The sequence below is a fragment of the Phascolarctos cinereus genome, unplaced genomic scaffold (genome assembly GCF_003287225.1).
Source record: "Phascolarctos cinereus isolate Bilbo 61053 unplaced genomic scaffold, phaCin_HiC Scaffold_1;HRSCAF=81, whole genome shotgun sequence".
Lineage (NCBI taxonomy): Eukaryota > Metazoa > Chordata > Mammalia > Diprotodontia > Phascolarctidae > Phascolarctos > Phascolarctos cinereus.
In genome coordinates, this window is record NW_027555514.1 from 273479205 (window position 1) to 273551134 (window position 71930).

At 43.1% G+C, this 71930-nt stretch overlaps 1 protein-coding gene across 1 annotated transcript; it reads left to right on the plus strand.

The window, feature by feature from the left end:
* Nucleotides 1-7250: 7250 nt before the first annotated feature.
* On the plus strand, nucleotides 7251-51664 carry TXNRD1 (thioredoxin reductase 1). The gene is made up of 14 exons (XM_078146940.1): nucleotides 7251-7477; nucleotides 10860-10982; nucleotides 13926-13998; nucleotides 18326-18445; nucleotides 23723-23863; nucleotides 23998-24115; nucleotides 27775-28000; nucleotides 31953-32045; nucleotides 33281-33357; nucleotides 34229-34385; nucleotides 37126-37233; nucleotides 38467-38562; nucleotides 44998-45132; nucleotides 49663-51664. Exons 1-14 carry the CDS (start codon nucleotides 7322-7324, stop codon nucleotides 49723-49725), a joined length of 1686 nt encoding a protein of 561 aa, XP_078003066.1. The 5' UTR covers nucleotides 7251-7321; the 3' UTR covers nucleotides 49726-51664.
* The last annotated feature ends 20266 nt before the right edge of the window (nucleotides 51665-71930 follow it).

The window sequence follows — 71930 nt, forward strand, 5'->3', positions numbered from 1 at the left end:
GACCATCCCTGGAGGAGAGAATGAGGCTGACAGCCTCGTTCCACTGTGCCTCACTTAAGCCCAGTTCATACAGGTCAGGGCATCACCCTTGTGATGTCTTTGGTCCTCTTCAAAAGTGAAGGATGGACGATGACCATGAAGAATGAAAAAGAGAAGAGGGATAGTGGAGCAAAACACATCTCAGCTGAACCACACATCCTTCTGACGACCAATCCCGTAGTGTTTTAGGGCTTACCGAGTTACTTTCCCAAAACCACATTTTGGGTTAGGTAGTCTCATCCATTTATTAATGTTTATTAAGCTCCTACCATGTTCAGGTGCTGGGGATGCACTTAACAAAGAATAAAACAATCCCTGCTTGTAATGGGGAAGCAACACATACACACGCAAAAACATCCTTAACCTGGAGTCAGTGAACTTATTTAAAAAAAATAAATTAGATAACTATATTTCATTATAATTAGTCAGCTTAGGTGGTACAGTGGATAGAATATCAGGCTTGGAGTCAGGAAGACCTGTGTTCAAATTTGGCCTCAGACGCTTCCTAGCTGTGTGACCCTGGGCAGGTCACTTTACCCTGTTGGCCTCAGTTTCCTCATTTGTCAACTGAGGTGGAGAAGGAAGTGGCTAACCACTCTGCTATCTCTGCCAAGAAAACTCTGAACGGGGTCACAAAGACTCGGAAACGACTGAAATGACTCAACGGTAGTTGAAATCAATCCGTGAATAAGCATATATTGACAAGATACCCCAGCTGAGCCAAGTGCTGTTTTAGGTACTAGGGATACAAAAACTAAACACTCCCTACCCTCAGGGAACTTATATTCTTTTGAAGGTTACATACGAAATAATATCAGATTGAAAAAGAGAGAATCCAGAATTTTGTCCTTTCTTACCTATCAAATCGAGTGCCCAGCACAAATGCCTGGCACATAGTAGGTGCTTAATAAATATTGATTGCTTGCTTGCTTTTGATTCTACAGTTCATTTCTATAATAAATAAGTGGAGAAAACATTTATTAAGTGCTTCTCATGCTCCCAGCACTGATCGCAGGAAAGGAACAAGGAATAGATATAAGAGGAGGCTGGTGAGCTGAAATTCTGTAAATGCCACAGCTCTCCGTGACTTCATCCGTGTGTCAGCCTGGTCTCCCTTGAGTTGGACGTCATTCCTTCTGGAGGTTTCAGGCACTTGTCTAGGTGACACATCCAGGAAGTTGGGGAATATTCACCTGTGAGGAAGTGACCCAGTTTATGAACATGTGCTAAGAGGGTGACTTTTAGGCATGGAAGGGCTGCCCGCAATGCGGTCGTGATCCCTAGCCATTGTTTGAGTGGCCTGGGTACGCCCCAGCCGTGAAAATTGTTTGGATTTCTCAGTGTGACATCTTTCTTCCGCTTCTTGTTTATTTGGTAAAGAACCTGGGTGCCGGTGACACGCCTTGTTTTCTGAGGTTTCCTGATAGCCGGGCACTGCCTCAGTGTTATTTAGAGTTTATGTAAACAGTTGGCAACTGTCTTCTTGCACACCTGGTGAACCTTTCATTCGCTCCCGGTCCCAGGGGCTTCTTCTTCCTAGTCCAGCCTGGGGGGGATCAGACGGAGTTGAGGCAGGATAACCCAGGGAGTAACGTAGTAAGGAGCAGAGGTCTGTTCCTTTGCAGCAGGTTTCCTATTTCCAAATAGTTCTGCCTACCCAATGACTGCTTAGTAAAGATGAGTGACTAGTTATAAGTGGAAGTGATTGAATAATTGGACTGTACCGACGAGCACTTCCCCTGTGTGACATTAGGGTGAGTGTGTGTCTGAAAGCCTCCACCCTCTGAAAAGACTAGATATCTATGTCCTAGGGGTGATTATATAGCAACTGATTATATAATCAATGGGGAGGGTGCTTTGTAATGTGAATAACAAATTATTATTATTATTAGCATTCAGTGTTAATAGTGCTGGGTCTAGAATCAGAGAATCTTGGTTAAAATCCTGGCATTGCTGTTTGCTATGTTTGTGACCCTAAGCAAGTCACCTTCTCACTGAGTCTCAGTTTCCTCATCTGTAAATTTAGGGGGTTGTGGGGCAGCTAGATGGCGCAGTGGATAAAGCACTGGGCTGTGAAGTCAGGAGGACCTGAGTTCAGATCCGGCCTCAGACCAAAAACTTGACATTTACTAGCTGTATGAACCCCAGTTGCCTAAAAAAACAGAAAAGAAAAGAAAATTAGGGGGTTGGACTTAGATGACTTTGAAGGTCCTTGCTATTGCTGAATCTTTGATTTTGTGATTGAGATTAGGTTCCGTCTGGGTACAGGGCATACAGTTTTGTCTTTTTAATGTGTAGTTCAAGTGTTAATGTTTCTTTCCTGCTTCTGCATCTCCCCCTCTGAGATGCCTTCCCAGTGTGTGTGTCTTGTCATGTGCCTAGTTATGGACCGCTAGGTGACGCCATAGTGCGTAGAGCGCCAGGCCTGGACTCAGGAAGATTCCTCTTCCTGGGTTCAAATCTAGCCTCCGACACGTAGTACAAATGTGATTCTGGGAAAGTCACTTAACCCCATTTGCCTCAGTCTTCTCAGCTGTAAAATGGGCTGGAGAAGGAAATGGCAAACCACTCCACTGTCTTTGCCAAGACGACCCCAGATGGAGTCATGGAGAGCCAGACATGATTAAAAATGAATACCAGCAACAAAATTCCTTGTTATTTTCATCTTTCTCTTTCCCATTCAAGTGTATACCCCTTGAAGGTAGGGGAACGTGTTTTTGCCTTTCTTCCTAACTCCAGCACTTACTTGGCTCAATATCTGGTATAGAGAAAGTGCTTAATCAATGCTTGTTGGCTGGCTCATTTGGTGTGATATTAGAGCATTTCATGGAATGGTCATCGGATCATAGCTCTCGAGTTAGAAGGGACCTCAGAGGCCGTCTAAGTTTAGTCTATTGTTCTTCAGTCATTGCAGTCGTCAACTCTGCATGATCCCATTTGGGTTTTTCTTGTCAGAGATACCCGAGTGGTTTGCCATTTCCTTCTCCAGCTCATTTCACAGAGGAGGAAACTGAGGCAAACAGGGTAAAGTGACTTGCCCAGGGGCACATAGCTAGGAAGTGTCTGAGGCCAGATTTGAATTCAGGAAGATGAGTCTTTCTGATTCCACTGTGCCACCCAGCTGCTCTCAGGAAGCTTACCATCTAATAGAAACAGTGAAAACCCAAAGGAGGACCCAGTTCTTCGAATCACAGATTTGGAGCTAGAAGGAGCCATAGAAGTCATGTGGTTCAGTGTCCCTACATGTACGGATTAAAAATCACTTGGCCAAAGTCACAGGGCAATAAATAGCAGCGGTAGGATTCAAACCCGTCTCCTTTGATTCCAGATTCGAGATTCTTTCCATTCTTCTATTCCTATCAGGGCCTGGGACCAGGTCATTTTCCATTCATTTGCAGTTGAGATCTGGAGGTGAGTCGGAGGGGAGGTGTGGTGGTGGCCTGCTTGGTCGCCAGCACTTTGCATGGTACCTTACACACAGTAGGTGTTCAAGATTGTTCGAACTGGATAGAAACTGAAATTTGACAGTGGGCCAAGGAGGAAGTAGTGGCATGACTTTTTTGAAAGAGAATATAAGCAACTTGGAGGCTATTGAACCAGTCCTGGGATGAGTAAGACCTCGTACTGTAAGGGCAGAGGGGGAAACCTGCTTGGATTCAGTTAGTGAAGAGGAAATGCAGGTGATTTGCATAAATTAATATTGGGGTTTTACCTGGGACCAGAAGAGAACCCAGCAGGGAAGGGAAGCTGGTTGTTTGGGTGTGTGCAGGGGATGGGGAGGTTAGATAGAGAACCTGGACACATATAAAGGAAGATGTCTTTTTTTGGTGGTGGTGGGGGCATGGGGGAGCGAAAGCGATTCTTGAAAAGAGGGACAGTGAATCCTTAGCAAAAGTCCATGAAGAAGGAAGTTCAGAAGGGGCCACAGACCACAGCCAAGAAGTGTGGGAGCTGCCACCTTCAATGAGAAATTTACATAAATCCAAACGATCAGTCTGTTTGTGGGAAAATGTTCCTCTTTGTTGATATTTGTCAAGTTTAGGTTAAGAAAAGGAAAAATTTTAAGAGGTGAAGGTGGAGAAGGAGAGGGCAGTAGTGTTTTGGTCAGGTAATGCAGTGTCTGCTTAAAAAAAACACTTTTTCTTGCTAAGTTTTATTTGAATTTCATTGATCTAGCCAGTCATTCAAATATTAGAACAGGAATCGAAGAGACAATATGGACATGATTTTAAAAAATATTTACTATTTTATTTTCCCCAGTTACATGTAAAAACAAATTTTAACATTCCTTTTTAAAACTTTGAGCTCCAAATTCTCTCCCTTCCTCCCTCCTCGAAGGCAAGCAATTTGATATAGGTTTTACGTGTGTAGTCATGCAAAGCATATTTCCATATTAGTCATGTTGTGAAAGAAAACATCGACAAAAAAAAACAACTCAGGAAAAATAAAACAAGTAAAAGTATACTGTATTCAATCTGTATTCAGACACTATCACTTCTTTGTCGGGGGCTGGATAGCATTTTTCCATCATAAGTCCTTCAGAGTTGTCTTGGAGAATTATATTGCTGAGAATACATTCTAAGTCGTTCACTACTGATCATCGCACAGTATTGCTGTTAGTTTGTACGTGGTACAGGTCACTTTGCATCAGCTCATGCAAGTCTTTCCAGGTTTTTCTGAGAGCATCCTGCCCATCATTTCTTACAGCACAAGAGTATTCTCTCACAGTCACGTACCACAGTTTGTTCAGTATGATTCTAAGCTAAAATAAAAGCCGCAAACCAAGTGGCAAACTTTGTTTCAGCAGCTGTCTCTTTCCACAGGGGCCCTCCTTTTTTTGTCCCCCGGGCATGCTAAGAGATGATTATTTTTTAGCCAGACTCAGGTGATAGAAGGTGTGATCCCATTTGGTAGAAGGAAATATGACTTGGCAATAGAATGTGACAGAGTGATAACGGATAAGCTGTCTGTGGGCTGGGGCAGTGATTTACATAGTCCTAACGCAGGTCAGTTTCCATGCAGGGAGGACAGCCTCTATGAATTCCCCTTGGAAGAAGGTAATGCATCAGCTCTTGGTTACTGAGGATGAAGCATGGTAATCAGTCAGTTGAGCAAGTATTTCTTTCATGTCAGCTAGAATAGCCTCTCAGTGTTTATTTTGGTCTAGGCACTTCTTTTTTTTTCCTGGTGAGGCAGTTGGGGTTAAGTGACTTGCCTAGGGTCACACAGCTAGTGTCAAGTGTCTGAGTCTAGACTTGAACTCAGGTCCTCCTGAATCCAGGGCCAGTGCTCTATCCACTGCGCTACCTAGCTGCCCTTAGGTACTTCTTTACCAAAGGAGACTGACCACCCTTGTGTATCCTTTGTAGACGGACTTCTAGTCACTAGAGAGGTCAAACTCACATAGATCCAGGGGGCCGTTAAAGGCGCACATCAGGACCCCTGCAATATTGACTTAGGCACAAGTTAACATTATCAGTATTCTATTGTCTTTTTATTTATTTTGTTAAATATTTCCCAGTTAAATTTTAATCTGCTTCACCAGTGCTTGACATCTTTGGGTAGGCCACTCCATCTTCTCCCTCCGGGCCCTATTTTCCTCATTGGTAAAATGAAAGGGTTAATTAGACAGGAGTAAGGGTTCGTGACCTGGGGTCTTTGAACATAAAAAAAAAATTTGATAACTGTATTTCAATTTTGTAAACCTATATGTTTTGTTTTTATTTTGCTTGTGTATTTTATTAAGTGTTTAAAAATGTGATTCTGTGGGGGGGGGTCTGTAGGCTACCCTGGACTGCCAGAGGGGAGTGGTCCACCATGTGCAGGCTTTGCACATAAGCACAGGACTCTTCTGACCTTGTGCCATCAGCACTGCTGAGCTCTTGTGAGTGTTTTCCTCAGGTTTTAGTACTGCTCAGTAAAGCTGCAGCTCTGGGTTTCATTGTTTTTTTTTTTAAACCACTTCTTTGGTTAGGTTCATAGTGCCTTCAGTTCTTCCCTTCAGAAAACATTATTATTAAGTGCCTACTATGTGCCAGGCTCTGTGCTAAATTCTGGGGACTCAAAAAAAGGCAGAAGAAAGTCTTTGCCCTCAAGGAGCTCGCGGTCTAACAAGCATATGTTAGATGCCTTCTATGTGCCAGGCTCTGTGCTAAGGAACCAGAGGCAAACTGGTCATGGTCCCTGATCTGGGGAGCTCGGGTGTGTCTTTCCAGATGCTCAGAGCCTATGGTGCTCCGCCTGTCTTTTTGTTCCCCTCCAGTAACGTCCCCAAGGGAAGAAGCTTCAGGTGGGGCCAGTTCTTCCTTCCTGGTTTCTGTTGTAAGTTGCCTGCTATTTGGCCCTGAGGACACCCTCTAAGAATTGTCTTTGTGGGACTTCCCTGTGAGTTGTAGTCAGCATGACAAGGCATTTCCCTGGGAGGCGTTTTACATCCCACTCCCCTGAGGATGTTTCATACTGTGGGGTGGTGGTTTTGGTTTTTCTTTCCCCTGATAACAGTCTTCCACAATCGCTTGGTCAGAATGACTGGGCTTCTGTGCACCAGTGAAATGACTTTATGGTCATACTTAAGATCTTTCGTCATCCGTCTGGGGGTGGAAAGGAGGAAGGGTAGTGTACGGACAGCATAGCTTTGTTGGTGTGTCTGTGTTTGCCAGACACAGGATGTTATGTATCTGAAAACTACTGTTTCCCCTTCATGCTTACAGGGATGATTAAAAAGAAAATCAGGCATATTGACTTACTGTGCCAAGTTCAGATTTCTGTTGGCCGTGCCAGGGAGTGGTATGAGATGAGAGGTTCCTTGAACGAGGGCTAGCAAGCCATCTGGTCCTAATCTCTTGTACAGATGAGTAAACTGAGGCCCAGGGGAGATCATAAGGTTTATTGACCCGGAACTGGAGGGGGCCTTGGAGGGCACATTAGTGCTACCCTTTTATTTTACAGATGCAGAAACTGAGACCCAGGGATGATGGGGTTTGCCCAGGGTCACAAAAGTCCTAAACGTCCCTCCAAGGTGGGATCTGACTCCAGAGCTCAGGGCGCTTTCCACTGTACCCCGCTGCCTCCCACGTTGCCAGCCTTCGACATTGAACTCTGTTTTCCTCCCACAGTGGCTTGTGTTGAAGGTGGAGCATCAGTCATGATGCCCTTTGGATACTGTGGATACTGGCTGTGCTCACCCACCTTTGATTTTACACCTGCCAGGTTCTCCTGTGTCTGGTACGAGTATCACTGGGTCCCTGGTGCTTTCACGTTGTACCTCGAACTGCCCCCACCGATGCCCTCAAGAAGGAGACAGAGGCGCCGCCTCGGCGCCATCCCTCCTCCCCAAGCTGCCCCCTTGCGGCTGTCCACACCCCAGCCCCTTCCTCCTGATCCCAACTCCTGCCTGCCTCCCCCTCCATGCAGTAGCAGAACCGTTCAGCCTGAGCCGGTAAGTGGAGGGGCCGCCCATTCCAGGCTCTCAAACCTCCTTTCCTCCTTGCTCTCCTTCCCCCCGGTCCGCTTTCTCTTTCTGTAGGACTGTCGGGGCAGTCCTGGAAAGGACCTCAGGGGTCATCTCATTCAAACCCCTCCTTTGACACAGGAAGAAACTGAAGGCCAGAGAGGTTAAACAGCCATGATTCAAACAAGATCTGCCTCCAATCCCAGAGCTCTTTCCTTGTCCTCATTGCCTTTTACAGTAAAATCATCCAGTTTTTCATGACAATACAATATTTTCCTTTACATAAAGAAGCACAGATGAAAAATTTTACACGACCCAATGCCACCCCGCATTTCTCTAGAGTCTGAGTTATAAAGGGCAGACTGTTAAATGAGATTACATCCCCAAAGCCATTTTCACTAGCTAGGGTGAAATGGGGCCAAATGCGGATAAGAATTACGGAATGATTTCTTCTGAGCTCCCCCATTTAATTAAAGCGGTAATTCTTTGGACTGGAAACCTTAATATGCAAATAGTATGGATTTGCCCAACCTAAATCTAATACAAAGGACTTAACGGGGCATAGAAGCAAAAGAAGCCCACTTTGCAAATTACCTCTGTCAAAATGGATGGCAGCAGCTTCTGTCTAGAATATTAACCCACAGGAAAGGTGAAATGCTAATGGTTTGTGTCGATGTTTCAGCCTTCCTTTTTTTTTTTTTTTGCTTCGTTGTAAAGGACCTGTAATGAGTCCTAAAAATAGTCTCTGAAAATCTTGGGATGGTACACTTGGCACCCTACCTTTATTCTGGCAGGGCTGCCCTCCCGGTTCCCTGCCTTACCTACCTCACCCTTCCACGCTCATCCTTGACTGACTTCTGCCTGGAGAATGTTTCTACCCTGGACTCACTCAGAGTAAACATGGGTTCTTTTGACAACCTATTAAATTAAAAGGGCTCCAGGAAGAAAGCATTTGTCTTTATGTCTGCCTTTGTGAGATTTCCAGAGACCCAGCCTAGTTTTTTCTTTAATGTAAATGAATATTTTTTATATCAATTTTATCATTTTTTATTATATCAATTTTTTTATGTCAATGTCAGTTTCTAGTGGTACCCCTTTCCCCACATTGTTGCCTTCTGTTGTAACAAAGATATTCACTTGTGTAGTTAGGCCATATCTGACTGCGTATGCCTCATTCCACACCTATGGCCTACCACCTCTCTGTTGAGAGGAGGGAGGTATGTTTCATCATCTATGGCTGCATTAATGAGAGTTCTGACATTTTCTTTTTTTTTCCTTAATAGTATTTTATTTTTTTCCAATTACATGTAAAGATAGTTTTAAGATTTTGAGCTCCAAATTTTTTCTCTCCCTCCCCAAAACAGCAAGCAATCTGACATATGTATGATCATATTAAACGTATTTCCACATGAGTCATGTTGTGAAAGAAGAATCACCATGAGAAAGAAAAAACAAAAGAAAAAAAGAAAAAAATAGCATGCTTCGATCTGCATTCAGACTCCATGGTTCTTTCTCTGGATGTGGACAGCATTTTCCATCATGAGTCTTTTGGAATTCTAACATAGGACAATAAGAGATCTAAGACCTTAGAGGTCATTCAGTCCAAACCTGCTCATTTTACGGGTGAGGAAACCGAGTCCTAGAGAGGTTAACTAGCACGCAGGTAGTAAGTGCTAGATAAGATTCAAGCTTAAGGTCTGTGATGCAAAGCTGAGGCATTTTTCCATACTGCTTTTCAGAACAACATAGTTTGCTTAAGCCACCTTATTAGCAGGGATGGGGGACCTTCGGCCTCGAGGCGACATACGGCCCTCTAGGTTGCAGGTCCCCCACCCTTGGTAGAGGGTAATAACAACCGACATTTTACAGTGTTTTAAGGTTCTCATGATGCCTTTATAGTGTCTCACTCAATCCTTGCAGCAACCCTGTGGTAGGTACTGCTGTTGCCTTATCTTACAGATGAGGACTTTGGCTCAGAGAGTTTCTCAGTGACTTGCCCATGCTTACACGGCTAGGAGGCGGTAGCAGGCATTTGAACCCAGATCTTTCTTGTTCTGCCAAGTTTTTCATTCTTTCTTCCAGTGTTTGGTCTGGACCTTTGAATTCAGGGGACCTTGGTCCGGGGGAACTCCTGGGATGAGGAAAGTCCTTCCACCTACGCTGGCTGGCAATTTAAAAAAAAAACTCCAATAATTGGTCTCTTGCTTTTTATATCCTTTTCCTCTGCCCTCCCATTGTAAGCAGTGATGTGCTGGAAAATGTTTAACACCCAGCTCTCTGGGGAGGGTGGGGAATGCATACTTGACACACTTTTAAGTTTAATCTGCTCTAACATTTTATTCATCCTTTTCACAAATCTAGAAAGAAATTAAAACAATGAATCAAGTCCTGATTTATAGCATTTGCCAACTTCAAGGGGGATAAATGCTCACCCTGAAAATTTCAACAACAGAATTGGGTCTCGTGAACTGGCTTTCAGGCGGGTGTGAGTTGGCTTTAACCTGTAAGGGAGACTTTTTTAAAAAGGGGGCAGAAAAAGCATTTAAACAAAACTAACCAACACACTGACCGAGTCTGACCATGTATGACTTATCCCTCACCCATAGACCCCCACCTCTACAAAAAAGAGAAGGAAGTACATTTCCTTCTCTTGTCTTTGGGAATGAGCTTGGCAATGGTACTTATACAGTGGAATGGTGTTTCTGTTCTATCCTTTTCTTTTACTCTGTTGTATATTCCCAAATCTGCCTTTTTTACATTCTATAAATTCATCTCAACTTGACTTTTTGACAACTGTTGTGCAGTTTATAATCTTAGAAAGCTGTCTGGGGTACAGAGAGGGCAAATTACACACCTGGAGTCACATAGCCAGTATGGGTTGGAGGCAGGATTTGAACTTGGGATCTTCAAGAAACTGTGCCCACCTGTCTATCCACTGTGCAATATTGCCTTTCCACTGAGGGTTGGTGGAATATGTAAAGCTCCTAGGGAGAAGTAAGAAAACTCTCTTCCTAAATCTAAAGGCTGATGATCGATCTCTCTCTCTGTGGTTTTTTTTTTTTTGGTGAGGCAATTGGAATTAAGTGACTTGCCCAGGGTCACACAGCTAGTGAGTATCACGTGTGGAGGCTGGATTTGAACTCTGGTCCTCCTGACTCCAGGGCCGTTGTTCTATCCACTGCGCCACCTAGCTGCCCCTAGACTGATGACCTCTAAGCAAGAGTTTACACTTGTATTCTGGTATTGGGAGCCAAGAACACGCAGAGTAATTTTGGTCACTGGGATGTTTTATTCCAAAAGGTGGGTTTCCTGGAATCCCTGGCGAGGGCTGCTTTGGAGTGAAACTTTTTCCCTTTTTATTTTCCTTCAGGCCAAAAAGGAAGACACACCTCAAACTCTGTACAGAATGAATGGGTCAGAAGAGACCCCCGAGTCCTATGACTATGACCTCATCATCATTGGAGGGGGTTCTGGAGGCCTGGCTGCCGCCAAGGTACGTGCATTTGGAGTGACTTTCCTAATCCGCCAGAGAATGGGTCATCTGTTGGTGAAAGGGATGATGGGATGAGTCTTAGAGACCATTATACAGAAGAAGAAACTGAGTTCCAGGAAATTAAAAAAAAACAAAACCCAACCCAAAACTCACCCAAGAATATAGGACCAGAGATTTAGTGTTCAAAGGGACCCCAGAAGCCTTCTTGTCTGTTTACCTCATATTTTATGAGGAAACTGAGGCAGGCATTGTCCACCACTACACCACGTAGATTTCCACCAGTGGATAATCAAATGTGTAAAACTTCTGGGGACCAGGAAGAAAGAAATCTCCATCTGTGTAACTGAACTACTGATCTGGAAGCAATATTCCCAGTTTAGGGACAATGCTAATGGAGATGCTGCTGGCCCTACTCTCTTTCCCTTCTCTGTCTGTTCGGTCAACAAGCATTTGTTCATATTAGCCAGCACTTATATAGCACTTTACGTGATTATCCCAATTAATCTTTGGGGAGGTATGTGCTATTCTTATACCATTTTACTGGTGATTGGTGGCAGCTAGGTGGCGCCGTAGTGCACAGAGTGCCGGACTTGGAGTCAGGAAGACTCATCTTCCTGAGTTCAAATCAATCCTCAGACACTAACTGTGACCCTGGGCAAGTCACTTACCCTGTTTGCCTCAGTTTCCTCGTCTGTAAAATGAGCTAGAAAAGGAAATGGCAAACCTCACCAGTATCTCTGCCAAGAAAACCCCAACTGGGGTCACAAAGAGTCTGACATGATTGAAAACGACTGAATGGCAAATACTGAGGTTGAGAAAGATGTGCCCAGGGATTTGAACTTGAGTCTTCCTGACTCCAAAACCAGAGCGCACTACCCAGTCTGCCTCCCATCTACCTTTTTTTTTTTAGCTAAGTGACTTGCCTAGGGTCACACAGCTAGTAAGTGTCAAGTGTCTGAGGTCAGATTTGAACTCAGGTCCTCCTGACTCCAAGGCCAGAGCTCTGTCCACTACACCACCTAGCTGCCCCTCCCATCTACCATTTTGCAAGAACATGCTGAGGGCTGGGGCTACAAAGACAAAATGAGAGCCCCTGTCCTCAGGGAGCTTATGTTCTGATAGGAGAGGCCACTTGACTGTATAAAGTCTATACAGAAAATAATACTGTCAGGTAGGTGGGAGGGGCAGACCCTGAGGCTGGGGGGGCACACCTCCTGTAGTTCTAATCGATCAGCAAACATTTCTTAATTGCCTGTCACGTGATGTGCCTTGAAGGAAATCGGGGCTCCCGAGAAGTGGAGGTGATGGAGGGAGTGTTTCCTCAAGTCCCAGGCAGAGAGGAAAGATCCATCTTCTCAAGGCCACATGCTCTCCTCTTCATCATTCAGTAGTAAGATTTTTCTGCCCTGAATCGCCCTGTTTGAGCCCCTGAAGTCTCCAGAAATTGACTTTCAACAGCAGTGATTCTGTGAGCCTCCCATGAGGTGATGGAAGAGGGAGATGAGCTCATTCAGGGGAGTGTAGAAGTGGAAGGGCCCAGCCGGGAGAGGGAGGGGTGAATGTGCTGGTGTTGCTCCATCCAAGGGCCTGAGTGAAGGTGAGCTCATGCGTTTGAAGATCACAGTCTTGGACCATCTGCTGTAACATCTGCCAGAGGTGAATGAAGTGGTGATCAGGGAGGGAGGATTAAAATGAAGCCAAGATAGGCAAGAAATGTCTCTTTGTTTTAAAGTTAAGATTGAGGTGCCCACTGCCCTGCTAACACCAGGGCTTGGGTTTAGGTCAGGGGTTAAATTTATAAATATTTATTGTGTCTGGGTGTACAGAGGCAAGAATGAATGAAAAAGTATTTATTAAGTACCTGCTCTCCCCCCTCCAATGTGGAGCACGTAATTGTTTCACCCAGTAACTTTCCATGTTTAGATCGCTGGCTAGTTTGTTGAAAGGGTAAATGATTTGTCTGGGGTCACACAGCCATGATGAGTCAGACTCAGAACTTGAACCTGAGGTTTTCCTGATTTCAAGACCAGCCCTCCTCTGTCCTTGTGGCCCGGCTTCCTCTCACACAGAGATTCTTTTCTTTTCTTTTCTTTTCTTTTTTTTTTTGGCAGTTGGGTTAAGTGACTTGCCCAGGGTCACATAGCTAGATAGAGATTATTTTCGATGCAGAGTAGTGGTTCCACAGAAGAATAAACCTATTGAGAAACACATCAGATTCTTGAGGTTCATTGGAAAGGACCCTGGTTCTGGTGTCAGAGCCTCGGGGTTCAAATCCTACCTCTGATGTCTGCTAACTGGTGTGACCTTGGGCAAATCATCACCTTCCTGGGTCTGAGAAGGTTGGACTCTGTGACTTTGGAGGTCCCTTTTACGTCTAATCTTTGATCCTGTGACTTGGAGACACTGTAGAAAGGGCAGACCAGGCTTGAGAAATACCCTTTACAGGAAGGATGGTGCTTGACAGTTTCATAAGAAAAACCTCTCCCATTCAGCCTTAACTCACTGTGGTAATGGCTTATTTATTGCACATGGTCAATTCAAATTCAATTTATGATCTCTTTATCAAGAATACATAGAGACAAGGGCTCTTGGAAATTCACATATCTATTGTTTTTGGTCACTTAAGTTTTTTGGAAATGGGCTGACCTTTTCCTGTTATTGCTTAATTATTAAATGGAGTATTCAGGATATCTGACTCAGACAGTAATTTCCTCGAGTGAAACTTCATTGCACATTTTAAGACTGCCCCTGAGTATCTCTATGTATGTCTTTTCATTTTCATCCCAGTTATGGTAATGACCTTGGCCTATGAAGTTTTGCTGGGATTAATAACTGGTCATGCTTCGTCATTATGGCTTAATGAAAAACAACATGACCCTTTAACTACAAGGCACTTTCTAGCCTCGTTTTTTGGATATTAATTTTATTAAATTTGTTCCCCAGGAGGCGGCTAAATATGGCAAGAAGATTATGGTGCTAGACTTTGTCACTCCGACTCCTCTTGGAAATAGATGGGGTAAGTTTTTCTCAATATCTCGGATGCAGATCAGTAGGAATGTGGTTTTTTTATTTTATTTTTTAAGCTATGAAGTCATTTGCTTATGAAACCCGTTAATGAAATTAGTCAGACACTAGTCTGGTCTAGCAAGTGGGCCAAGCTGAATGAGGCTGGAGTTTTTCATTGGCATTCAATTTTATTAAATACTGCCAACTTTGGGCTCAGAATATCAACGAAGGTGTTGCCACAAGCAAGCCTCCATCCTCGGGTCAAGGCTTTGGGGCAACTTGGATTACCCAAGAGTTGAACGAGGTCTCCACTGTCTTCAAGTCTCTCTCCCCTTATTCCACAGTTATAAAAGCAGAAGCCTGAATTAGTATCCTCGCTTCATCTGGTTCCCATAAAACTAACGTCCTTGTTGCCGAGGTCATTACTACTCATTGACCTCTGGCGTTCTCATCAAAGAGGCCATTTACTGTCCCTTGGCATTTGAAGAAAAAGTTTTATTCACGCCTTTGTTTTTGGCCTTGTGGTCAGCTCTGGCTATGCCCCTTCCCCCACCATGACCCAATGGAGAAGGTTTCTTTCTCTTTTTAAAATACCAGCTCTTTATTAATACTATTATTACATACATGCATGCATATTTTGCTGTATACACAGACATATGTAAAAGTACATATGTGTGTATATGTATATATGTGTGTGCATATATATTTTCACACACACAGAGATATCAGTCACTGGAGTAAAGGTTCATTATTTGCATGTAAATAGATTCCCAAATATTTATGCATTGTGTAGTTATTTGGAATGTTTCTTTTTTGGAAAAATTTTTTTTAACACTTTAAAAAAAAATTTTGAGTTCCAAATTCTCTCCCTCCCTCAGGCCCTTCCCCACCTACTGAGAAGGCAAACAATATGATATCAACTATACATGTGAAATCATGCAGAACATGTTTCCATATTAGCCATGTCACAAAAAAAGCAAGAAAAATATAGAAAGTGAAAACATTATGCTTCAGTTTTCGCCCTCAAGAGCTCATTGCTTCTCTCTCTGGGGGGTGAATAACATTTTTCATCACGAGTCCTTTGGGAGAGGGTTTCTTTAACAAAGAAACTCAGTTAAACAAAACCAGGCCTCCTTTGGCACTGTGTGCGATGTTCTGCCTCCTGCCTTTCTGTCAGGAGGAAGGAGATGCTTCAGCCTCAGTTCTCCAGAGACGAGATAAATCTTTATAATTTTTCACCATTCAGGCTAACACCATTTTGCTCTTACTTAGAATCTTCCTGTTAAGAGTGCTAATGCAGAGAGATACCTAAGGGGCTTTTTTTTTCATCAGAGTAACTTTGTGTGCCAATGAAGTGGTAGATGGTGTTCAACTCACCTTAAGACCCCTGGATTTGCAGTCAGAGGAACTGAGTTCAAATTCCTCTTCTTCCATGTGACCTTGTACTAAATCTGTCTGTGCTTTCATTTCCTTGTCTGTTAAATGATAGTGACTTCGGAGATTGATTTCAGCTCTCACGCTGTGATCCCAGGTGCTTCAAGATTTGCTTTTGATAAATCAGACACCCTAGTCTCTGGCATCTCTCTCTCACCCTAAATTAACCTTGAGGTTCTGAGGCATGTGGCAGTTAGAGGAAGTTGGGGACTAGTGGATAGCTTGCTAGACTTGGAATCCAGCAGACCTAATTCCAGCTGTGTGAATTTGTCCCTTAACCCTCAGTCTGTCCAGTTTCCTAATCTGCAAGGTGGGAATAATAATCATACCTGGCTCCCAGGGTGTTTGTGAGGATCGAATAGAAAAAATATTTGTAAAGCTGTTTGCAAACCTTAAAGCACTATTTAAATGCCACTTATTATTATTATTATTAAAATTATACTAGACAGAGAAAATAATGTAAATGAAAAGAACACGGAAAGCTATGCGTGCTATCACTGTAATGGCCAGTCTTGGTTCTAGAGAAACATTGAGGAGATGAGCTTCTTTTAGGTCAGGGGCTCTTAAACTGAGTTCTGTGAACTTGATTTTATTTTCTTTTTTGTATTTTGGCTAACTTTATTTTGCTATAATTTTAAAAAATATATAAAGTTAAATTATAATAAAGTTTCCTTTATAAACCTTTATGTTTTCATTTATATATATTTGTTTTTATATTATATATTCTGTTGTATTAAATATATATTATATATTCCTATATTCCTTTATAGTTTATGCATTTGAAAGCAAGATTCTGAGAAAGGGTCTGGCCTTTACTACTCTGCCTAAACCCCAAACAAGTTAAGAACCTGTGCTTTGGGTAGAGAGGTGAAGGGTGGTGCATACAGGGTAAAATGTTGCCTATGCTGTTGGACATGGAGTGCCAGTTAATTTTGTTGGACTGTTTTAATTTGCTATTAGGGAAGGTTCGTTAGATGGGGTAGGAAAGGATGTAGTGTCTGGTATTGATGGGAATAACTGATGTGAAAATAGAAGGCATGAATAAAAAAAACTTAAAAATTAACTAAAGGCAAAATTGAAGTCTCTCCAGCCCTGGTGATTTCATCTGTAAAAACAGGGATATCATTTCTTGCCCTGCCCTGCCTTAAAAGTTTATTATGAGGATCAGATGAGGTTATGTTCATGAAAGTCTTTTCAGAACTCTAAAGCGTGTTATTATCACCACCTAAGACTGGGGAGGATTAAAAGCTCTGCCCAAGGGTATATGTTACAGGTAAGTGGTGGAGATGGGGCTGAACTGTGGGTGCTTCTCATGACCCCCCAACCCCAGGCCACTGTTCTCTGCAGTGCAGAGAAATTACCGGGATCCCTTAGTGGATTGGCTGGCTGGTAGAAGAAAAAGGGGTCAGCATTAAGGAATGGAATGATAGATTTGGCCAGTGGGCTTTCCCGGACCACCCTGACTCGCAGAATAAACGTTTAATCATAACACATTTCATTCTCAATGGGGAAATAGACTAGCGTAATTAGCTTCCAGCCTGCTGCGGTAGATAGGGGCTCTCTGTCTTTAATCATGAACAACATTTATGGGGAGGAAGCCAGTTCTATTCTTCATGCCTCCATAATTGCGAATGTGGGGAAACTAAATGACTCTCCCCCCTTGGGGTGGCTCCTTCTCTTGGCCTCCTGAACATACCCTGCGGTTTGCTTCCCTCTGGGGGTAAAATGAGGGGGCGTGATGTCCAGGCTTGGGTTTTTCCTTCTCAGGAGGATGGCTTTTTGTTTTACCTGGCAGTTGCTGGAGGGTTACACTCCCGTCTCTGCTTGCTTATTAGCTGTTTGACTTTGGGCCATTCATTCCCTGAACCTCAGTTTCCCCATCTGTAAAATGGCTGGGATGGCCTCTGAGGTACCTTCCCACTCTCATTCTGGAATCCTATGACTGTCAATTTTTTTTTTTTACCTATTGGGCAGAACTAGGAAGGATTCACTCTTCTAGGTCTTCATTGACCCTTCGTGAGCCAAATTCTCCTAAGAACAACCTTCATTTCTTTTCTCAGAGCGTGTTTTCCTTTCTGAGAAACAAGGGTGGGCAGGCAGAGGTGGGTAGGCAGCCTCAGAGGAATGCCTAAAGATTAGGAAAAGAAGATGAATCAATCAACTAAGCACCTGTCAAATCCCTCCCAAGTTCCAGGCAACCTCTTATGTCCATGAGCTGCAGACCAGGTGCCAGCCTACTTTGGTGAAGGGAATTTATGAACTAGGAGTTCCGTACAGTGATGAAATCACAAAATAAAAACACCAGGCACTCGAGCTATAGATCCAAAATAAGACCAACCTGCCCTCGAGGAGCTTATATTCTACAGGGAACTTTGTGATTTCCATTGTGTGTGTGTGTGTGTATATGTATGTGTGTATATATATATATATATATATATATATATATATATATATATATATATATATATATATATATATATATATATATATATATTATATATATAATTAGATGAATATAATAGAAGTTACATAAATGTAAACTCCTTGAGGGCAGGGACTTGCATTTTTGCCTTTATTTCCTCAGGGCTTAGGCCAGTGCTTGGCACGTAGTAGGTGTTTATTATGCTTGTTGAAGGGATGAATTAATATTAAATTAATTAAAATTAATAGATTTTTACTAATTATTGATTTAAGTACATCAGGTAAATCTGTTTTTAGATGGATTGGAACGTCCACCCTTCTGGCCAACACCATTCCTGAAAATTTGTGGAGTAGATTCATAATACTTCTTATTTTTAAAATTTTGTTATTTTTTAAAAAATGATTCTTGCCATTGACTTTGTTGGGTGTGATTTGGGTCATCAACTGTGCTAAAAGTGTTCCTTTTTAAAACATCCTTGCAGGTCTTGGAGGGACGTGTGTAAATGTCGGCTGTATACCCAAGAAACTCATGCACCAGGCGGCTCTGTTAGGACAGGCCTTACAGGATTCCCGCAAATATGGCTGGCAGGTGGAGGAGCAAGGTACGGAGATAAAATCTGTTTTTTCCATTTGTGGTCTGTACTGTTGATCTGGGATGGGTGCCCTGGCCGTTGCTAATAGCTTGGTGAATAATACTGTGAAGGTGGTTTTTATAGTGATCTCTCTCTCCCCTCTCCTCTCTCTCTTTTTTTCTCTCTTTTCTTTCTTCTCTTTTCTCCTTTCCTATCTCTCTTCTCTCTGTCTCCTGGCTCCTATCTCTCTCCCCTCTCCTCTCCTCTCTCTCTTTTTTTCTCTCTTTTCTTTCTTCTCTTTTTCCTTTCCTATCTCTCTTCTCTCTGTCTCCTGGCTCCTATCTCTCTCCCTTCTCTTCTCCTTTCTTCTCCTCTCCTCTCCTCTCTTTTTTTCTCTCCTTTCTTTCTTCTCTTTTCTCCTTTCCTGTCTCTCTTCTCTGTCTCCTATCTCTCTCCCTTCTCCTCTCCTTTCTTCTCCTCTCCTCTCTCTCTTTTTTTCTCTCCTCTCTCTTTCTTCTGTTTTCTCTTCTTTCCTGTCTCTCTTATCTTTCTCTCCTGTCGTCTTTTTCTCTCACCTCCTCTCCTCTCCCTCCCCACTCCTTCCTTTACTGTCATTTTTTTCAGGTAGCTCAGGGTTAGCAGTGACTGCATGGGAAATAGAATCTTGCTATCATCAAGAGCTGGAAAATCTTCCAGTTTCAAAGATTGGGGGGCCTTTTCTAGTGAATGCTCCCCATTTTATGTTGTTGTATTAAATGCCCCTGACCTCTGTGCTTCTCTGAAGTGATGCTCATCATTGGCTTTCAGGGGCATTGGGGAGTGCTAGGGATGGGGCCTGGCTTGCCAGTGAGCAGGCATTTCCCCCTCCCCGTGCCCAGCATGTGGGCAGCTCTTCTGAGAGGAGTCTGGGCTGTCTTGATAATCATTCGAGGCTGCTGGGGTCGGGGAATTGGATTTAGAATCTCCCACTTACATCATTTACTGCGTGTGTGTGAGATCATGGGCAGGCCTTTAACCCCTCTAGGACCCAGGCTGCTTCTCTGGAAAGTGAGAGGTGATCCTGGGGGGGGGGGTCCCTCGTAGCTCTGAACATAAGATCCAGTTACCTGGTTCAGATCCCTCCTCTTTCATTTACTACCTGGGTGATGTTAGGCACGTGCCTTAATTTAAGGCTCAGCTGTGGCTTTCAGAGCTATCCTGCCTGGCTGTGCTTCTTTCTGGCCCTGCTTTTATTTCTTTTTTAAAAGATACTTTGGGGGCAGTTAGGTGGCACAGTGGATAGAGCACCGGCCCTGGAGTCAGGAGGACCTGAGTTCAAATCCAGCCTCAGACACATGACATTCACTAGGTATGTGACCCTGGCAAGTTAGCGAGTCATTTAACCCCAATTGCCTCACCAAACAAACAAGCAAAAAAACCCAACAAAACGCTTTAATGATCCTTATCTAGTTTTATTTTCCCAAAGAGAGGGGTAGGAATTAGATTGATTTCATGGGTATAGAGAACTCCCCCTACCTGCAGGTCAGCCCTTTCTCTGCAATTTATCATATTAGAAAGTTATCAGGAACATTGGGAGGGTAAGTGACTAGACCAGAATCGCACACTAGTATGTGTCAGAGGCAGGATTTGAACCCGGATCTTCCTGGCTTTAATGCCAGCTCTCTATTCACTATACTTCCAGAAGACCACTTTTTTGTTTGTTTTTGTTTTTTGTTTTGAGGCAGCTACGTGCCTTGCTTCCGGTCACACAGCTAGTAAATGTCTGAGGTCAGATTTGAACTCATGTCCTCCTGACTCTAGGACTGGTACTCTATCCACTGTCCCACCCTGCTACTGTTAAGACACACACATTATGTAGCTGTATACTACATGTACACATCCATGTAATACATGGAAGGCAGGTCAGTCATTAGCACTGTTATCAGAAATCTCATAAGCAGGGATTAATTGATCAAATTGCCTAGCTGACACCTGGGAACCTGTTATATTATACAGTTAATAAGCTTCAGTAGAGGAAGGAAAGATGGTCCTGTATATAAGTCTTGGATAGGAGAGCCTTAGGCCTTAAGTCAGGCATAGAATTTTAAAATGGGAATATTTGGACACCATGAAGTCCAACTATTTGTCTTTTCAGATGAGAAGAGTTTTCCTTTTTCCTAGATTTGACGTGAAATTTGCCCAGTATCTCACAGCAAGTTCAGAGAACAAGGACTAAGAATTAGGTGTGTGTGTGTGTGTGCGCGCGCGCGTGTGCATGCATGCATGCATGGATGCACACTTGCACAAACTTCTGAGCTGAAATGAGCCCACCACTCTTCAGAGGAGGAGGGCATTCAGAAAGATTCTTAACTCCCCAGCAGCTTTCTAGAATGGAGAGTCTTGAAAAAAAGGAGGTAGCAGGAATATTTGATCCATTGATGGAACTCCAAAGTCGTCCCTTAGACCGTCTGCTCCCCAGTGTATGTCATGGACTCTTAAATCTGGGTGATAATGGTGTCACCAAGAGAGAACACAGCTCGTAAACTGTTTATTCAGCAACTCAGTGATCTAAGACTCCAGTTTACATTCTGCCTCATTTGATGTCAGCTCTAAACCCGCTGCTCTTATGAAAAATGTTCCCAAACTGAGAGAGACTGCTTGACTTGCCCTAGATTTTTTTGGGAAATGGGTTTTTAATCTTTAAAATGTCTCTCTTTTTTTTCTTATAAAGGTGAAAGAGCTTAAATAAATGTATATGGGATAAATAGGATGTTGTTAAACATGGTGCATGTTAGCTTGGCGGGGGAGATGGCCTTAGCTGTTGGGGAGGTCAGAGGAGGCTGCGTGGGCTCAGTGGTGAAGGAGAGATTCTGATGCAGGTGTGAGGAGAAAGCCTTCTGGCCATGGGGTCCAGCCGGTGTAAGGGGGCAGTACCAAGGCAGGTTCCCCAGATTACAGCCCTTGGGATGAGGAGTGTGTGCTAAGGCTAGAAAGGGAGTAGAGAAGGATTTTAAACACCAAAAGGAGGTGGGTTATTTTTTGTTCCTGGAGGCAATAGTGAAGGTAGGTTAAATGTGCCCTCTCAGGAAGCCCTTGTGGCAGCCTGTCTAGATTGGAGAGAAGTAGGGGGCGGTGAGGAAGCCTTTGGACAGACGGTTAGGGCTCAGACTGGAGCAGTTGATAACTCCTGGCTTGCAGTTAGAAGGCGTCTTTTCCAGGTGCTGGGGTTTGACCAGATGGCCCTGGATTCCTTTGCAATGCTAATTCCGTGAAATGGAGCAGGAGTTGATACTCTTGTAAAAGCTTTGTGCTCATGAAGAGACTTGTTGGATTTATTTGGGTTGTTCTGCTGGGAGGTGGAAATGGAAGGCAGTGTGGCTCAGTGGATAGAGCCACTAGGGAAGCCTCTGATTCGTGTTGGCTTGGTGACCCTGAGTAAGTCATTGAAACTCACTAGTCTGGGAGCTCTCCAAGACTATACCAAGCATGGGGGCAGCTAGATGGTGCAGTGGATAGAGCATTGGCCCTGGAGTCAGGAGGACCTGAGTTCAAATCCAGCTTCAGATACTTGATATTAGCTGTGTGACTGTAGGCAAGTCACTTAACCCTAGTTGCCTCACCAAAAAAAAAAGACTCTACTAAGCAGAGAAGCACTGGTAAAGAGAGTTTCTTCATCAGAAAGTTCCCCATCCCAATAAAATCACAGGCCTCGTCCCTATGTAACTCGGTCCTAGTCACAGAATTTGGAGCTGAAAAGGACCTTGACAAGATCAAGGTGAACGTTCTCATTTTACAGCCAAGGAGATAGACTCCAGAGATACCTGAAATCACACATCCTGGCCTCTTATCCGTTTCCCCCTTCTTTCTAGATGTGGGGTGGAATATAATTTTTTTTCTCGTCAGCAGAAGCAGTCATGCCCCTCTGGTCCTCAGTGTCCTCATCTGTACAAAGAGGGAGTTGTGTTCTATGACCTCTTCTGGCTCTGAATCTCTTATGCCAGTTAACTTTTCTGGACTCTGTTTCCTCATTTGTAAAATGACCTGTGCAGTACCTCCCAATTCCAAATCAATGATCCCTTCCTCAGCCTCAGTTTCCTTTCCTGTAAAATGAAGGAGCTGGTCTGGACAGCTCGTGAAGGCTTTTTACAAGTATTTTTTCATGTCAAAATTTGTTTTTTTATAAAATAAGGATTTCGTATTTTTGATCATCTTAAATAAGGCTGGGGAGCCAGATGTTTGGGAAGAGGAGTGGGGTCAACTCTCAACTCTAGTGTTTGCTGACTCTCCACCATTGTGTGTGTGTGTGTGTGTGTGTGTGTGTGTGTGTGTGTGTGTGTGAGCACATGAAACACATTCAACACAGAATTTGTCTCAAATGAAGTCTTATGTCCTTCAGTTCACCCCATAACACCCCCTCCCCTGCCACCCACACATTTTCCCCCCTAAAGAAAGGTAGCTAATTTATCTTTTTTTCTTTTTAAGTAAAGATTCAAATCAACAGCATTTAAAGTCTGAAGATCTTTTAAGCCATTTATAGTTTCCTTACATAAATTGGATGAAATTGATCTGCCTGCAGATGAGGGTTTAATCTGATTGCTGAATGATTTCTTCCTTGTAATTCCAAGTCTGCATCAGAGCTAGCCGATGCTTAGGAACCAAATTGGTCCACCTTCTTGCACTTGAAAACTCCGGATTTGAGAGGGGCTTGGGGCGGTCATATGGCACAGTTGCTACTCACTATACCAGATTCCTCCAGTAGATCGATGAAGCATCGGCCAGTGTTTACTGTGTGCCAGGATCCAGCATTCCAAATTAAAAGTGATGCCCGTTTATGTAACAATTTTAGGATTTCTGGATGCCTTTTTTTTTTTGCTGTTTTGGTGAGGCAATTGAGGTTAAGTGACTTGGCCAGGGTCAAACAGTATCAAGTGTCTGAGGCTGGCTTTGAATTCAGGTCCTCCTGACTCCAAGGCCAGAGCTCTATCCACTGTGCCACCTAGCTGCCCCAGCTGTAGTCTTAGTATCCTGTTACTTTAAACTGGAAAGCTCTTGGTCTTTGTGGTCACTAGAGGCACAGTGGATAGAATGTGGAGCTTGGAGTCAAGAAAACTCAAATTCATATACACTTAGCCTCAGTTTCCTCATCTGTGAAATGGGGATAGTAATAACACCTACCTCTCAGGATTGTCTTGAGGATTGCATGAGAACATGTAAAGCACTTTTGCAAATTGTAAATTGTTATATAAATGCTAGTGATTATTACGTCAGATGGATCTAGAGTCGCTGAATTAAAAAATTCAATTATTCTATGCCTTGTTTCATCTACAGTCAAACATAATTGGGAAAGCATGACAGAAGCGGTCCAGAGTTACATTGGCTCTCTGAACTGGGGTTACCGGGTTGCCTTACGGGAGAACAAGGTCACCTACGAGAATGCTTATGGAGAATTTGTGGGCCCCCACAAATTAAGGTAAAAATCAGCTTGGCCAACAGGAGCTGCCTCTGCCTTTAGTATATATGTGGGAGGGAAGCCTTGCGTGATGGCTAAGTAAAAGTTAGGCAGACTGACTCCCTTTGACTCTTTAAACGGTCGATTTCTCCGCAGGCGACCAATATAAAGGGCAGAGAAAAATTCTATACGGCGGAGAGGTTTCTCCTCGCCACTGGAGAAAGGCCACGCTATCCGGGCATCCCGGGAGACAAAGAATATTGTATCAGCAGGTAAGTGTTCCTGGCATCTCTCCCAGGTCACATCTTTCCCTCTTTAGCACACCTGTTTCTGGCTTTTCAATTTAATTATGACCAGACATGTTTGGTGATTCCACCACTCACTTATCCTCTAATTCAGCTCCTAATGCCACAGGTCTAATTTCTCCTCAGGTTCAAGGGAGATGATCGTCCTTTGCAGGAATAGAGTTGAGACAGGGATTGATATTGATACAGACACCATTGATATTGGTGCTTTCTGGGGCTATAGCTTATAGTGATTGCTAGTAAAAGCGAGTAGCAAGCTACCAAGTGTTTTAAGTGGGAGTCATGCTAGCATCATGGGGCCATGAAAATCCTTTCTAAGGGCATTTGGGATATGTTCTTTAGATTTTCTGGTAAAAAAAAATAAGTGAAAACATAAATGAAGCATTGTACTTTAGGTGAAGCATTTTTCCATTGGGGACCTCTATGACATTGATTTTAGTTATTTTGTTATTAGATAGATTTCTCCCTCTCTCCCTGTGCACCCACCCTCCCTGTCCAAGAGCCATCCTTTATAGCACAATTTTTTTTTTTTAGGCAATTGGGGTCAAGTGACTTGCTCAGGGTCACACAGCTAGTAAGTGTCAAGTGTTTGGTCTGAGGCCAGATTTGAACTCAGGTCCTCCTCACTTCAGGGCTGGTTCTATCCACTGCGCCACCTAGCTGCTCCACTAGCACATTTTTTTTTCTTGGTGGTGATACATATCTGCGATATGTGCTATTTATAGTGATCAAATGAGACAGTAATTGTAAAGCGCTTAGCACGGTGCCTGGCACATAGGAAGCACTATATAAATGTTAGCTATTTCATCCTCATCATTATCATCATTGGCTATTATTTTTATTATTATTATTACTATTACTACTGCTATTATTACTGGGGAGAATGAGGCTGGTAAATCTCTTGAGCTAAGGATTTCTGGGTTTGATAGCTCAATTGTATGTCCCTATTAAGTGCAGAATGAGTATGGTGATCCCCCTGGAGTAAGGACCTCCAGACTGCCTAAGAAAGGGCAGAATGGCCAAGATTAATAATGGAGCTGGTCAAAGCTTCTGCACCAGTCAGTTTTGGACTCCGGCCCATGAATGGCCACTGCATTTCCAGCCTAGAGATAGGGAGACCCAGTCTTTAAAATAATAATAATATTAAATTTTGATTTAATTTTTTTAACAAGCAGAAACCCATTTCTTCTTCCTGCCCCCCAACTGAAAAAGAAAAAGAAAACCCTTGTAACAAATACACATAGTTGGGCAAAACAAATTCCCTCATTGGCCATGTCCAAAAGCAGGTCTCATCCTTTGATTTGAGTATTTCATCTCTTTGGTTTTTTTTCCCCTTAATAATGTTTTATTTTTTTCTAATTGCATGTAAATATAGTTTTCAACATTCATTTTTGTAAAATTTTGAGTTCCAAATTTTTCTCCCTGCTTCCCTCTCCCTCCAAGATAGCACACAGTCTCTACATGTACAATCATATTTCATCTCTTTGGTAGGAGGTAGGTAGCAGACTTCATCTCTGGTTCTCTGGAATAGAGATTGGGCATTGCATGGATTAGAGCTCTTAAATCTTTAAAGTATAACAGACTTCTCTTGAAAGAAAAAGAGGATAGAATCAGCAAAAAAAAAATCAGCAGAATGGATCAATTCATTGGGAAAAAAATGTCAAACTATGTAATGGGACCTCTGTAGTATATTATCATTTTGTGGCATCTCAAAGAGTCAGTAAAGCTTATCATCTAACCCTTCTCTGTATTTGTAAGAATGGAGAAGTTCTCACATAAGGAGATTGTGACTGCCCAAGGTTTACTAAGTCAGAATCAGTTGGGAAATTAACCCCCATGCATTGTCTTAAACACCCTAGTGTTACCTTGGATGCAAGGCCAGCCCCAAAACCCCTTAACTTCCTTGTAAGGACTTCCTTAAGATTCTACCTGTGCCAGTTATATATATTGGGAAATTAACCAGTTATAAGACATTGCCAGTTATGTGATATTGGGAAATTAACCAGTTATGTGATATTGCAAAATTAACCAGTTATAAGACATTGCCAATTATATGATATTGGGAAATTAACCAGTTATATGATATTGCCAGTTATGTGATATTGGGAAATTAACCAGTTATAAGACATTGCCAGTTATGTGATATTGGGAAATTAACCAGTTATAAGATATTGCCAGTTATGTGATATTGGGAAATTAACCAGTTATAAGACATTGCCAGTTATGTGATATTGGGAAATTAACCAGTTATAAGACATTGCCAGTTATATGATATTGGGAAATTAACCAGTTATAAGACATTGCCAGTTATGTGATATTGGGAAATTAACCAGTTATATGATATTGCCAGTTATGTGATATTGGGAAATTAACCAGTTATAAGACATTGCCAGTTATGTGATATTGGGAAATTAACCAGTTATATGATATTGCCAGTTATGTGATATTGGGAAATTAACCAGTTATATGATATTGCCAGTTATGTGATATTGGGAAATTAACCAGTTATAAGACATTGCCAGTTATATGATATTGGGAAATTAACCAGTTATAAGACATTGCCAGTTATGTGATATTGGAAATTAACCAGTTATATGATATTGCCAGTTATGTGATATTGGGAAATTAACCAGTTATAAGACATTGCCAGTTATGTGATATTGGGAAATTAACCAGTTATATGATATTGCCAGTTATGTGATATTGGGAAATTAACCAGTTATAAGACATTGCCAGTTATATGATATTGGGAAATTAACCAGTTATATGATATTGCCAGTTATGTGATATTGGGAAATTAACCAGTTATAAGACATTGCCAATTATATGATATTGGGAAATTAACCAGTTATAAGACATTGCCAGTTATGTGATATTGGGAAATTAACCAGTTATAAGACATTGCCAGTTATGTGATATTGTGAAATTAACCAGTTATATGATATTGCCAGTTATGTGATATTGGGAAATTAGCCTCTATGGGCCAGAGTTTCCACATCTGTAAAAGGATGGGGTTCAGCTGGATGACTCTGAAGACCCCTTCCACTTCTAAACCTATGGATCCGTGATCAATCAAGTCCTAAATGGGCTCAAGGGAGATCCTAAAGCACTACACATCCTACAGTGCTCTATAGCTGTTGGTGGTTGTTATTATTATTGTTTGGTGTGGGCTGCAATCTGCTTTTGTGGAGCAGGTTCCCATGCTGGGAATGCATTCATTCACATGAATGAAATTGGAAGTACTCAGCGTAATGGAAAAGTAATATGGGTGATCCCAAATATGTGGTTTGGTTTGATTTTTTTTTTAGCATTTCTCATTGGTTTTAGAATGTTTTCTAAGTCAGAAAAATAAATCTGATTTTACCTTCATAGCTATAGTTTATCTATAGTTTTGATTCCAGTTTTGTTGTGTCCTGGTCATTCACCACCTTACTATGGTGGGAATCGTTGGGAGGATGGGGAGTGCACAGAAAACAGGATTTAATTTAATAAAACTGCCATGTGTAATTAACCTGTGGATAATTAATAACTAAGCATTTCTCAGTCCTAGAAACACACCGAAATGACATAATTGCCTTATTTGGTCATCGCTTGGTGGATCTAACTTTTTTTTCTCATGTTTCCAGCGATGACCTTTTCTCCTTGCCTTACTGCCCGGGAAAGACACTGGTGGTAGGGGCTTCCTACGTAGCTCTCGAATGTGCTGGGTTCCTGGCGGGCATCGGTTTGGACGTCACCGTGATGGTTCGATCCATTCTCCTGAGAGGGTTTGACCAAGACATGGCCAACAAAATTGGGGACCACATGGAAGAGCATGGCATCAAATTCATCAAGCAGTTTGTGCCTGTTAAAGTGAGTGATGAGTGTTCCCTTTATGTTGCTGGTCTGTGCCGGGCACTGGAGGCAGGAGGCGTGGAAAGCCGTCAGGCTCCCTCAGCAGGAGCTGGGAGCTTCCTTCCCCTCCTGGTTGGGAGGCAGCCTCAGTCTCTCACCCTGCGCTGCAGTTCACATTGCTCTGATTCCAACCCCCTTCACGGGTGATTCACTTCTTGCTTTGCCAGCTTGCTGGTCTGCATGGCCTTTCTCTCTGGAGTTTTCTTTTCAGGATGTGTAGTACAGAGGAGAGGACACTGAGTTAGAAGGAAGGAAAAAGGGAGTGAGGAAGAAAGGAAGGAGGGAGGCAAGAAGGAAGGAGAGAGGGAGGAATGGGAAAAAGGAGGGAGGAAGAAAGAGAAGAAGGAAGGAAGAGAAGAAGGAAGAAAAGGAAGAAGAGAAGAAAGAGAAAGGGAGGGAGGAAGAAAGGAAAGAAGAAGGAAAGAAGAGGAAGGAAGAAAAGGAAGAAGAAAGGAGAGAAAGGGAGGGAGGAAGAAAAGAGAGAAGGAAGGAAGAGGAGGAAGGATGAAAAGAAGAGAGGAAAGAGAAAGGGAGGGAGGAAGAAAGGAGAGAAGGAAGAGGAAGAAGGAAGAAGAGAAGAAAGGGAAAGGGAGGGAGGAAGAAAGAAAAGAAGGAAGGAAGAAAGAGGAGGAGGGAAGAAAAGGAGGAAGAGAGGAAAGAGGAAAGGAAGGAAGCAGAGAAGAAGGAGGGAGAAAGGAAGAAAGAAAAGAGGAAGGAAAGAAAGAAGGGAGGAAAAAGGGAGGGAGACAGGAAGAGAAGAAGAGAGGAAGGAGGAGGGGAAAAGGAGAAGGAAGAAAAGAAGCAGGGAGGAAGAGAGGAAAAAAGAGGGAGGATGGATTGAACATGAAGCAGACATTATTATCCCCATTTTACAGTTGAGGAAACTGAGGCAGATGAGAGGGTAAATGACTAGCCCAGGAGGCTTGGCTTTGAAATCAGGACTTGCTGTCTCCAGACCCAAAGCTCTCTTTACTATTTGACATCAGAGGGTATGGGTTGGAATCTACTAGGCTCATGCTTATAAGCTGTATGACTTTGACAAGTCACTTCACCCTACCCATCCGGGCCACAGTTTCTGCCTCCAAGGTCTCTTCTAGCTTTAAATCTGTGACCCTTGATCCTGTAAGCAGGTCACTTCTTTTTTTTTTTTTTTTGCTTTTAGGGAATTGGGGTTAAGTGACTTGCCCAGGGTCACACAGCTAGGACTAGTGTCAAGTGTTTGGTCTGAGGCCGGATTTGAACTCAGGTCCTCCTGACTTCAGGGCCGGTGCTCTATCCACTGTGCCACCTAGCTGCCCCCTAAGTAGGTCACTTCTAAGGTCCCTTCCTTTTCTTCGTCTGTGAGTCTTACCACTTAACCAAGGCCGAAATACCAGGGCAAGTGTGGGCTGATGTTTCCTTTGGAGGCTTCCCTTGGTACAATCTAATTAATTATTGAGAATTAGCTGCTGCTTTTCTGTGATTTCTGTTATTAGTTCACATTTGGGCTCATGGATTTTTTCTCTTGGAGCCTTTATTTTTTTTAAAATAGCATTTAGAACGTTCATTTTCTGCCAGGGCTTGTGAAAATCACCCCAAGTGAGCTCATGTTGCTCAAGGGAAATAGGGCTGATCTGGTGGGATATTTCAAACTCACATCTCCCAAGTTGGAGAGAGGCTCCATTGCATGAGGGTCATGGGCTCAGAGATTTAGAGCAAGGAGGGCCCTCCCTCCTTGGACCTCAGTTTCCTCATTTGTAAAATGAGCGGGTGACCTCTGAGTTTCCTTCTAGCCCCAGATCTCTGGCCCTAATGGAGTGCTTTGCACTCCTTAGAATGCTTTCTAAATGCTCTTTCTTACTTAGTAAGCTCTGAGGCAGCTGAGCACGTCCTAATAGGTCCTGCACCAACCAGCCCAGAGACTAATTAATCCTACCCTGTTTTCTGGATGATGAAACTGAGGCCCCAGGAGGTCAAATGTCTGGCACATTTTTACTCACACAGGCAGGGTCAGAGGTTCACAGATGGAGATTTAGTTCAGGGCCTCACATGCCGTCTGTTGTCTTCCCCTCATTTTGGGAAACCGAGGCCCAGAAAGGTATGTGATGGCCAGGGTCACAGAGGTAGGAAAGATCGTAGGCTTATAGAGCCGGAAGGAAAATCAGAGGTTACCTAGCCCAACTGACCTCATTTTGCAGAAGCCCTCAACCTTTGGGAGGTGAAGAGGCTAGTCCCTCCAAAATGGTGGAACCAAGATTTCAACTTGAGTCCTCTGACTCCCAACCCTATAGTGAAGCAGTAACGGTTAAGAGTTTGCTACCTAAGGGGCAGCTAGGTGGCACAGTGGATAGTAATTTCCCTTGAACTTGTCCATTCACCCTCTCCCTACCTCTCCCTCCATGGAAAAAAAACAACAAAATTCAGTCAGGCGAGTTTCAAGAGTTTTGAGATGTATGAGAACTTATGTATGTGAGATTTCAAGTGTCTCTTCTTTCTCAAGCCCTTGAGAGTTTGATTAAGAGATGATGATGATGATGATGATGATGATGATGATGGTGTGGGTGTGTGTGTGTGTGTGTGTGTGTGTGTGTGTGTGTGTAAACTGTCAGGCAGTATCCTCTGATTGAGAGGTCGTTGGGATAATCAGCTAAGATATGAAGGCTCGGCAGAATCTTATCCTTAGTTACTTAATCAGGAGTCCTGAAATGCGGTGGTGGTGTTACTTAATCAGAGAACATCTTTGAGGCATGATAGCTCTGTGGCGCATGGGAGAAGTAATACGCCAACATCGTCTTTGGGAGGCAGCTAGTGATGAAAGTCTGGAAATGTGTGTTTTTGGAATGGAAGCTGGTCATGGTGTGGTGGCATCTTTTTATGTTTTAGGTTTCTAAACCAAGGATTCTTAACCTTGAGTCCTTGAATGGGTCTTAAGAGGTCAGAGAACTTGGATTGGGGGAAAAAATGACAGCTTGAGTTTGATTCTGACTGAAAGAGGATATTTCCTTCCATAATGAATTTTGAAAAAAAAATATTTTGAGGATTTCTAAGACTTCACCAGACTGCCAGAGGGGTCTGGGACACACAAAAAAGGCTAAGAACTCATGTTTAAAAAGAACCCATAGCACTGGCTCTGGAATCAGGAAGACCTGAGTTCAAATCTGGCCTCAGATACTTACTAGCTGTGTGACCATGGGCAAGTCACTTAACCCTGATTGCCTCCAAAATAATAAAGAAGAGAAGGAGAGAGGGAGGGAAGGAAGGAAGGAAGAGCGAGCTCACATTGGAGCATTGTCATAGAGGAGATAGAATGCGGGGCTTGGAGTCAGGAATATCCAGGTTCAAACCCTGTCTCAGTTACTTAGTAACTCTGTCACCCTGGGAAAAGTCATTTCACTTTTTCTTCTAATTCTTTTTTTTTTGTTGTTAGGCAGTTGGGGTTAAGTGACTTGCCCAGGGTCACACAGCTAGTAAGTGTCAAGTGTCTGAGACCGGATTTGAACTCAGGTCCTCCTGACTCCAGAGCCGGTGCTCTATCCACCTAGCTGCCCCCGCCATTTCACTTTTGTCATCCTCAGTTTTCTCATCTGTAAGATGAGGACATTTGGACTCGTTGATCTCTAAGGTTCATTCTAGTTCTAAATCTATGGTCTGGTCACTTCTCTGGGGCTCAGTTTCCCTGTCTGTGAAATGGAAATTATAATAGAGTTGTGGGGAGCAAAGTGCTTTGCAAACTATAAAGCAGTGTAGAAATGAATCTCTCTGAACCTCATCTTTCTGCTCTTTAAAGTTGCGATAACTCTGAACGACCTCACACCTTGGCTGTGAAGATGCCCAGTGCCTGGCACTTAGTAGGTGCTTAGCAAGGCTTATTGATCGATTAATTTTGCACCATAGCTATCTGCTGTAATTATTATGGTTCTTATCATTTTAGGTTGAACAGATCGAAGAAGGCATGCCCGGCAGACTGAGGGTGGTGGCTCAGTCCACCGATGGCCAGGAGACCATCGAGGGCGAGTACAATACGGTGAGTCCACCCCCTGTCTTTGCAGACATGGACTGTGCTCTTGTCCGATGTTTATGGAGTGTCTGGAATAGCCCAGAGAGTTTACAGAACATTCATCCGCAGCCCTGCTGTTGGCCCCTGAAAAGCTCCTGCTTTAGGAACAATCTGTTGTACCTATCATGCCCTTAAGCTCTACTGGAACCCATCCTTGGCTCTCCCAAACCTGGGCTCATGATCTACACCTCTGGGGGTGTCAGTAGAGCCAAGGGGCATGGATCGGGTGCTAGCCTCAGAGTCAGAAAAACCTGTCATTGTGACCCTGGGCAAGTCACTTAACCAAGCACTCTATATCTCAGTTTGTTCATCGGTAAAATAAGAGAGTTGGGCTCAGTGATTCTCAAGGTCCCTTCTAGCTTGGAGTCTATGACCCTGTGAAGTTTAGTTTTAAAGTGGGATCCATGAGCTTTAAAAATATCTACATTTTTGGTAACTGTTTCAGTGTCATTGGTTTTCTTTGTAAATCCTGTGCGTTTTTTGAAATGCATTTAAAAACACGATTCTGAAAAAGGGCTCATTTGTCATCCTGTGCATTTTTTTAAAAATGCATTTAAAAACATGATTCTGAGAAAGGGTCCATAGACTTCCTCAAACTACCAATGTGGGTATTGGGTAGTCTGGGACCCCAAAATAGGCTAAGAACCCCTGGACTAGCTTCCCAGGACATACAACCTTCATGTGAAAGAGGCCACCCTCTTTTTTTTTTTTTTGTATTCATACTTCCTCCTTAGTATAGCTTATCACTTTACAACTCAGATGTCTTTTCCTTACCATGAGACTATGAAAATAGAAATAAATACAGACTGGAGAATTTAGGTTTCTGACTGTTGCCTATCACACCTTGAGAACCTATGCAATGATTGGACCCAATGACTTTCAGGCACCATGCTTCCGTGGGGCAGGGTAGTATGGGTCTCTCAGCCTCAATTTCCTCATCTGTAAAACAGAGATAATAATAACCACCTCCTGAGGTTGTTGTGAGGATCAGATGGGATCATATTTGTAAAGTGCTTTGGAAACCTTAAAGCTCCATATAAATGCTAGTTAGTATGTATCTTAGATGCTAACAGCTGCGTATGTTATTCCCTTATTAGACTATAAGCTCTCTGGGGGCAAGAGATCATTTGTCTTTTTCTTTGCATACAGTGCCTGGCACATAGTAAATGCTTAATAAATGCCTGTTCTTCGATGGATTTCAGGTGTTGCTGGCAATAGGACGAGATTCATGCACAAGAAAAATTGGCTTGGAAACAGTTGGGGTGAAAATCAATGAAAAGTAAGTGAGAAAGACTTCTTTTCTAGCCCAGTCTCATGATGGCTTCCCCGGGTAGCATTGACCCATAATGTAGTTCTTCAAAGCTAGTTTTTGTCTTTAAGAGCCGCGGTCGCCCATTTTTTAATGGTGCCCTGACTGCAGAACACCAGCCTGGGCTCCGCATGTGTGTTCAGGAATGGGGTGGGGGGATGGGGGAGGAAAGGAGTTCATTGAGGTGGGAAGGTTGGTTTCTGTTTGTTGAGTAACCTGGGTAACTCTTTGTGATTGTACAGCTGGTTCAAGTATTGTCACTTGGAGATCGCTGCCATCTTTCATGTACTTAAAATATTGACTCATTAAGGAACATGGAGACTCTTGGACCAGATGGCTGGGGTGCGGGGGTAGAGATGGACCTGGGACTGCTTTTTCTCAATAGCCTAGGTTAGATGTTGCCATTTTAACATTCCAGTAATTACAAGCATGAAGAAAATTATAAATTGCCCTCCTCCCTCTCCCCGATCCTGCTTCTCCTTGGGCCGGTTCCTGTTCTCTCTGGCCTTGGTTTGCTCCTCTGGGGAATGGGCTACATGGCCTGCAAGCTCCCTTTTGGCTCTCTAGAGTTGTGATCCTATAGTAATCAAGGGATCTGTTGAAGTAGGACACCTGTGTGGCCTTCAGCTGAGGTTATACCTTACAAGTTTCTCTTAGCTGGTAAAATTTTGTTTTCTCAATTTCTACTGGAAATTTTTTGTGATTTCATTGTTTTCTTTCTTCATCTTTTTTCTTTTTTCCTTCATTTTTTTCTTTGCTTTATCTTCCCTCTTGTTATCTTCCTTCCTTCCTTTCTTTCCTTCTTTCTTTCTTCCTTTCTTCCTCTTCTTTGAATTTGTAGGACAGGGAAAATACCTGTCAATGATGAGGAACAGACCAGTGTACCTTACATCTACGCCATTGGGGATATCTTAGAAGGCAAACTGGAACTGACACCTGTTGCGATCCAGGCGGGCAGACTGTTGGCTCGGCGACTTTACGCCGGTTCTGATGTAAAGGTAAGCATTTGGCTGTCATCCACTGGCATTCTGTTTCCCAAAATCAGGCGGCCTCCCATCTTGGAGGGGCAGCTTTCCAAATCTGCATTTTTTTTTTTGGCCTTGAAGGGTCTGGCAGATGGGCGGTATTAACTGCCTTCAGAGCTGGACAGAATTACAGATTCTGTAAATTTGTGATTTTATCTACTGTGAAATGTTTTTTTTTTCCTTCTTGAGATTGCAGGAACAATAAGATGAACTCAATTCAGTTAACTAAGCCTTAACACTACTTCATTCCACATAAATCTTCATAATAGCTGCATTACATCAGTTTCATTATCTCCAATTTACATGTAATTTTCAAAATCCTTTTATGGGTTCTAAATAGGCTATAAAAGGACTTGGTGATCTAGGAGGGGATGCTAATAATGCAGAGAGCTTCTTCAAACCTTCCTTTGCTCTTTCTTTCTCCTGTTGGAATATATCGACAGCGTCTTGAGTGTAATTCACTGTAGGTTTCCTTTCTACATTCGCAGGTATTGGAAACCTGAAAGAGTAATGGTGGTACCGTACCATGACAATAGCCAGTCTTTATAAATTGGTCTCCAGAGGCAGTTTTGAGTTGCACTTTAATCTGTTAAAACCTCTCCAAGTTGAAATTCACATAAATGGGGGAAGTAGAATTGGAATGAACTTGGTTGAGATAATCAGATATTTTTATGTTATAACCACAGGGTGTCAAGTTCCCTAGAAAGTCGTTGCTTCAGGTCATGAGTTTGGCTTAGCCGAGAAGCTTTTTTGATTTAATGATTTGTTTCTTTTGATTAGTCCTTTTTTTGTTTTTTTGTTTTTTAATGAGCAGGTAACGAGCAAGAAAGGACATTCAGGAGGGTGTGAGGGTTGAAGATATGAGCTTGCCTTAGCAAGGAGGGCCCAAGGACAGCCTCATTCACTGTTGTAGGCTTGAGCCCCAGATGAGGTGTTCTGACTCTTGAGAGGCAACATGGCGCCATGGGAAGACAATTGGATTTGGATTCAAAGGATCATAATTCAGTCCCACTTGTTTTTTTGAGAGGGGCCTACAGGAATGGGGTAGCTTTTCTCAAGGTTACACAGGTAGCGCATGGGAGAGCTACCGTTTGAACTTGGGTCATTGGGTCAAGTTCCCAGCCAGGCTACTCTGTGACCTTGGTCAAATTACCCATCTAACCTGTCTGTGCAACTGGGAGATTGGACCAGATGAGGCCTAAGTCCCTCTCAGCTCTAAATCCCATGTTCCATAAATCCAGTGCACAGATCCCTGGATTTGGACGGAAGAGGACCTGGGTTCAAATCTTGTCTCTCTCACTTGCTCCCTGTGTGAGACTCTGGACAAACTACTTTAACCTCTGTGGGCCTCAGTTTCATCATCTGTAAAATGACAGAGTTGGAGTTGATAGCCCTCTACAGTCCCTTTGAGCCCTATGATCTTGGGATCTAATCTCCCCCCCTCCACCCTCAGTCCCTGAATTTTGAATTCCTCAAGGTTTAGAACTCTGTTCATTCTGTCCATCTCTTCTGCCCCCTTCCTCCAGGGGTGAAAATACTAAGTTCTTAGTCTGCCAGGCCATCTACACTCTGTCCTGAACCACCCCGTACCACGATTTCATCTTCAACAAAAGTGAAGCTGCTGAGAAGGCCTATGATTTTTTTTTTCTTGTGTTTAATTCCCCTGATCTTTGGTGGGAGCTTCTTCCCGGAGCCTTCCTTCTGCTCTCAGACTCTTCCGTTTGACTCTTCCCGCATTTCTTGGATGTAGGAAATAAGGAAGAAGAGGGCAAGCTTGTGTCTGTGTTGTAGCTGGCAGGCTGGAGTTGGTCCAGCACTCCCGGAGGGCCTTAATCCTTTAATTTGCCAGGCAGGTGTTGGGGAAAACATTTTCACTTAGGACTTGGAGTAGACCAAGTCTCAGCCTGCCTTTTCTATTGTCTCGCTTTTGAGCAGACACTCCCCAAGTCAAACCACTTGGCTTTTTGCCTTAAGACCTTTGAGTTTGCCTGAAAGGCTGTATTTAATTTTGTTCTGTTGCACCTGAAAGATAATTATGACTGCATATTACTGCCCCCATTTTATAGATGAGGAAGTTGACACTCAGAGAGTTTAGTTGACTTAAAGGGTCATAGATTATAGTTAAAGGGACTTTATTCATTTATTTATTCATTCACTCATTTGTTCATTTGTTTATTTATTTTAGGCAGTTGGGGTTAAGTGACTTGCCCAGGGCCACACAGCTAGTTAGTGTTATGTGTCTGAGGCCAGATTTGAACTCAGGTCCCCCTGACTCCAGGGCCGGTGCTTTATCCACTGCGCCAGCTAGCTGCCCCCTAAAGGGACTTTAGAAGCCATATAGTTCATCCCTCTCTTTTTAAAAGTGTTGAGTTAAAAAATTTTTTTTCAACTAGCAAAAACGAATTTTTTGTCCTTTGTCCTTCACCCTATTGAGAAAAGAAAAAAAACCCCACAACCTTTGTACCAAATATGTATATTCAAGCTAATTAAATGCCCCCATTGGCCATATCCAAAATGTGTGTCTTATTCAGCACCCTGAGTTCACCACCTCTCTGTCAGGAGGTGGGTAGCAAGCTTCATCATCTGGGAGGGGAGAAAGGGAGGAAGGAAGACTTTGCAAACCCCAAAGGTTTTGGAAATGCCTTCTTTGAATTCACATCCTTTCAACCTGACAAGCCCCAAGTGATTTGTTCACCTCTCTCTTTGCACACAGTGTGACTACGACAATGTGCCTACCACTGTATTTACCCCCATGGAATATGGGGCTTGTGGCCTCTCTGAAGAAAAAGCCATTGAGAAGTTTGGAGAAGAAAACATAGAGGTAAGCGACCTTCCTACCTACCTCCCCCTCATTTTAGACAATACGGTGCTGGGGAAAGAGCTATACTCTAGAACTGGGTTTGAATTTCAGCTCTGCCTATGGCCTCCCTGGCCCTTTCCTGCAGTAATTCTGTATTCCCAAGTCACTTCCCCTTGTCTGGGTTTCTTCAAATGAGGAGGCTGCGTTCGGTGGCCAACGAGGTCCCCTCCAGATCTTGTCTCTCATTGCATGATTTCTCATGCTCACTCCAGAACGGGTTAAATCCCGCTAGGACCCTGGAGAGAGCTGACCCGACTGCGTGCCTCCCCCAGCCCACAACATAGAGTCAGTGAGTCTTGAGCCTAAAACGCTGACATTAGCAGATGTTGCCCAGTGAGCAGAGATTATTACCCTCCCACAAATCCTTTGAAGAAAATGGCAAGGTTTAAAGCGGGCCTATTGGCAACGATGTGAGAGACCCGAACATGTGGGCAAAGGGTTTAAATCATACATAAACTCCCTTTGATACAGTGATTATTGATTTCCCGCCATATTTTTCTGCCACCGTAGCCCATCTGTAAGTCCGTTCTTTGGCTCTGATGCTACGCATTTTGAAAACGACGCTAGAATTTATAATTCAAGGCCAAGACTTGGCAACGTTAGCCAAATAATTGATCATTTTTGGGCAAAGTGTCCTGACATTTATGAAACATTAGAAAGGCTGTCATTTTTTTTCCCTTTCCTTTATTTTTTTCTTTTTTGGCCTCGATGCCTATAATTACAAGCTAACACTCACGGTGAATTCCATAAGAAAAGAAATGCCTTTTGGAAGCATCCAAACCACAGAGCCAGGTGATGATTAGAATGGTTCCTGCCTACACTTTCTCCCCTTGTCATTCCTAAGAGATGACAAGACGGGAGTGTATTTTTAAAAAGGTGAGATTAAGATGATTCATCACATGGCCTTCCTTTTCAACTTTTCCTTGAAAGGCCTTAAGCCTCACGGGTGGTAAACACCTGAGTGTGAAGCTTGACCTAAAAAAAAAAAAGGAATAATTATTTAAAGGGATGAGTTGATACCCGTCAGGCTCTAGCTATGAGTTCAATGTCATCTGCTTTGTGGCTGGCTTTCCACTTAAAGGCAAGCCATGGCCAGTCCACATTGTGGGATGTCCTGTGCTGTGGCCGTCATATTGGAAAACCAATTTGTATTTGTGGTAGGGATCGGTTTTAGATGGTTTGTTTGCTTCTTAGGTCTACCATAGCTACTTTTGGCCACTGGAATGGACCATCCCGTCAAGAGATAACAATAAATGCTATGCCAAAATCGTCTGCAATGTCAAAGACAACGTAAGTGCCATTTTTATTGTAATCAACATGTCTGAACGTTCCATTTCCCTTTCATTGGGGCATTAATGCTTACTGTCCGGGCCCCTTACTTTGGCATGTAAAATGTGATTACAGATTTATTAATTGGGTACGCCCTGTCGCCCCAACCCTGTTTTATAATCGGCAGAAGGTCAGGGAGGTGCTCAATAAAGATTTCCTACGCTCTTCAAGAGACCTCAGGGATGGATCACCTCTGGAGTACTGTGTCAAGTTCTACGTGTCTCATTTTTAGGAAGGACATCCACAAGGATATTGGCATCTGGGTATCATAGAACACTAGCTTTGAATCTAGAAAGTCTGAGTTGGAATCCAGCCTTGACATCTACTATTCTGTGTGACCTTGGGCAAGTCACCGAATAGCCTCAGTTTCCTTATCTGTAAAATGGGGGTAGTAATAACGACCTGCCTCACAAGGTTGTTGTGAGAAACAGATGAGCTGATATTTGCGAGGTGCTTTGCAAATCTTAAAGTGTTCGATGAGGGTTATTGATCTGTCTCACATCTAGAAGAGGCCAACCAGAACGGGAGGGGACCAGAGAACATGGCGTTCATGGATCAAGGAGAGGACTCAGTCTGGTGAAGAGAGGTCCAGGGTGGAATCGATATAGGGTGGGGGACAGGTAGTGATAGCGGAATGCGGGTATTTGAGGAGCTGCCTTGTTCTACTTGGGCCCAGTTATAGCCCTAGAAGCAATGGGTGTGAGTTAGATACAGATTGTGACTCAGGGTAACGAGTAATTTTCTAACCATTGGAACTACCCCAATGTGGAATGTTTGGGGGTGGGAGTTCCAAGTAGCCTGTTGGATGCAATTCAGTAAGCATTTATTAAGCACCGGCTGTATGCCAGACACCAGTGCTGTGTGCTGGGGCTACAAAGACAAAAATGAATCAGTCCCTGCCCTCCAGGAGCTTACAGATTCTTTTCTCCATAGCCTTGGTTAGGCACTCTTTTTTTTTCTTTCTTTCTTCTTTTGGACCATATCTGTGATTTCATTCATGTAGGGAACTCTCAGGAAGGAAACCTTCTCCACCAATGCAGATCAGCGCCTGCTCTGTATCTTATAGTCTTAGAGAGCTGCCTAGGAACGCTAAAAGAGGAAATGACTTACCCAGGGTCACACATCCAGTATGTGTCAAAGATAGGGCTGGAGCTCCCCCGACTCTGAGGCCAGTGCTCTGTGCACCACTCCTCGAAGGATAGACCTGCCATTTTACTGTTCAAGTAAGAACAGGTGTGGAGAAAATGATGTGCTGCCCTGGGCAGTGGGAGGTATTATGTTCTTCCCAGCAAAATGCATCATTGCTGGAGATCTCACCTCTCTGTCTCCTCTCTTTCTCTATTACTTCTCCTTCTTTCTTCTCTCTCTTTTCTCTCTCTCCTCTTTTTCTACCTTCTCTCCTTCTCTCTCTTTTCTTTCTCTCTTCTCTTCTTTTTCCTCTCCCTCCCCTCCCCTCTCTTCTACTCTTCCCTTTTTACATTCTTTCTCTCCTCTCTCTCCATCTCTCTTCCCTCTTTCTCTTCCTTTTCTCCTCTTTTGTTCTCCTCTTCTCCTTTCACTTCTTCTCTCCATCTCCCTCCCCCCTTCTTTCACCTTCTCTCTCTATCTTTCTTCTTTCTTCTCTTTCTCTTCTCTGTCTTCTCCTCTTTCTATCTCTTTCCATTTCTTTCCCTCCATCTCTTATTTATTCAGTCACTGCTTCATTTTCATCTTTGTACCCTGAGGGCCTAGTACAATGTTTGGCACACAGTAAATGCTTAATAAATAAATGTTGCATTAAGAGTGAATGGATCACCCCTAACCCGAGATCTCCAGACAGTGGATTGGACTGGGTAGTCTCCAGGGATCCTTACAATCCTGATATTCTGTGTCTTTGTGTCTGCCATAGCCCCTAGCATAGTACAAGGCCCATAGCAGGCCACCAATAAATATTTGTTCAGTAAATTAACCAAATTGTCTGGACTTGTGATTCTAGCCCTGGTGGGAGTTCCTGCTGAACATTTCCTCCACCAGTGTCAATCACCTTAAATTAGTCTGAGAGAGTTGAGGAGGCGGAGGTGGAGGGGGTGGGGAACAGGGAACTGAGAGGTTCAGGGACTTCCCAGAGCTCTCAGGCCTCCAAGATTTCCCTCCATCCATTATTTATCCACCGCCTCTGTCTAAATATTTATTTCTCCCCCTTTTCTATAAATGCAGAAACTACAACAAAAAATCAGGCTTTGTCCTCAGAAATAACCAAGAATAAGCATTAAAGTGATAGTTAACTAAAATGTCAGTTCTTTTTCAGAATGTTGATGTGAAAAAAACCTTCTCTTCTGTGGGCTCGAATTTTGCGTTTCCTCATCAGAATTCATCTTTCTAAAATCATCCCATAGGGTCTTGATGCTAATTTTTTTTCTCCTGTTCTCTTGCGCCTTTAAAATTAGAGAGGGGAGAAGGGAGCAGCATTTATTAAGCATCGACTGTGTGCCACCCGCCAAGCTAAAGCACTTTACAAACTTAGCTTGTCTCCTGAAAAAGACGAAATCTGTGACTTTGACTGATGCAGATCGCTTTGAAGAATGTACATATTCATCCCCTGAAGCTATGATTGCTCTTTCAGTACTTGGGAGATGGGACCACTTTGATTGGGCATTAATGCCCTCTGTACCATAGAAGTCCAGGCTTAGGTTGGCTCTTGGATGGCTGCTTCCAGACTTTCACTGGACCGGTGGGCTCCATGACAGCTCACACTCTGCTGGCTGAGCCTTCTGGGTTCCCGAATCACCTTCCTACCTACAGGGAAGAGGATAGATCTTCAGCAGAAGAAAGGAATGAGCTATTGTAGGGTTTGTACAGTATAGTGAGAATGGGGCTGGACCTGGGAGCTGGAAGAAAGACCTGGTTTCAGATCCTGCTTTTCATACTTAACTACTTGTGTGACCCTGGGTTCTTAACCTCCTTCTTAGACAACTCCCAAGTGCTTGCACTGCTGATGAATTCCAGTCTACTTTGGAGAAGGGAATGACAGAGAGAATGCATTGGCTCTTAGGGCATCATAGAATCTTAGTGTTGAGTCCAGGATCATAGACTTCAAAGTTGAAAGGGACCCTAGAGATAATCTGGTCCATTTCATACTCCTCATCCCTCATTTTCAGATGAGGAAACTGAGGCTGAGAGTGGGGGAGTGACTTGCCCATGATCTTCATTATTAAGTCTTTTTTGGTCCTGTCTGACTCTCTGTGACCCCATTTGGGGTTTTCTTGGCAGAGATACTAGACTGGTTTGCCATTTCCTTCTCTAGCTCATTTTACAGATGAGGAAACTGAGTCAAACAGGGTGAAATGACTTGCCCAGAGTCACATAGCTAGTAAGTATCTGAGGCTGGATTTGAACTCAGGAAAATGGTCTTCCTGATTCCAGGCCCAGGGCTCAATCCACTGCACCACCTAGCCATCCCCACAGTCACACAGATAGTAAATAGCAAGGCTGGGATTTGAACTGTGACTCCCATTTTCCTTTTTCCTCTTTTCCCATTTACCAGGGAGGTTGGAAAGTGAAAAGTGTGGCTTAGTGATGACCTGTATCCATGGCATCCAGGGTTATAGGAGTAGTGTTTTCCTAGGTCCTTGGTAGGAATATCATGGGAGAAATGTTTCATTTACTAAGAGCCCTGGCAACATATGAACTGTCTAATCTAAATTAAATTTGTTGCTCAGAATCCCCTTAGAAGGGGAGTTAGTGCAGGTATTTATCAGATTCTTAAAAAAAATTGATATATTTTGCTTTAGTATTGCTTTCATTTCCCAACCTTTCTTAATTCCTGTGCCTTCCCTCTGTTCATTATTTCCTTTTTATCCTAGTTATATTTTTGCATATATTTGCATATTGTATACTTTTGTGTGTAGCTTGCTTTGTATAGATTTGTTTGCATGTTGTTCGCCCTTTAGGCTGTATGTTCCTTGAGGGCAGGGACTCTTTGCATCCCCAGGCTTAGCCCAGTGCCTGGCACATGGTAGGCACTTAATAAACATTTATTGATCGACCGATTGGTTATACTTCATTTTAATTAAGCCACTTGCTGTTTATTCTCTATGTCCTCGTCAGACAGTACTTAAGCATTTTTTTTTTCTGAAAAGAGTTCGCTTTTAGTTCTGTGCTCTGCTGGCAGTGAGGGATAGCTCAGATATGTCAGAAAAATGGATGGCCCTTAAATCCTTTCGATTTTTTCTTTGGGGAAGCATTGTACCCCTTTGTAGTAGATTTATCTTCCTGCCAATTTGGTTTAGGCTGATGGATGCTTTCTGAGATCCCTTTCAGCTCAAGCATTGTGTGAATCTGGTGGTAAGATTAGCCAGACTTCCTCGATTTCCCCCCCAGCCCTTGCAAATGGCAGCCATGATAGAGGAGATAGTCCGCCATGTTTGTTACCTGGGTTTGGGTACCAGTATATGATCTAAGGCAAGTCCCTCAAAGAATTCAGGCCTTGTTTTCTTCATCTTTACTGTGGGGAAAATGTTAGTTAAAATAAAATTATAAAGAGATGCAGTGTGATATCATGGTTAGAGAGCCATCCTTGAGTCAGAAAGCCCTGGGTTCAAGTGCCCCCTCTGACATATGCTGGCTGCATGACCTTGGACAAGTCACTTAATGCTTTGTTCTCCAAGTCACTCTCTCTAGGACCATGTTGCTGATCTACATTGGTGGAGAGCATTTTCGTATCAGGGATTCTCCCACCCACCCCAACAAAACCGTAGGTCTGCACTCAAGTTAAAAGGCCCAGTGAAATTGGGTGGATGGATTCTCCATGGGGGATTTGGAGGGGAACATGCATGAGAATCTGTCGGATGAGGAGTGGATGACTCTGGAGTCAAAGGAGCTGGGTTCAGATCCTGACTCTGCATCCCTTGGTATTTCTGGGCCTCAGTCTCTTCATCTAGAAAATGAAGAAGTTGTACCAGAAGGCCATTGAGTGCCCTTCCATTAAAGTGACATCCGTCACACTGGCCTCACAGAGCTGTTGGGGGACAAATGAGAGAATATATGTAAAGTGCTCTGTATACAGTAAATCACTATATAAATGTGAGTTGTTATTTTGGGGAAAGTGGTCCAGGAACTTGCTTGTTAGTGTAAGTGCAGCTGAGCCATCCGGGTGCAAAAGATGGTGCTGGGTTTGGAGTAAGAGGACCAGAGTTCAAAACTTAGCTCTGCAACCTGTAGCAAGGTATTCCCACCTGCCTAAACCTGTGTCCTCCTCATTTGGTAAACTGAAGGTGTCGGATAAGAGGATTTAAAAAGTCGTATTCCACTCTAAATCTGTGAGCCTTGTCCCAGTGTATCTGCCGTCCTGCCCCAGTGGTCCCCAACCTCTTGGCCAAGATGAGGAAGGCATATTTCATTATTTGATCTCACCCAGGCAGCATGGTGGATAGAATACTGGATCTGGAGTCAGGAAGATCTGAGTTCAAATCCAGTATCTGACACTCACTAGCTGGATGACATTGGACAGATCACTTAACCTCAGTTTCCTCATCTGTAAAATGGGGACAGTAACAACCCTTACCTCCCAGGGTTGTTGTGAAGATCAAATGAAGTAGTATTTGTAAAGTGCTTAGCACAATGCCTGGCACACCGTGGACATTTAATAAATTCTTTCTTCCCTCTCCTTTCTTCCTTCCCCCTTTTCCCTTACTCTTTTTCCTCCTTTCCTCCCTCCCTTCCTCCCTTCCTCTATCCCTCCCTCCCTTCCTCTCTTCCTCCCTTCTTTCCTTCCCTTCCTTCCTTCTCTTCTTCCTCTCTTCCTTCCTTCCTTCTTTCCTTCCCTTCTTCCTCCATCCCTCCCTTCCTCTTTTCCTCCCTTCTTTCCTTCCCTTCCTTCCTTCTCTTCTTCCTCCCTCCCTTCCTCTCTTCCTCCCTTCTTTCCTTCCCTTCTTTCTCTTCTTCCTCCCTCCCTTCCTCTCATCTACTCTTCCTTCCTCCCTTCTTTCCTTCCCTTCCTTCCTTCTCTTCTTCCTCCCTCCCTTCCTCTCTTCCACTCTTCCTCCCTCCCTTCTTTCCTTCCCTCCCTTCCTCCCTTCCTCCTTCCGTTTTTTCTTTCCTCATTTCTTCTACCAGGAGTAGAGAACCTGAGGCCTCAAGGTCACATGTGGCCCTCTAGGTCCTTTGACTGAATCCAGACTTCACAGAACAAATCCCCTTCATAAAAGGATTTGTTCTATAAAACTTGGACTCGCTCAAAAGGCTGCACCCAAGGCCCTAGAAGGCCACATGTGACCTTGAGGCTGCAGGTCCCCCACCCCTGTAATAATCTAGCCCATGCCTTAGAACAGGTTTTTAGAATAAACTGGGGAAACTCTTACCAAGCTATGGAGAAGAAACTGAAGGCCCTCAATCCCTGTGTTCTCTCTATTCTTTTAGGAACGTGTTGTGGGTTTCCACGTCCTGGGTCCAAATGCAGGCGAAGTCACTCAGGGCTTTGCAGCAGCCCTCAAATGTGGACTGACCAAAGAGCAGCTGGACAGCACAATTGGGATCCACCCAGTGTGTGCAGAGGTAGGTACTTGTATGAAGAGACAGAAAAAATGGCACCTTCCAGAAGCCTTTCTTTATTGACTCTTCTTGGCCGTCCTCGTCCCAATCCTTGGTTGGGCATTCCTACCATGATGTAGGATGGTTGTGCCAATGAGGCCTTGATTTATGGAGCCCTGATGACTTAGTCTTCATCACTTCTCCCAGATTAAGCATCTCCCACCCAAAGTTTCAGGTAGAAGAAAATGTGTACAGTGTGTATTCTCTGTGGAAATATTGGCCTGTGCTATTGGCTTACCCTAAGGACCTCTGACCATCAACTCTTCCATTTGCAAATCGACTTTCTTTTATGGGTTGTCCCTTCTCATTAGAGTGTGAGCTCTTTGAAAGAAGGAAATGAGTAGGTTTTTTGTTTTGCTTTCACTAGTGCTTATCACAGGGTTTGTCACATAATAAGCATTTGATAAAAATTTTTTTTCATTTAATCATACCAAGGAAGATTCTCATAGCCGAGGTTTTAACCCGCCTCCCCTATGTGTTAAGCAGCGCTGTCTTTCCTCTTGGGCTAGAAGTATATGAGTAGGCTTTGGCCGACATGATTTGAAAGACCAGATGAAGAGAGTTGATGTTGGCATGGGGCCCATCAATTTGTGGGTCTCTAGTTATCTCTAGACTGATGGTTGGGATTGGGTTAAATTGGCCGCAATGCCTCTTTAGCAAGTGCCCCAGCCACAGTGGAGTAAATGGATTGGGAAGAAATAGATCTCACCTGGCATCTTCCTGGATGGAGTGCTGAAGAATCCATCCCTGGCCACCATAGACCATGTACATTTTAGGAGTGGTGGCGCATACGTACGGTGAGGGTGAGAATGTTGCAGCAGACTCCTAACGCTACTTCCCTTTGAAATGGGAAGCCTTTGTGAAATTCCTTCTTTATCTAATAACTTGAGAAATATGGTGACTTAATGAAGCCCCCTGATTTGGAGTCAGGGAAGCTGTGTTTAGATACTGACTTTGTCACTTAATACCTGTGTGGTTTGGGCCAACTAGGTGCTCTTTTATTTCTATTGAGAGATGGCATGACTTAGAGGACAGGATGCTGGATTTGGAGCCATAAAGATCTGGGTTCAAATCCCACTTCAGATCCTTACTAGCTACATGACCCTGAGCAAGTCACTTAACCTCAGTTTCTTCCTCTCTAAAATGAGGGGATTGGACTGGAGTGGCAGGGTTGGGGGGTTACAATTCCCATTTTACAGATGAGGAAACTGAGGCTTAAAAAGATTAGATCCATGGTGGAAATATTCTTATCCTTTTCAGAGGTGCCATGGCCCATTCATTAGGGTGATTGGGGCTGTGCATGGTAAAGCAGCCCAGCCATAGAGTTTTGAACTCCCCAGCCAGAGGCTGAGAGAGGGGCAGAACAGCTCTCAGACACTCACTGCTCTGAGTGCAGAGAAGGAGGAAGCTCTCATTTGATTTGAAGGGCTCCTTGGGAAGGTTCTAATGGGTGTCTTCGCACCTGGGACTCTGGCACCCTATTAGCATCATTCATTGTGAAGAGAGAAGACTACTAATTTATTCTGGACTTTTGAGCTGAGGGAGCTGAATAGAAGCTGATTAGCTCTAATTCAGCCTGGTAATTTCAGCTAATCATGTTTGTTTGGGGGCGGAGGGCGGAGAAAAGTTCTTCTGGAGCGCTCTTGCGATACATTTTTAGAATCCGGCCTCAAAAAGAGTTTTTCCCCTTCTGTTTGCATTTGGTGTCATCTGAGGGGACGGGAAGACTAGTGTAAGGGTGGGGGCAGGGGTTGAGGTTGGCAGCATCTGTGGGCTTTCACAGGTATGGAGTCTTCCAGGATGGGGGAGGGGCTTCCATTGATTTAATATCCTGTTTCTACGGATGCAGCTGTATGTAAATTAGTGCTGTCTGGGCAGGCGCCCGGCCCATCAAAGCTTTTATTTAGATTTAATTAAGGTTGGCAGCATGCCTTATTGATTTTCATCTTCTTTAGTAGAAGAGGTCTTTAAAAAAGAAAAAAGGATCAAGTAACTTTCAGTATCCCCCCTTCCTTCTCCCTACCCCCTTTCCTGTGTTCAAATGAAGCGTCTTTGGCTAAGGGTGCCTGTCCTGAATGGCCTTATTCAGGTAGCCCTCTAGACAGGCTGTATCCTCCCAGGTTGGTAGCAAGTAGCTGAATCACAGCTGGAAGTGTCCTTCCATCATGGTCTTATTTTACAGCAGAGGAAACTGAGGCCCAGTGCTCAAAAGAGCCAGAGTTTGAATATGGGTCTTCCAGTGCCCCAGCCCATAGCTTTACTCTGTTGTGTCATGATTCCATGTTGAGTTTGGGGTGCTCCATTAAACTGTAACCTATTTCTATTGAATATATTCTAATGTGTTTGCCTGGGTGAGTGATAACAATGGCTGCCATTGACATGGTGATTTCAGATTTATGAAGCGGTTTTGTCCCAGCTGCGCTGTGAGGTAGGAAGGTTGAAATATGCCGATAGGCATTTAGTTCTCATTTTTTCCTGCTTTCTCTCTCAAGTGACTTTGAGGCCAACCAATTACTGTAGCTTTGAACAGCATCACCTAAGTGGCTTTGATTTCCTATAGTATTTTCTTGTGTGCATCAAGGCCACAACCTTAGCTTTTCCTTCATTCAACACATGTTAATTGAGCATTTACTCAGGGGAAGCACGATAATGGGGCGCTGGATTTGGGATCAGAGGAGACCTGGGTTCAGAGCCTGCTTGTGTGACCTTGAATGAGCCAGTTCTACTTGACCTGCCTCAGTTTCCCCATCTGTATAATGAGAGAGTTGGACTATAGATACCTTCTAAGGTGCCCTGTGATCCTAGTCTTGAAGAAGTTACATCTCCTGCCCTCAACAAGCTTTATACTCTACTAGGGAAGGGGAAAAGGGAGGAAGGGAACAAATATTTATTAAGTACCTCCTGTGTGCCCAACACTACGCTTAAGGGCTTTACAGATATCTCCTTTGATCCTCACAACACCCTTGGTAGGTAGGTGCTGTTACTATCCCACTTTTATGTTTGAGGTGGCATTTCACCTGGACTTTGAAGGATCACTAGGCTGCTTGTCTAGCTAGGAGGAGGGTTACTCCAGGCAGAGAAAACTGTGTGAGCTAAGACATGAAGACAAAATATGGAGTGTTATGAACCATGAGTATCACAGGACCTTACATCCAGAACTAAAGGCCATCTGCTCCAATCCTGACCGCCATCTTTTCTGCACAGAGCAGGGACCAAAATGATCAGAACTCTCTTCGCTGTAGATCGCTGGTTCTCAAAGTGGGCTCTGGGGTTCATGAGATCAAAACTAATTTCATAATAAAGCCATGTCATTTTAATTTATTAGAGATACACAATGGTAAATATCAGCAGAGACAGCCCATCTAAGTGAAAACTCTTTGAGGGGGAGGGATCCTTCAATGAATGTCAAGAGTATCTAGGGGTCTCAGGACCAAATAGGTTGAGAACCCCTGCTCTAAAGTATTTACACAGTCCCCCAAGTCATTAGGTAAAACCAGTCTGTTGGAAAGGTCTTCGAAGGGCATCTGATCCAGTCTTCCCTGCAGCATACATCTTCTTTTCTTTATTGTATTTATAGTTCTTAAAACGCTTTTTAAAAAATTCTTATTAGTCTTTTTGTATGCAATTATAATTTGTTTTTGTCTTAGCCCCTAACTCTATTGAACCCTTTCTTAGTGGTCACCCAGCTCCTGCTTAAACACCTCCAGTGACAGTGAACTCATTACCCGTTCCTCCCAAGGCAAACCATTTGACTTTTAGACAGCTCTCATTGGTCCAAAGTTTGCTTTCTTGAACTTTCACTCATTCCTCTGAGTTTTGGACGGCCATATGATCCTTCTCTGTGATGAACCCTCGAGTATTTGAAGACGTTGATCATGAATTTCTCTCGTTCATAGGTTCTTAACTGGGATCCATGAACCTAAAGATGGATAGATAGATGGATAGATAATTGTACTGCGACATAATTGGTTTCCTTTGTAATACCACGTATTTTATTTTATGCATTTACAAACGTGAAATGCAAGAGATTTAACATCCCCGGTCCAAGCTAAAAACACCAAATTCTTCTATTTTTTTTAAAGTGTTTTTGAGGCTTTCTGTTTTTGTATTAATCATTTCCTATTCTACATCTCCAGCCAAACCCTAACCCTTGTATAGACAAAAAAGGTTAGCAAAACCGATCAATATATCAGTCCCATCTGGCAGTGTATATAGCGTTCTGTACCAGTATCTCCCACCTATCCCCCTGCCGTTCTCAGAGGAACAAAGTTTGTTTCAGCTACTTTCAGAGACCAAGACAAGTCATTAAAATTAATCAGAATCTGGCCCCCCACATCATGGCTGGTCCTCACACGGCATGGTCTCTAGGCCCTTTGTCAGCCTGTTCACACCCACCTTGGACACATCACAGCTCACCCTGCATTCATGCCTGAACTACTGGTCCTGCGCTCCCTTGCTCCACATTTCTTAAAAACGGGTCTCCTTTTTTTGCAGGTGTTTACAACGCTATCTGTGACTAAACGTTCAGGGGGAAACATCCTCCAGGCAGGTTGCTGAGGTTAAGCCCCGGTGTTGCTGCTGCTGCCTCCGGCGACTCCGGATATCATCACATTATTTTATTTTCTCGGGTAGAGAAAAGCCTTGAGAGAATCCACCATCAACTCCCTCCACATCTCTCCCGATACCAGAAGGGAGGAGATACTTGAACCTCGGGACTGATTCAGACATCGTGGTGCCCGGAGAAGGCAGTTAGCAAGACACTGGGAATATCGCAGCGTACCTGAAACTGAGGTCTAGCGGTGCATCTAGCAGATGCGTTAATGAAGTCACTACCCAAAGCCCTATCTTGTGGTGGGTGGTGGCCGAAGAGCCGCGGCTTCAGTTTCTTTAAGACTTTTGTTTGGTTTTGTTTTCAATGAAGAATGTCCTTCCAGTTACTGTCTCTGATAAGGCTTTTAAATGATCCAGGAGCCCCCCATGAGGCCCTTATCCCTTGACGGCATGGGCATGCGTGCATCAGCCAGCTTCCGACAATGTACACGTGCCCTTCAAAGAGGAGATGAAGTAGCTTGCTCCTCACTCCATCTAAGGATTGAAATGACCCTTAGCCTTTGCTTTTTCCTAAATTTCCTTATCCAGTTGCAGGCACGTGTGTCCTCTCTGGTCCTCTGTCCTCTTCCTCCCCCAAGCAGATTTCACCACTTTTCAAGATGGCACTGTTGGTTGGCCCCACCCTTTTTGAGGAGTTGAGCTGACCTCCTGGGCTGGAGATGTGAACCGCAGTTCCTTCACAAAGCCCAGGGTGGCGCAGGTTCTAGATCTGGCCGTAATTCAGTGAAACAGGGTGCTTTCTTCCAGGAATAGTTACAGCACCCACATGCGCACTCCATGGGGGAGGGGGCATTTTTCAGAACACCTTGTCTTGACCTTTTCCTTGATCCTTTTGGGCAAGGTGAGAATGATAGCCTAAAACCATCACAACTCCATTTTCTTGGCAAGTATCTATTTATGGGTCCCCTCTGGATAGGCCTCACTCATAGGGAGATGAGGCAGTCCATCCATGCTTGTGACTCCCATTCTTTTGGGGGAGCAGACCCATTTCTCTTTTGGTTTCCTCTTTCTCATTTGCTTTTTTTTTAAGGTATTATTCACATAATAAATTATTTAATTATTTTTTTTAAGCCCACGGATGGATCTGAAGGATTTTTGTGTTTCATAAACATCAAATGGTTTTGGCTTCTTTGTTTTGGGGGGAGGAATGGGGAAGGAGGGTGTTACAGGGTAGAATCTTATATAAGATTGTTTTTCTCTTAGATCTTCAGCTTAGGGTAACTATTTGTGGGAGACAGGATTGTGTTGAAGAGTGCCTGTCTCCTTGAAGAAGTTTAATGGAGAGTGGCTGTAAAATGGGTCTCCATGACGCAACATCTATTTATATATATAGCTCAATGTCCACTTCCCAGCCTGTAACTTGTGATTCATCTTAGCTGGTGCGTTGAGTAATTGTTTCAAAGTCCCCATCCAGGGAGCCTCAGGAAATACCCTCCTTTGTTTGGCCTTCACACAACAGGGTCCCCATTCGTCTGCCTCTGTACTCAGCCTAGGGCCTCATACCTCACGAATGGGCCTTTAGGTGGAAAAAGGAAAGGTTTCCGGGACAGAATCAGAAGACAACGGTTCTGCTGTTTTCGATAAGATTTCTCTAAATCTTCCTGTCTCTGGAATTTGAAAATGGAGATGGGCAACATGGAAGTCATTGTGTTCTGAACTTAATCATGTTCCCATTCTCTCTCATTGGCTGAAAAACAAACAATATTTTGTGTGTCTAGAAGACCCCTGGTAAAAAAAAAATCTCATCTGAAGAGTTGGCCTCATTTGGTTTCCCCCCCAATTGGACCCCTTATCAAATTATTTTTTTTGTTGTTGTTTATGATAATTTTGGAAGAAAAAAACTTGATAATGTGAAACATTAAATAGTATTTATATTCATCTCGTATGTGTTGTGTGTGGGTCCTTTTTTTTTTTTAGGCAACTGGGGTTATGTGACATTTTAGTTTGTTTTGTTTTTCAATAAGGCAACTGGAGGTAAGTGACTTGCCGGGGTCACACAGCTAGTAAATATCAAGTGTTTGGTCTGAGACAGGTTTTGAACTCTGGTCCTCCTGACTTCAGGGCCGGTGCTCCATCCACTCCACCACCTAGCTGCCCCTTTCTTTAGCATTCTTGTTGGAGAATTGGACCAGAGTTCTGTCGTTGGCTACCTGGGTGCCCCTGGGCAAGTCACTTAAGCTCTCTTGTTCCTTGGTTTCCTCATCTGTAAAATGATGAGGTCATCAAGTGACCTCTTACATCTTGTCCAGCTCTAGATACGAGGCTCTATAAATACAAGCCAAGTTTTCAGAAAGAAACACACCTACGTTTCCCAGTGGATCCCTCCCACCCCTCTTGCCAGAAAGCCATTCCGGAAAGAGAATTTTTTTTTTTAAAGGAAGTCTGCACAGACCTCTTCGGGCAAAAGCTGGATAACCACTCATTGTGTATGTTGTAGACGCGATAAATGTCAATTCAGGTCCGAGTCATACAAGATAGCCCCCGAGATCCTGTCCCTCCCCCAGTCTTGGATCCTGGGCTGAGTACAGTGGCCGGCACACAGTAGGCACCTAATAAATGCTTGTTGACATATGAACAAGGTGCTCGGACTTGCTGGTCCCTGAGCTCTCATTCTGGGATTCAGAACTTTGCCGAGTTCAGAACTTTGCAGAGTGCATTGATCCAGAGATCCCCTGGTTGGGTGGGGGAGACGTCCAGTCTGCAGAGCTGGCTTTTAGCCCCACCTCTGCCATTGAACGTGATCTGACCTTGGACCAGAAGACTGCTCCGGGCCACCTCTCAGCGGTTTGGTTTCCTCATCCCTAAAACAAAGGGGTTGGGCCAGATTCACTCCAAAGTCCCTTCTGGCTCTCAATCCTGATTAGTGAGTTTCCTTACTATCTGCTGGTATTTACATTTTAAATATTTAATTGTTTTTTCAAGTCAGAATTCTTGAGCGGGGTCCTGGTTGGACTCCTTGCCATCTTGGCGGGGACCTAGCTTTCCCAGCAGCACTCGACGTCTCTCTCCACAGCTGTCTTCCCCGAAATCAGAATTTACTGCAGATGTTGCTGGTGTGTGGAGGCTTACCTGGCGGGATTGGGGCCTTCCGTAAAGAAATAGTCATTTTAATTGACGCTCTTTTCTGCAGCGCCTCTTACTTCCAGATCTGTCTCCTCTCTCCCCTCCCTATCCAGAGAGCCATGGGCTGTAGCAGAATTAGAAATAACAGCAACTAACAGGCACCTCCCGTGGATCTGAAAGGGGAGGCCGTGTTCCCCACCCGTAATCCCCTGGGAACTTTGGAAACAAAAGGAGAGAGGGGCCTCTTCTCTTAATTTTCTTATATGGCCAGCCACGTAGCCCAGTGGATAGAGACCCAGAATCAGGAAGACCTGAACTCAAATCCAGCCTCAGACACTTCCTAGCTGTGTGACCCACGGCAAATTTCTTAACCTCTGCCTCAGTTTCCTCATCTGTAAAATGGGGATAATAATAGCACCTACCCCTCAGGGTTGTTGTAAGGATAGGATGAGATAACATTTGTAAGGCGCTATACAAAGCTTAAGGCATAGATGCTAGCTATTGCTACTATTATGAAGTATTACTACCACTACCACCACCACCACTACAAGTCCTACTACTTTTATTACTGTCACCACCACCACTACTAGTACCACCACCACCACCACCACCACCACTACACTATTTCTATTACTACTACCACCACCACTGCTACCACTACTACTTCTAATGCTACCAATATAGATAGCGATGCAGCTGTAATTTAACAGATTTATTCTATGGGGGAAAAATTTGCCAGCTTGGTGATGTCCTTCTTAACTTGCCCCTCAAACAACTAACAAGAGTATAACCTTAAACTAGACTCTTTGGGGACACTGAGGTATTTGGATTTCTGATTCATGAAGGGTTTACTAAAAACCTATTTATTCCTTCTTCTGTCACATAGAAAGGGTGGAAAAGGCCGTTCGGAGGGCTAGGTGGAGAGGGAGAGAGCAGTGACAGCAGGTCTCCAGCACCAGCTAAGGGAGATCTCTCTCTTAAGGGAGATCCCTCTCGGCTGCCCAGCCGAGCCGAGAAAAGCACCTGGGTGGGCTGGCTCCTGTAAACACCTTTCTTGGGCCAACTCCACAGACTCACAGAGAAACCTTCTGTTCACAATTTTGCTCAGCTTCCAGAGAGGTTTCTCGTTGTAAATCATCAGATTGATTTTCAGTTATAAACAGGGTGGGTGGCAGGAGTCTTATTTGTCCCACACCCCACCAGCTTGTGGAGAGGCTCAGTTCCCTGAGTTCTAGCCCTGCAAGAGCTAGAGGAGATTATATTATTAATACAATAATTAGTATGATATTAATGCATAATACAACACATAATTACTACCATATTAATAGAATTATAACACACAATATAATTTATTATATATTTGTACTATATATTGTATTATATAGCATTATATCATTAAAACCATATGCTTGTACTATATATTCATATTAATATATCATAACATAGCATCACATATAACTATAGATTTATACATACATTTAGATAATAAAATATAAATATAATATAAATATAATATTAAGATATAAAATAAACCTAAAATACATAATATAAATTAATATACAAGTATATAAATATATAATTTATATAATATATAATTGTTTTATTTATATTTAGATAGTATACAATTGTGTGTTTGTACATATATTTGTGTAATTATAACAGTGTTAATAATATTTACAAATATTAGTAACCCCACAATCCTCATGAATCCCTACTTTTCACTGGAGGACCCTGAGGCAGACAAAGGTTAAGTGACTTGCCCAGGGTCACCCAGCTGGTAAGTGTCTTGAATCAAGACTTGAACTCAGCTCTTCCTGACTCCAAGCCCAGTGCCCTATCCACTGTAGCACTTAGTTGCCTTAATCCTATTGGAGTTCACCTAAAACGGTGGAGAAGGCTCGAGGTCATACCCTATGAAGATAAGTCGAAGGAGGTGGGGAGGTTGCGTCCGGAGAAGGGATGTCCTCCAGAATGAAGGGTTGCCACGTGGATGAGGGAATAGCTTTGTTCTGCTTGGCCCCATAGGCCAGAAATAGCAGCCGTGGGTGAACATTGCAAAGAAGGGAATTTTGACTCGAGGTCTGCAGAAACTTCCTAACAATTAGAGCTGACTAGAAGCAAAATAGATTGCGCGAGGGATTGCCCTTGACTTAGCTCTTCAAGCCAATGATGGGCAGCCTCTGCTCAGAGAAGTTGGAGTAGGGATCCTTCCGGACTTGGAGGGGGATGGGGCTCCTTCCAACCCTTGAGACCCTCCGGGATCGTGTCCTCCAGCTTGCCCCTCCCCTCTGCCCTGGCCAGTCTGCCCCCCTGATGCCAGCCTCCTGGCAGGTCCTCAAACAAGACCCTCCATCTCTCTGCTCTGGGCATTTCCATGCCTGGAACACTCCTCCGCATCTTCGCCTCCTGGCTTCCCTCGCTTCCTTCAAGATCAGCTAAAATTCCACCTTCTCCAAGAAACCTTTCTGGGCCCCCTCAATGCCGGTGCTGTCCTTCTGTTGCCGATTTCCAGTTTATCCTGTATCTCTTGTTTGTAGGCAGTCATTTGCACTTTATCTCCCCCATTCAGATCTGAGCACGCACCGTCTGTTGCCTTTCTTTGTAACCTCCGTACTCAGGGCAGTGCCTGGCACATACTAGGTGCTTAGTAAATGCTTATTGACTGACTGACCATATCTATAACCCTATAAACCGGTCGGGGTCTTGACTGGCCTAGATGGCGTCCCAGGTCCCTTCCCGCTCTAAATCTACGAACATCTTAGCCTTCAGACGATCGATTCTGACGTGGGAATTTTTGTCTTACAACAGCCTGTTTAAACCCAGGATCAAAGTGAAGCTCCCTTCCCCAGAGCCTGATTGTTAGAGAGCTTTTACCAAGGTGTCGAAAATGTCATCGTCGGGTTTGTCGGACAGTCGGGTGCCCTCTTGTCTTGCTATATTGTCCATTGGGCGCTATGATCAGGCATCGATCTCTTTCAAAATGAACTTGGTATTCAGTCTCCCACCTTCGTGCATTCACTCATACAGTCCCCTGTGCCTGGGGGCTCTGCCTCAGTGTTTCCTTATTAATTGGTTTCTAACCCTGAACCTTAGCTTAGCACTTTGTACCAGGGGCAAAGTGCCTGTTGTTATATTTATATATTGAAGTATACATATTTATATATTAAATATATTGATACAATCTATTTATAGCATGTAAATATAGTATATATTTCATAAAGTGTATTTTATAGTGTATAAAACATAATGTATTTCATTTATAAATATATTTTATATCTATTTTTATTTATATATAAATATATTTCTTCTTATTATATATTTATAAATATATTTCATATATTTATAGCATATAAAATATAATATATTTTACATAACATTTATAGCATATAAAATGTTTTGTATAATGTATTTTATAGCATATAAAACATGTTTCATAGAATATATTTTATGGCATATTAAATAGGTTTCATATAATATGTTATAGCATATAAATATGTTTCATATAATATATTTTATAATATAACAAAATATGATTTAATATGTGTTTATAAGATATATCATGATTATTTATTCATAAAGATTTTTTATTATTTATAAGATAATTATTTGATATATGATATATAGTTTCTATGTAATATAATATGATATGTCATCATTATCATGCATTACTTACTATGGTAATTTATATTTGTACCAGACCTGTGACTTCATTGGCATAGGAAACTCCCAGTGAGGAAAATTCTTTCCCAATATAGGTAAGCACCTTCTCTGCAACTTAGAGTCTCAGAGAGTCACTAAGAAGTTAAGTGATATGCTCAGTGTCACAGCCAGTATGTGTCAGAGAAAGGACTTGAACTCCAACTTTTCCTGGCTCTAAGGCCACCTTTCTACCTTCTGTTCCATGTTGTTTCTCACCATCTATAATATAGGATCCTAATGACTCCTATCATTAAAGGACTTTAAAGTTTACAAAGTACCTCGACAACATTAGCCCTCTGTTATCCAAGAATATCCAACATTGATCCATTTGGTGGGTGATTGAAAATTTATTTTATGGATTTCAGATAAACTTGCATCCAGGCAGTCAGTTCTCATATTGATTTACACCTTTAATGGGTAAAATCAACCCAGGGACTTTAAGAGGGATAGCTATATAGCTATCCACCTAGAGAACTTAGGGAGGGATCTGACACAGGGAGAACCTTGCCCAAGGAAAGGGAGGCTTAAATGATACTAATGAAAGAGTGGGTTTTTCCAGTAACATGGCCTGGTTAGCTTCTATCTGATTAAAGCCTCATTCATGTCTATGGCTGCTGCTGCTGCCGCTGCTAATAATAATAATAATATAATAATAATAATAATAATAATAATAATAATAATAATAATAATAATAGCCAGAACCTATATAGTGTCTACATGCCAGATAACTGTGCTAAGTGCTTTACAAACCGTATTTCATTTGATCCTCACAACTCTGGGAGGTAGATTCTATTAATATCCCCATTTTACAGATGAGGAAACTGAGGCAGCCAGTGGTTAAGTGACTTGTCCGAAGTCTGAAGCTGAATTTGAACTCCAGTCTTCTGGACTCCAGGCTCAGTGCTCTATTCACTAAGTCACCTAACTGGCTGTTAGCAAAGTTGACTTGGATACTGAAGGCAGTCAGTGCTTTTACTGAAATGCGATCTAGCCAGTGTGGAGGAAGACCTTTTCCCTTGTGGATGCTCAGGTTCAGGAAAGATGGTGTTGTTTGTCCTTCTACTTGAAGAGGACCAGTGACATCAGGAGGGTGATATCTTGACTTTCAAGTGAATTAGATTTAAGTGAGGCAGGGCTGTGCAAAGTCATCAGCCTCACTTTCTCCATCAGGGTCATCTGAGTCCAGTGGCAAGACACAGGTCAGGATGATTGGTGATGGCCCCTGATGCGATGACCTTTTTAAGCTAAGGTCCTTCCCAGGTCTCAGTTTGTCTGAAGCAAAAAGGTAGCAGACGCAGAGCATTAGAAGGAACCTCAGTGCATATCTGAATGGTAGCTAGCACTGTCTCCCCAGTGGCGATCCAGCCTCCAGTTGGAGGCAGTCCATTCCACTTGTATATAACTCTCATTGCTAAGAAGTTGCTCTTGACTTTGAACCTCAGTCTACCTCTGAAACTTCCTTGCATTTGTCCTACGTCTGCCCTTTAGGGGCAAGTGGAACAACTCCAGTGAAAGATTACCTTCGACCTATCCTATGAGTATCTTCTTAACCTGTATATATGCAGGTCACCTCCCCCGTGAGAATGTAAGTTCCTTGAGGGCAGGGACTGTTTTTGCTTTTCTTTGTATCTTCAATACTTAGCACGGTGACTGGCACATGGTAAGTTCTTCATAAATACTTGTTGGATTGATGTAACAAATACTTTCAAATACTTGAAGATAGCAACAATTCCCTCACTCCCCAACAAGTTTGTTCTTCTCCAGGCAAAATATCTCCAGTTCCTTCTACGGATCCTTATATGGCATAGCTTCCAATGGTCTCACCCTCTTGGTTGCTCTTCTCTGGATGGGCAGGTGTCCTTTCTAAAATGTCAAAGCCAGGAGCATCGAGGTGGCACAGTGGATAGAGTACTGGGCCTGGAGTCAGGAGGACCTGAGTTCAAATCCGGCTTCAAACCAGACACTTGACACTTATTAGCTACGTGACCCTGGGCAAATCACTTAACCCCAATTGCCTTATTATAAAACAAAACAAATAAACTAAAACATCAAAGCCAGATCTGAGCATAATACCTCTGATGAGGTCTCATGAGGTAGGGAGAAAGGCCTCTCAATGCAGCCCAAGACTGAATTAAAGTTTTGGGCTGCCCTATCATACTGTTGGCTCATATCGAGAGTCGTCTAAGATCCCCATCTCCTTTTCAGTCAATAAATCAATGGACTAGACCCTTTGGGCCAAGATGGCTATTTGAATGGAGGCAGACTGTTAGCCCAACCCTCCATCGCTACTCCCTCAAAAACTGGAAATTCACATCAGACTCACTGATGATAAAGAAATGCTGTGAGAAATTCCTGTAAGTGGCTTCCTCCATCTCATGATTGCACAAAAGGTCAGTCTGTAGCAATAGTTGAGGCTCCGTCACCAGTGCAGTCAAACAAGCCAGCAGCCTAGCAGGAGTGCCAGAGACAGGACAGAGATACATACAGCCTCACTCTCAAGAAGCTCCTATAGGAGATCTAACATGTAAATAAATAAAGAGGTGCACACAGGATACATTCAGAGTAGTGCGCAACTGTATCAGTGCCTTTCACTTTGAAGGGCGTGGTCTCTGTCTAGCTTTGCCCAAGGCCATAAGAAGAGGTCTGATCACTATAATGCTCTTTCCATCCTCCCTTAGTGGAACTAGGTGGTGAATTCTTGTCTCTGTCGACCTCTAGATCACGTCTTCTCTGCCCTGGACCTCGCGGTTCCCATTCCTTCGTCTGCTTACATTTGTACTGGATGCTTTTCTCCTGCCCCCTTACCAACACTCTCCTCTCCATCTTCTTTGTATGTCCCAACAGTGCTTGATTTCCTTTACTCCTGGAAGTTAGAGAGCTAGGCCACCACATGTCTGTCACTTCATGAAAATGATTCTCAGTAGATTCAGCACCCGAACCCACAGGAAGAAATATTAGCAAGTGTTTCACCAGTAATTGGCACCAATCAGATATGAGAAGGCAGAGGAGGTGAGTGTGAGTAGTATTTCAGAAGCTTTCTCTTTCCTGCAGTGATGTTCACGAAGAAAAATTCTGTATGTGTGTACTGTTTTCCTCGATTCTAATTATATTAGGATTATAGGATCTTTGAATCAGAATCAACTTGGCAACATGCATTTGTTAAGCGCCTACTATGTGTTAAGCCCTAGATATTGGGGGTACAAAGATGAAGAATGAAATCTTTGTCCTTAAGGGGCTTACGTTGTACTGGGGAAAACAACATGTACATATACTGTATAAGATACAGCTCCATGTCTTTTCTCTGGCTGTCCCCCATGCCTAGAATGTTCTCCCTTCTCATCTCTGCCTTTTGGCATCTCTAGCTTAGCTCAAATCCCACCTTCTGCAAGAGGCCTTGCCTGCTCTCTCTTTTTTTTCTATTACGATTTAATATTTTATTTTTTCCTTAATTACATGCAAAAATAATCCTGGTCCCTTGATGCAAGTGCCTTTCCTTTGAGATTACCTCTAACTTACTGTACATATATGTGTGTGTGTATATGTGTGTTTGTCTATATCTATACCTGTATATCTATATATACACACACATATATACACATATATACGTATACAGGGCTTAACACATATATAATAACATTATGTATTATATATATTATAACATTAGTATGTTATAACATTTATTTTCTAATATATTGTGTTATATATAATACATGGATATATACATATATATCTATTACAAGGGAAGAGGGAAAGGGATAAAAATTTATTAACTGCCTACTGTGTGCCAGGCACTGTGCTAAGCTCTTTACAAATTCACACAAGTTGATCCTTACAACCAGCCTGGGAGGTTGGTGTTTTTCTTGTTCTCATTTTCCAGTTGAGGAAACTGAGGAAGGCAGAGATTAAGTGACTTGCCCAGGGTCACACAGATAGAAAATGTCTGAGGTGGGATTTGAACATAGTTGGTTACATGTTGTCTCCCCCATTAATTAGACTGTCAGCTCCTTGAGAGCAGGGCCATATTTTTGTCTTTCCTCCCTCTGCCTGGCACGTTAATAAAAGCTAGCTGATTGAATTATACAAAATACATACAAGGTGATTTGGGGGGAGGTACTAGCAGTAGGGAGAATTAAGAAAGCATCACAAGCTGAATCTTGCAGGAAACCAGGGATTCTAAGAGACAGAGCTGAAAGACCTCAGAGGTTGGAGTGCAGTGGAAAGAAAGCCTGCAGTCATGGTAGATGTCTAGCAATCTGGGCACAGCTGAATCAACTGTGGAATGTGAATCTACAGTAGGAAATGACCAACATGAGGAATTTAGAGAAACAGGGGAAGATTTGTGTGAACTGATGCAAAGAAGGAAGAACTAGGACCCATTTGCCTGGGAGGTGGGAGTGGGGGAATTGGAGAACACTTTTTCACTAAGGAACCTAAGCTCTGAGACACAAGGACCATGTTCAGTCCTAGGAGAGCCTCATCTCTCTCTCTCTCTCTCTCTCTCTCTCTCTCTCTCTCTCTCTCTCATTGTATCTGTCTCGCTACACTTTGACCTGGACTCTCAGGGAAAAATTACTTCATGCTTAGGTATGGCTCATGTCCAGGGTCTTCCTAAAAATGATAATCCAGCTTCCTTCTAGAAAGGTACTCAATGTCCAAAGTAGATCAGATACAGGACAGCTATTTTTGAAACACCAAGATTCATAAACATGCATTTACAAAGACTTAACTCATGAAACTGTAACTCTTAGTTCCTATTATGCTCTTTTCGCAGAATCCAACATGAGACACTTTATGGGGCTGCTGAGCTGGCATTTCATCTTCATCTTGCTTCAGTTCTGTCTAGACAACTCTCTCTTTTTTTCTTTTATCTCTTTTTGGGCCCAGGCTTAGGAGTGATATACCTGGGTTAAGTTAAGTGACTTTGGATGTATATTGACTGCACTGTGGTGACAGCCTTCTCTCTGGTAACTCTGCTTTCTCTTTCCTGCCCAGTGTCCACACAGCTGACAAAATAATCTTCCCAAAGCATAGGTCTCACCATAGTCCTCCCCTGCTCAAACATCTTCAGTGGCTCCCCATTTTAACCTTACTATAAAATATATATACTACTTGGCCTGATGTTTAAAGCTCTCCACAAATTGGCTCCAACTTACCTTTCCAGCCTTCTTTCATAAATGTGTGTATGTCTATGTCTATGTATATATGTGTGTATATGCACATATATTTATATATATGTTATATATACATATACTTTATATATATTCATTATATAGATTTTCTATATATATTCTCTTTTATATCTATATCTACATATTCCAGTCTCTCCCTTTTGTATATGCTATTCTATATACTCTTTTTTAAAGTGCTTATCACAGTGCCTAGCACATAGTACTCACTTAATAAATGTTTATTGATTATTTCCAGCCAAAATTACCTATTGTCTCCCAAACTGAGCATTCCACTGAGCATTCCACTTCCCAGTCCCCTACGACCAGCCCATCACAAATGTCTGGGACAATATCTTCAATGCCACTTCTCACACACAAGTCATGACACCCTGTAGCCTCCTGAAGCCCATGATACATCTTTTCATGGCTGTTTAAACCACCTGCAGTTTAACAGACTTACCACTTAGAAAAATACAACAGACTGCAAAAAGTCAGGGAGTATCCCTTGGGTCTTCTAATTCACGAGGTGCTCAGATTGCCCAGAATATTCCAAGCAAAAGTCCATTAATGTCAATTCAAGATAACATTTTCCATGACCATATGCATTATAAATCACAGGATGTCAGAGCTGGAAGAGGTCCCTGCCATTTTATAGGGGGGGACTGAGGTCCTTGAAGTTTGCAGGGTCTTAGATTTAGAGCCTCAGAGGCAATCAAGTTCAACCTTATTTTACAGATGAGGAAACTGAGGCCCAGAGAGGGGCCCAGAGACCCAGGATCATCAAGGGCCACTTGCAATGATTTATCTGAACCAAAATACATAGGATCATAGCTCTTGAGCTAGGAAAGACCTCAAGAGCATCTAAACCAGCCCCCTCATTTTACGGAGGGAAGAAGGGAGAGGCAGAATGGGGAGACTTTGGGTGCCAAGATGGAAAGTAAGGAAGGGACCCTCTGAAGCCCTCCAAATTGCTCTCCAAATAACTAGAAAATGTTAGGAGCAGGGAGGCAGCTTACCGGCCTGGCAAGAAAGGTCTGTCTCCCTGGGGTGGGAGAGGACAGAGGTCCAAGAGCAGCAGCAGCCTGCAGCCTCACAGCAGGGGGCCTGCAGTAAGACTCCAAGCCTGGGGCAATGCACCAGTGAAGCCCCTCCCTCCTGCAAACCAGTGAGCAGTCTGCGGCAGCCCAGCAAGGCCCCACCCCAGTGACCCCACCGCAAGCACAAGGCACCAGGGAGGCTTTGACCCCACTGCCCACCGGTAGTGAAGCCCTTCCTCGGGGCTGACCAGCAGAGAGACCCTGTTTCAATAGCAACCCAATAGCCAGGCCCCACCCTGGAGCAGGCCTGCAGCTAAACCCCGTACCTAGGGGAGGTCAATACCCTCCCCCCTCACCCCAGTCCAAGCCAGAAAGGAGGTCAACCCTCCAGAGAAAGCAAGCAGCTAAGCCCTGAAGTCCAGTGAAACCCGAAATAACCCAGAGCCCTAGCACAAAAAGCCTGGGACAGTGAGGCATCAAAGAGTTTTATAACAGAGGGGAAGATGGGGGTGGACAAAGCTCAAACCTTACTCTCATCAAAAGTGGCTCAAAGAGGGAATAACACACCCACTCAGGCAGATACAGAAATCTCTTACCCTATAAGGAAGTGAAAAGGGATGGGGATAATAGAAGGGGGAAGGAGGGTATATTGGGGAAGGTTTCTTTTATGATGAATCTATTGGTTTTGCCCAGTTTTTTCTTCCTTCTTGCCTTTTTTCTATTTTTCTTTTTCTAAAAAAAGTTCTTTGTTACCAAGGACGGCTTTCTGGAAGGGAGAGGAGGAAGGATTGGGGGAAATCTTTGTCGTTATTGCTGCTTAACAGGGGTAAAGTGACTTGCCCAGGGTCACACAGCTAGTAAATGTCTGAGGTCTAATTTGAACTCAGGTCTTCAGGACTCTAGGTCCAGCGCTCTATGCACTTCGCCACCTGGCTACCTCCATAAAAACTGAAGATACCAATAGAAATCTACATGGTTTGGACTTGCTAGACTTTGAGGACCCTTCCAGCTCCTGATCTATGATCTTCTGTGAAGTTTTCCTGACTCCTCCCCACCCCCACCCCAGTTGTTTGTGCTCCCTTGAGGAGAGAGGGAGCGCCTCAAATACTTCTTTGGGGCCAGGCCAGCACTAAGATTCTTTTAAAAATTCTTTGAAATTTTAATTTAATTTTTTTTCTATGAACAAAACCCCCCTAATTTCTCTCCCATCCACCATCACTCCCTCATCTCCTTATATTGGGGAGCCCAAACAGCCCTGAATTCTTAAAATCTGAGGAGAGAGTCTGGAGCACAATCTGCCTGAATTTCCAAAATTTCAGGAGGGACCACACACTGAGCACAAATTCTGTCTGAATCTGTTCCTGCCTCCCACCGCTTACCTATGCTTAAGTCCTCTTCTCTCCCACTGACCCTCCCCCCAGCCCAGTAGAACACAAGGTCTAGGGGACAGAACCTGTTTCATTTTTCCTTTACATTTCCAGCCCCTAGGAGGGTGCCACGCCTTTGTTGCTGTTGAATCGTTTCTGTCGTGTCTGACTCTTCTTGACCCCACTTGGGATTTTCTTGGCAAAGATACAGGAGTGGTTTGCTTCTTTCTCCAGATCATTTTACATATGAGGAAACTGAGGCAAACAGGGTTAAGTGACTTGCCCCGGGTCACACAGCTAATAAATATCTCTTCAATTGAATGCTTGTCAAATAACCCACCTCACATTATGTCTTCAGCTTTGGATTTTTTTTTCCTTGTTAACTTCACAAAAGCCACAACCTGCTTTTTTTTATAAGACACAAAGGACCATTTCTCCTTTCCCCATTGGCATCCTGGCATGCACTTTTCTTCCCCTCAAAAGGTAGGAGTGTAGAGGGTTAGTCCATAGATGATAAAAACCAGAAGAGACTTGGGGAATCCTTTCTTTTTGGAGATGAGGAAACTGGGGCCAGGAAAGTGACTTTCTCAAGGTCACACAACTTTTAAGTAGGGATTCAATTTTCCCAACTCCAAATCTAGTTTTTGTTCCATTACAGTCCAAGTCCATCCTATTCCAAATGATGGATCAACAGCAACAATGATTTCTGTTTTTAAGACCTGGCAGTGGCTTCAGCCTCTCCTTAATTTATTATAAGCATTTTTTATCTGCCTTCTAATACTAATTTCTTAATGGTCAAGGACTATGTCATCTTTTTTTTTAATAAATGTTTTATTAGAAACTTTAAATTGATACAACAAATAGGATTTGTTAAGTAACTATGCTAAAATGGACTAATTTTGGCACCTAAAATATTGTAACACTTCAGTTTTTCCAGAGCCTCTCAGTATACATATAGCATTGCTATGTGTAGAGTAAATTTTGGGTTAGTTGAAGGGCTGTCTGTAGTTCCAAATGTGGAAGTGGGGCATAAAAGATTGAACTGTGGACTTGGAGTCAGAGGTCTTAGGTTCTAATCCTACCCCTGAGATTTACTAGCTCATTCAATGCCTCTGTCACTGACTACCTGAGCTACCTCTCTGGGCCTCAGTTTCCTCATCTGTAAAATGATAGGTTGACCTGGTTGGCTTCAAGGGTCCCTTTTAGCTCTGGATTTATAAGCCTATGATCAGTTACTGTTTTCAGCATTAATCCTTTTGGCCTTGATGCCCCCATCCAAGGAATTCCAGAGGGCTGGTAGTGAGAGGGAGTGTGCGTGTGTGTGTGTGTGTGTGTGTGTGTGTGTGAAAGAGACACACAGAGACAGAGACACAAAGACACAGACAGAAATGGGGGAGAGGAAGGAGGAAAAGAAAGAGAGAAAGAGAAGGAGGGAGAATGGGAGAGATATAAAGGGAGGAAGGGGAAAAGAGAGAGAAGGAGGGGAAAGAGAGACGGGGGAGAGGAGAGACAGAAATGGGGGGAGAGGGAGGAGAGGAAAGGGGAAAAGGGAGAGGGAGGAAGGGAAGGAGAGAGAAGATGGGAGGAATAGAAAGGAGGGAGGGAAAGAGGAAGGAGGGAGAAAGGGAGAAGGGGGAGGGAGAAGAAAGGAGAAAGAGAGGGAGAGAAGGTGTAAGAGAGAGGGAGATGGAGAGACAGAGACATAGACACAGAGACAGAGAAAGATAAGACAGACTAAATGTTTAGCCTAACTACAGAATTTGATTCTGCCTGTCTAACACTGGAAAGTCGAAACAAAAAGAAACGTAAGAGAGAAAACCAAGTCCCCTCAAATCATTATACCACCTCTATCTCTCATGACGTGAAGCAGCCCTCTATCTTAGTGCCTGAGAGAACAATGCGGCTTCTCAGCTGTCCGCGGGGTTCCTCTCTCCATTCGAAGCTCCTTTGCTAAGTGATGTCACTGGGTAATAAGCCGTGCACTAACATGCTCTCTGGGCATAGAGACAGGCTCTTAGAAAGGGGAGCTCCTCGGCTCGCTAACGTGTTTCAGTGTAATGATTTATTGGCGGTGATCAGTTCCATTATGAATGCACCCTGACTCCCTTCACGCTGCAACAGTTTTGCGCATTAGAGTCATTGGAATGCATTTCTCATGGTGAAATTAGGAGACAGGAAAATGATTAGAAATGCAATTGCCTTACTGCCGGTGCGGTATGTGCAATTGAATGATTGACTCGTTCTGGTCTTTTTTTCCCTCTCTTCCAGTGATAGAGGGGTGTGTGTGTGTGTGTTTGTGTGTGTGTGTGTGTGTGTGTGTGTGTGTGTGTGTGTGTGTGTGTGTGTGGTGTTATATTTGGGGCCAGTTAGCAAAAGAGGGGAAAACATTACACATTTTGCAAACAATCTGAATTGAGCTCCCGTCTGGATTGGTTTCCAGGTCTGTTGTGTTTGGAGGCAGACCATGGCAAAAAAGCAGAGGAATCCTGCTCTGTCCTCCAGCCCTCTCCACCTTGGGAATTTCGGGGGAAGTTGTTCTGAGGGATCGTGGTCCATCTCTACCTTATGGTGGGTCTGGGATTTTTCTTGTTCCTCTTAAGGGCCCATTTCTTCCTATCCCAAAGGGGAGGGAGGTCAGAGAGTGAGGAATCCAGTGACATAGCTAGAGCTGGAGGGGACCCTGCAGTTCATCCTTTCCATTTTACAGATAAAGAAACTAAGGCACAGAGGGATTCAAAGCACCAAAGGATCTTATAGAGCTAGAAGAGACCTTTGAAGCCAACTAGTTCAACCCCCTCATTTTAGAAATGATAAAGTATGCTCAAGGGCATTATGTGATTTGACCTAGGTCAGTAAATGTTTATTGATTGATTTAATAATAACAATAATAGGAACATTTCTAAAGCACTTGGAAGTCTGCAAACTGCTTTACCAAAGTTAGCTCATTTGATCCTCATAAACCTGGGAGGCAGGTGCTATTATTATCCCCATTTTATAGATGAGGAAACTGAGGCAGAGAGAAATTCAGTGACTTGCCCGGGGTCATCCAGTTAGTAAACATCTGAGGCAGGATGGGAATTCAGGTCTTCTTAACTCCAAATCTAGTACTCTTTCTGCTGCTCCACCTAGAAACATATAAATATGCTATCACTAGAAAGTAACCATATTTATGGAAATGCTTGCTTTATTCCATAAATTAAAAATAAAATAACGTTTTAAAAAAGAAAGTAACCACGTTTTGGAAAAGAGTATAATATGGGCATAAGGAGAGGTACAAAATGCTTTTTGTGGTCAGGAAAAGGAAAGATAATCCCCCCATCTCCTTTTAGCCCTCCCCCTAGGGGAATCAGGGCAATTGTCTTAAAGAAGGGGATTTTTAACCTTGACCTGGAAGAATATTCCGTGCTTCACACATCTCAGTAACAGGTGAGAAAATATTAGACCATAACCTGCGTATATAGAGAATTAGAATATTCTCACAATCAGAAGATGGCCTGAATCTGAGCAGTGGCTCAGTAACAATGTTAGCACACATCAGGGAGGCCAGCACAGCTGGGCTGGATGGCAGGTAGGTCCACAGCTGTTGTCAGTATCTCTGAGGCGCTCACAAGCCCACCTGCCACACGGAGCTTGTGTGGGACGGGCACATCGACAGATCGAAGCAAGAAAGCAAAAAGAAATAGGATATGTGAGCTGTTGTTTGTAAAGGCTGGCCCCTGAGGCCATGGCAGAGCTGATTGTCCTGGAAGGAGAGAAAGAAAGGGCCAGGTAAGGACCATTTTTTTTTTTGGTGGGTAGCAGAGCTCCTGGGATCTGGTGGGCTTTCTCTTAGCTGTGTTGTCCTGTGCTGTATGTCCTCAAGGACATCTATCATGTCTTCTAGCCATGTTACATGCTGCCCAAAGTCTAAGGCACAGACTACAGTGGAGAGCTTTAGGGATAAGTTGATGGGGCTTTAATATTACCTTTTTTAAAAAAAATTCTTTTTCAATGATCAAAAAAAAATACTTTTTCCTTCTTTCCACCTTTCATTTCTTTCATTAAAACAAAAAGAAAGCCTTTGTAATAAATATGTAAAAGTGAGCAAAACAAATTCCTGCATTGTCCACGCTCAAAAATATGTTTAACATGATTTTTTTCTCCTTAGTTAACAAGAACTTATTAAGTGGTTACTCTGTTCCAGGCACTGTATAGAGCGCTGGGGATCAAAGGAAGGGACAAACACTGTCCTGCCCTCAAGTAATTCACATTCTATTGGGGAAGACAATATATAAACAACTGCTTTTGGGAGAGGCAGGGAGAGGGAACCTAGACAATCAGGTGCCCATGGTCCAACTCAAAACCCCTCTGAGACCATCTTCAGATAAAAATTCCCTTCCCTGGCCACCACGCCCTAATATATGTCTTATCCCCTTCTCAGAATATATGCTCCGTGAGAGCAGGGGCTGTAAGACAATACTTAGCACATATAGTGGGTACTTAAATACTTGTTTGTTCATTCATTCTTTGCTTATGTCCCTGTCAGAGATCATGGGACCAGGCAGTCAGATGTCATGGGATGCTGCTCCCGACTTCCTTTAACTGAAGCTAAACCAGAAAGAGGGAGATAAAAGGAAGAGCAAAAAATACAGCCTTGGACCTCCTCAATTCCCATTATTGCTGTCTAGCCTTAAGATTAATTATATTGAAATTCTCTAATTAATGGTCCTTGGAAAATTTTCATTATTTCCTTAAAAAGAAAAAAAAACAATATAGATCTTGTCCCATACTTCATAAACCTATAAACAAACAGGACAGACAGACAACAAGTTGGGCCCGGAGTTGAACAGGAGAAAGACAATGGACTGGATTATTTTCAAGGAATTACAGAACTGCTTTACTGCCTCCAAGTTTCTCATGAAAACAAAAGCCCATCTTTTCAAGACTACCATTTTACTTGAGATGCTAGATGGTGGCCAGCCATGACTTCCTGCAAAGAACTAAAGCTGACTATCCCACAGAGGACAATGGAGAGGTGAATAATGGCAGTCTTGAGTGTGCTGTAATCTATAACCAATGAGAGACTCTGGAGAAAAGAAGTAGGAGATGTCATCAAGAAATTCTATGAGAAGAAAAGAAGATGGGTTGGTAATGTGGCAAGAGAAGGGGATGACAGCCAGATGGTGAGAGTGCCCTTGAGGTCAGGAGAAAACAAGGAAGGCCTCTAGAACGTTGGGTGGCAAACTTTTGAAGGGACAGAGAAAAGTCACGTAGGAGGAGCAGGGATGGAGGGGTTACATTGTTCGAAGGAACTTTTGAATCCATGAGATCATGGATCCATGTGAATAATAATCCAGACCACATTTTATTTTTCAGTAAGTAGATATCCTCCCTTCTGTGCAATACTGATAGCTTCAACATGGCAACTGTTTTTACTTTCCATGATTAGACAATGTCTACTTGTCATGAAATGTTGCATATTTGCAGTGTGGCCATTCTGACTTACAGAGCTGTCCTTGACTTGCAGATACTTACAGAGTGATATATTTTTCCTACTGATGTAGTAGCAGGGAGCCTCTCCAGCCCAGGTGCGTATTCTTTTGCCTGTGGACCCCTTTAAAATGGTTTAACACCATTTCATTTTCAGAGCCCTCTTAGACATTTCTCCTATATTGAGAATGATGAATGGAGTACACTAGTTAGGGATAAAGGATGGGTGGGAGTGAGAGTGTTGTAAAACAAATGGTTTTTGGTGTCTTAGGGATAATCTAACCCCAGTCATTCAATAAGCATTTATTAAGCACTGTTGTGTGCCAGGCATTGTGCTAAGCACTGGAAGATGCAAAAAACAAGAGGCAAAATAACTCCTTCCCTCTAGAATCATACATTCTAATGGGGGAGATGACGTGTAGATAAATAAGTACATGCACAATACATACAGAGTAGAAGGAAGGTACCCTAATAAGAGAAGGCATTAGAAGCTGGGGGACCTGGGAAAGGTCTTCTCCAGAAAGTGATGCTCGAACTGAATCTTGAAGGAAGCCAATGATCCTAAATGGAAGAAAAGTCTTCCAGGATATCTCACAAAGACTTCATCATTACTTAGGAACTCTAATTTTATTGTTCCACATATTCGCTCCACTGAGGCAGATCACACCTCCTATGACTTAGTAGATAGTCTTTTGAGAATTGCCATGGACAAAATATCTATCCTTCTGGACCCAGCCTGGTGATGAACATTTCTAAACTCATCTAGGCTGAGTCTTGGACAACAGAGTAGCATCCTTGAACCTGCTAGACTGGTGTTCTGCCTTCAAGGACTCATGGTAGCTTCTATACCACAAGGAGACACCAGAGTAGGGCTCTGTCAAACAAATATGAGAAAGAATCAGAGGACTAGCTTGTTCTTTTGCTGCCCCCTTGTGGTTATTTCCATATCCTCTACCTTCTACATGGGCTAAACAGGATTATCATGGCACAGGAAGTAAAATCTATTGAAGTGGAGAAGGCATGATATTTATGGGGAAAAAAAGTGCCTTCTTGGGACAATGGTATGAATATTTGAATATAGCTACAAACCTTGTCCTTCTTTTTCTTTCCTTAACTCATGAGTCCCTTAAGTAGGAGAAAGAAAAAAGTACAATCTCTGAGTTTTCAGAAGACTTTAATAGGTTTAATAATTATATTCTTATAATTTTAATTTATAACTATAAATTACATTATATAATTATATATAATACATAATTAATTATACATAATTAAAATTATAATTGTGAATTTAATAATTACAACTCACACTGATATTGACTTATAAAGTATATACAGCATCTCATTTGATCCCCACCATAACCCTCTGAGAAAACTGTAATATTATTACCTCATCTCTCAGATGAAGAAACTAAGACTTACCCAAGGTCACACAATTATAATAGCTAATCTTTATAAAGCCCTTTAAGAGTTTCAAAGGGCTTTATATATATTCCCAACTGTGGGAGAGAAATTCTATTATTATACCCATTTTGCAGATGAAGGAGCTGAAGTTCAAAGATGATAAGTCACTTATCCAGTTTCACAGCTAGTAGATATCTGAGATGGATGTTGAACCTGGAGGTCTTCTTGACTCCAAGTCTAGGACTTCTTCACATTGTCATGACAGATTCCACCTGAAGTCTTACGACTTCTGTGATCTTGCCACTGAGTTATCATAATTATATGTTAACAGTGCATGATTACTCCAGTATGTCAACGGATCTTTGGTTGTTTGTTATGCCCTCTTTTCCTCCTCTTCTTCACTTCCTGGCTTCCTCTAAGTCATAGCTAAAATCCCATTTTTTACAAGAAGTCTTTCCTCATCCCCTTTAATTCTAGTGCCTTCCCTCTGTTGATTTTCTCCAGTGTATACGTTGTTTGTATATATTCTCCAGTGTATATATTGTGTATATATTGTTTGTACATAGCTATTTTCATGTTGTCTCCCCCATTAGACGATGAGGTCCTTGAGAACAGGGACTATTTTTGCCTTTCATTGTATCCCAGGTGCTTAGCATGGTACTAGCACATAGTAGTATTATTAACTGACTGGTCTCACTGATATTGCTGTTTTTTCTAATGATGTAGAAACCAGCTTATTTATTCCTGTCCAGCCCATGGGACTCTTGTCCATGTCTTCACATAAATTTTTTGGTGGGCGGGGGATGAGGTGGGCAAAAGGCATTCCTCTACTTCTTTTGATATCATGTGAATCCCAGTGTAGCATGTAGGCTGTCTATCAGATTTCTCTCATTCTTGTAATGTGATGAGACAATTTTTGGAAGTTTTATATAGTCGTGCTTCAAAAA

Bases quoted from the DNA above. Each gene is read 5' to 3' on its own strand.
- TXNRD1 (XM_078146940.1), top strand. From the start codon at position 7,322: ATGCCCTCAAGAAGGAGACAGAGGCGCCGCCTCGGCGCCATCCCTCCT. The intron at 7,478-10,859 runs GTAAGTGGAGGG...ATTTTCCTTCAG, and splicing joins GAACCGTTCAGCCTGAGCCG to GCCAAAAAGGAAGACACACC. The intron at 32,046-33,280 runs GTGAGTCCACCC...GATGGATTTCAG, and splicing joins TCGAGGGCGAGTACAATACG to GTGTTGCTGGCAATAGGACG.